The sequence below is a fragment of the Prionailurus bengalensis genome, chromosome B4, assembly GCF_016509475.1.
Source record: "Prionailurus bengalensis isolate Pbe53 chromosome B4, Fcat_Pben_1.1_paternal_pri, whole genome shotgun sequence".
Taxonomy (NCBI): domain Eukaryota; kingdom Metazoa; phylum Chordata; class Mammalia; order Carnivora; family Felidae; genus Prionailurus; species Prionailurus bengalensis.
The window spans coordinates 129,725,257-129,793,905 of NC_057358.1; the positions used below are offsets into that span (position 1 = coordinate 129,725,257).

The window sequence follows — 68,649 nt, forward strand, 5'->3', positions numbered from 1 at the left end:
CCATTCAAAGAGGTGTGTACGGTTATCTCCTTGTGATTCTAATTTAAATTTCCCTGACTATATATAGACTTGAACATCTTTCCATGCACTTAGCATCCATATATCTCTTTTGATGATGTCCAAACTTCTTATCCACTCTTAAAATTAACTTATTTGGCTTTTTTTTTTTTTTAAATAATCTCCACACCCAACGTGGGGCTTCAACTCACAACCCCAAACTTAATTGCCTTCATATTATTGAATCATACAAGCTCTTTACATATTCTAGGGACATGTCCTTTGTTGAATATGTTTGTGAATATTTTCTCCTAGTCCCTAGATTGCCTCTTATTTTTTGTGTCATTCGAAGAGCCAAAGTTGTTCATTTTGATAAAGTCCCACTGGTTAATACTTTTCCTTTTATATTTTGTGCTTTTTGTGTTGTATTTTTCTTTTTTTAATGTTTATCATTGTTGGGGCACCTGGGTGGCTCAGTCGGTTGAGTGTCCGACTTCAGCTCAGGTCATGATCTCGTGGTTTGTGGGTTTGAGCCCCACATCCGGCTCTGTGCTGACAGCTAGGAGCCTGGAGCCTGCTTCGGATTCTGTGTCTCCCTCTCTCTCTCTCTGTCCCTCCCCCGCTTGTGCTCTGCCTCTCTCTCTCTCAAAAACAAATAAACGCTAAAAAAAATTTTTTTTAAATAAAAATAAATGTTCATCATAGTTTCTTCTTGCCTTTTTAATGCATTGTATTTGAGAGATCTGCCAAATCTAAGGTCACTAAGATTTTCCTTTATGATTTACTCTATATTTTTTACGGGTTTCACTCTTCCTTCGAGGTCTATAATCTGCTTCTGGGCCGAGTCTTGAAAAACGTGTAGCTTGGCAAAGGCGTGAGAGAGGCAGACGTGTCTTCTAGGCTCGAGGGACCACCCTGAGCAAAGGGCCAGGGGGATGTGTGCCTGGATAGTTGGGAGGGGTAAGTATTTCTGAGACCGGCATGCGTGGTGTGACGGGGCAGGCGGGGTGAGGCTCTCCTGCTGGAGAGGTGGCCACCGCCAAGGGCGGAAGGCCAGGTGTACCAGAAGAAGGAGATTGCACGGTATCCCAAGGGCAGGGGGAGCTAGAGAAGGGTGTTGACCAGAGAGGAGTGATGTGGTCACCGCAGCTACCTTATCTGCAAAATCCGGGGCAGGAGGCGTGAAGGAGATAAGGCATGGAAAGGTGTTCCATTGGTGCGTTGGCCAGCTTCTCTTACCCTCTTTGGCTACCCAGCCTTCTCAGAAGGCTCGCGATAAGCACCCTGAATTAACTGTTAACATTTCCTGGTGACTATTTGTCCCACTGCTTTGGGGACCTTTTTGTTACTTAAAAAAAAAAAATTTTTTTTTTAATGTTTATTTCTTTTTGAGAAAGAGAGACAGAGCATGAGTGGGGTAAGTAGGGCCGAGAGAGGGAGACACAGAATCCGAAGCAGGCTCCAGGCTCCGAGCTGTCAGCACAGAGCCCGACGCGGGGCTCGAACCCCCGAACCTCGAGATCATGACCTGAGCCGAAGTTGGACGCTTAACCCACTGAGCCACCCAGGCACCTCTTTTATTACTTTTATAAAACAAAATTCAACAGAGTGCATTTAAAGATCAAATTGACTTTATTCAGTGATTCACGAGTCGAGCAGCATCCCGTGTCTGGCAAATAGAAGGGAGCTCTTTAGGGTTTTTATGGGCAGAAGTTGGGGTGGGGAGGGCAGTGAGACAAAGAAGGAGTGGATTATTTCAGGCAAGGTCACCTTCCTTTAGGGGAAGGGTGGCAAGGATCTCTCGGGCTGACAACCTCACTCGTCTGGCCAAGGCAACTCCAGACTGGGTACCGGTAACATTCCCGGAAGAGGCAGAAACTACAATGAGGTTAGATGTTAGTCTTGGTTTGCTGCCGTGTGGCTTAGCTCAAGTGACTCCATTTGGGGCCTGTGCTGTCTTTTTTCTTTAATGTTGGGAGTGTTCATCTCTCGTCTGTGACACTTGTGGCAGTTTCTCCCAGTGTGTCGGGGGTTTTGGCCTTGAGAACCGCGTCGCTTGAAACCCAGAAAGCTTTAGTGTTTTGTGGCCTAGTCTGAGGATGTTTTTATGGTTTGGGCTTGTCTGCCTCGCTGAGAAAGGCTGTGCTCCATTTAGGCAGTGCCTGGCCCTGGGCTCCCCCTTCTCCCCGTCCCCCCCACCCCTGCTGGGTCAAGGGCATATCCTCTTGGGTGGTCAGGACTACCCCCCACCCCCAGCCTTGTTAACCTGGGATGCCCCCTGCCTGTGGAGGGACCCAGGCAGGTCTCCTGATTCTCCTTGAACCGTCATCCAGCAGGGGCGAGCCTCCCGGCAATTCCCCAGCCTCGGCTGGGGGCCTCACCTCTGTTTTTCACATTTAGAGCCTTGGGAGACCGCTGGGCCTCCCCTGCAGTCCAAACCACTTCTGTTTTCCAGGCAGGCGGCGGAGGGTGGTGCCCCGGGAGTGCTGAGTTGAGATTTCCACGTTCCCCTCCAGCAGCTGCGTTTCTGCTGAGTCACGGTTGGGAGGGGGGACTCGGAGACAAAGGGAAGGCAGATTTTGCTGAGTCACCGGCTGCTTCCTCAGCCTCCCTCTGAGCGGTCTGGGTGAAAGGACAGCTTTCACAGCAGGAAGGAGGAAGTGAAGCTTCCAGAAAGGAGCAGAAGCCTCCAATCGATCTCCAGTCTTTGCACGTTGTTTGCAAAGCCCGGTCCCAGACATCTCAAGGGTGATTCGTCCAAGACTCAACTGCTCAGCACGTTCCCCCCCCCCCGTCACAGTAAACTGGCAACTCCAACTTCTGCCTTTAGAATATGGATGTCCTGTCCTCTCACCCTGTCCTGTCCGAGCCCTGGATTACAGCGATGCTTAGCCTTCGGCCCCCAGCCTTCTTCAGGCCAATTTGCCCCTCAGCAACCCCAGCGATCCATACCTAGTGAGACCCGCCTCTCCCAGCTCCAAGCCTTGCAGCCTCACCTACTTACCAAAGGTCCTTGCAAGAGCCCGCAGGCCCCAGGGGCTCTGTCCCCGGTCTCCCCTGGCTCTGCTCTCCCACCTGTCCCTCCCTCTCTCTGCAGCGGCCACACTGACTGCTGCTAGGTTTGGCCCACCTGGGGGCCCGGGGCCTGCCTCTCCCCACACCTCCCAGCCAGTGAGCCCACCCTGACTTGACCTTGATTGAACATCGCAATCCCGGAGTCCTGCTGAGCCTTCATCAGATTTCTCCTACCATTTCTTCTGCCTCCAGCCAGGGAAAGCTCTCAACTTCCAGGGTTCCTGTTAGATTAGATTAGGCCTGCCCGAGGATCCAGCAGGATCGCCCTACCTGGAAGTCCGTAACCTTCATTACATACGCACAGGGCAATGGTAACATAACAGAGCCCCAGGTTCGGGGGCTCTGTGCATCTCTGGGGGGCTGTGATTCCACCCACTACAGAGAGAGAGAGGGAGAGAGAGAGACGCCCACAGTGAAAAGAGAAACCAGGCTTGGAAGAATGCTAGGCTCAAGGGAGGCCTCAGTATTTCTTTCCGCCCACATTTGTCTTCTGTGCCCCCTGGCCCCCCTTCTGGATCATTTTCCCTTCGTCCCAGACTTCTTCCAATTAGGATCCTGAGTGCACATGCCCTGTCAAGGTGGGCTTCGAGCCTCTCCAGCTTTGTATCTCTAGCCCTCCTATGAATCGGGTCCAATCCAGCGGCTCAAGCATTTGACCCTGAAAGAAAGGCTCAGAGAAAAGGTGGTGGGTTCTCTACCAGAATAAAGCTTTCATGGCGGCCATTCGTTATGCTGAGAGATGACAGAAGGGAGCAGTTGAGGGAGAACCCGCAGGATCTCTCTCTCCATCTGTCTCCTGCTTCCCAAAGCTGAGGCTCTCTGTTCCTGGTATAAGGAAGACAGGCTTGGAGGGGGCACGTCCTCCTTTCCTGTTGTAACAAATATCGCAAACATAGTGGCTTAAAGCGATGCACATTTAGGGGCGCCTGGGTGGCTCAATCCGTTAAGTGTCCGACTCCTGATGTCAGCTCAGGTCACGATCTCATGGGTTGTGGTTTCGAGCCCCACGTCGGGCTCTGCGCTGACAGCACGGAGCCTGCTTGGGATTTTCTCTTTCTCACGCAAAATAAATAAACTTTAAAACAACAGCAACAAAAATGATGTATGTTTATTCTCTAGAGATCTGGGGGTCGGAAGTTCTAAAATGGACCAGCGGGTCTGGTCTGTGCTTCTTCTGGACTTGTGAGGATACACTTCCTCACCTTTTCCAGCTTCTAGAGACTCCTGCTTACCTTGGCTCATGGCCCCTGACTCTATTTTCAACACAAGCATCTCCCAGTCTCGGTGTCCTGTTTCTCTCGCCACATCACTTTCTGTATCTGTAACCCCGCAGCCTCCCTCATCAGGATTTTTGTGATTACATTAGGCCCACGAGGATAATCTCCCTGTCTCAAGATCCTTAAAGTAACCACATCTGCAAAATCCTTTCCACCCTGTATTGTAACATATTCGGACGTTCTGGGGAGTAGGATACGGACATCCAGGGAGGGGGGACATTATTGAGTTTACTACAGGAGGACAAAGAATACCATTTGGATCATCCTAATTGCTTGAGGACAGGGAAGGGAAAGTCAGGAAGCTGAATCAGCATGCAGAAGAAGCCCCAGCTCTATACTGGGACAGAGGACAGAGCCAGATCAGCTCTGACCTGGATTGTCCCCGGGGTTGTCTGGGTGTGGGGTCTGTTTTGGACAAGTCTGAGGCTCCCTGGGGCAGCAGGCAGGATGAAGAGCAAGCCTGGACAGAGAACCAGCAACCTGTGGTCACTGAAGGCTCTGTGTCCTACGGGTGCAGTCTGGACAAGTCAGTCCCCACTTGGGGCCTCTGCTCCCCCAGGTTAAATAAGAAAGAATCCGATCACACGAGCATTACTTTCCGGGATTCCCGAATGGACAGGCTCTGGGTGTGCTGATGGGAAGCTTTCAGATCTTGACAGGCTCATCCCCTAAATTGCTGGGGCTCAGATGGGCCCCTCTATGACAGGGCATGTGGTGAGAGGCTTAGGAACACTGGCTCCAGCTTCAAAGCACCGTGGTTTGAATCCTGGCTCTGCCGTCTCTGGCTATGTGACTTGCGAACACTATTAACCTCTCTGTGCCTTAGTGATTACGGGGACAAAATGGAGATGAAAATGACAATAAGCTGGAGGGCTGATGTCAGGACTCAATGAGATCCTGCCCATAAGGTCTCTGTAAGTGCTCTGTAAAGCCTGGCTACGATTGCAGTTTGTAGTTTGATTCCAGCCCTTTCCGGCAGCCTACCAATAACATCACGTTTCGCGGTAAGAGATCTTGTGGCCTATCTATTAATTCATTCCAATCAATCAGTGTTGATTGTCTGCTACCTGCCAGGCATTGTACCAGACTCCAGGATTAACAAAACAAAGCAAACACGCTGCCCTCCAGGAACTTGCATTTTAATGAGGTCATTGGTTTCTAGTAGCCCTAATTTCTAGCAAGTTCTTGGCAACTTTTTTTTTTTTTTTTTTAATGTTCTAGCGGCTCCCATTCTAGTTCTGACCTCTGTGAGTCTCGTCACCTCTGGGAGATGACATTCCACCTGGACGTTTTGAAATCTTTTTCCCAGGCTGCCTCAGTTCAAGCCCTTATCTTAACCTCTCTGCCTCAGTTTTCTCATTTGTAAAATGGGCATAATAATGCCAAACTTATAGAGTAATTGTGAGGATTAAATGAGCTGATGCATGTGTGTATATAGTAGCTGGTGCACAGGAAGTGCTCGGTGAATATTAGCTGTTCGTATTGTAAACCTTGTTCATAAAAGCAGAGGTGGTTATATGGTTTATACAAAGGACCGAACTCCTTGGCAAAGCCCCTCTATCTAGAAGGCTCAGCAACCCCCAGATCTCAGGATTGATTTGGTGACTGAAACTCAGATGAGTGACCCTGGAAGAGGGTGGCTCATGGGCCAGAACTCTGAGCGCGGATTAGATGGACCCATTGCCCGCCTGTCCCTGCCTGGGACTTGCAGACTGTCTCCAAGCAGCAGAGCTTTCTAGACATGCACAGATGGAAGGGACCTCAGGCCTCAGCTACCACAGTCCTCCAGCTGGGAAATCCATGCTTGACAGGCTATCCTCAAGCCTGTACTTGCATTTTTTTCAGACTTGGGCATTTGCTACCTCTGTTTCCAAACAACATACTTGTACTGCGCCAAAGTTATGTTTTTATGATTTATGTTTTTTGTTTGTTTTGTTTTGAAGTAGGCTTCACATCCAGCACAGAGCCCAGTGCGGGGCTTGGACCCTGAGATCAAGACCTGAGCTGAGATCAAGAGTCAGACGCTTAACCGACTGAGCCACCCAGGCGCCCCTGTGTTTTTGTTTTTAAACTTAGAGTCCAGAATTGTGGCATTGGGACGGCACTTCGGGAACTATTCAGTTTTGTCACCTGGGCTTACCCAGTGTCCTAAGTGATCAAGCTCATGCAGAACTAATTCAATAGTAGATCAGATAGGGAACAGCTCTGTTCCAAGATGAGTCAGCTGTGACGAGCCGTGGAAGAGTGCCCTATGCATGCCAGCAGGAAGATAGCTTTGTGACAGACATTGCTCTCAAGTTGTGTACCAAGTGTTAGGACAGCCTGGAGGGGGAGGGCAGACTCAGACTCACTCCCAGGTTTGGGTCCCAGTTTCCTGCTTTATGTGTGACCCGGGGCACGCCACTTCATCCCCCCCGCCCCCCAATCCCCAGCCTCAGTTTCCCCGTCTGTAAAATGGTAGTGGTCTACCCCACAGAATAGTTGTGGCCATGAACTATAAAATCAGTACAGTCTCTAGCACTTAATAGGTGCTTAAAAAAATTAAAAAGGCCCTAAATGTACATGTAAAGTGAGAATGAGGGAGGTTGTCAGCTGAGAGTCCCCTGAGGAGGTGACATTTAGGGCTCTGCCGGCAGGGTCTGGGACTGGTAAGTCCCGGCTGTGCCCCCCCCCCCCCCCCCTGCTCTGAGACTCAAGCCCCCGAGTTTTCTGGCTCTTTCAGATTCCTGGGGAGCACAAGTCCCATCCTGGCATGGCGTGGGGGCCTCTGGAAGGGACAAAATCACACAGTTGCTCAGATTTCCAGACATTGTTGCCTTTTTTTTTTTTTTTTTAAGCGTCCTGTTTTAAATTGCTTTGTTTTCCGAGGGTCATATGACCGCTCCCCCTCCACCCCCGCTGGCCTGGGGCGGGCGCGGCGCGGGTGTTGCAACGTCGGGCCGAATGTGGGGATCAGCTGCTGGCCGCCACGTGACCCGTCCGGGCGATAAATGGACGGCGCGGCGCGGCTCGGCACAGTCGCCCTCGGCACAGTCGCCTTCGCCACTCCTCCCGCGCGTCCCGAGACGTCGGAGCCAGCACCCAGCAGCCAGCACCGAGCGCCGGCCGGATGGAGCGCCCGCAGCCCGACAGGCAAGTGAGGGGCGCGGGGCCGGGGACCGGCCTCTCCCCGGCGGGCAGCCCCTGCCCTGCCGCCCAGCTCTGGTCTCCAGTCCCTCCCCGAGACAGAGCCGGGAAGCCACATCGCTCACTCCCTTGGGTTTCCCATTAAGGAGAAGCTGGGTTTCAGTCTCGTCCGGTGGGCCAGTTAGAGGGATAAAAGGTGGCTTACCTGGCTGGTTCCCCGGCCCGGGCTGGGGGACCAGATGGGTGTGACCCTATGGTATCCCAACTTTTTTTTCTCTTGTTTTTGTATTGGACTTTTGAATGACGTTGGAGGTGCTTTCTGCTTAAATCTAGGATCCCTGGGGCTGCCCAGGCTGGGTGACAGTGGCTGGTTCTCTTACCAGAGCCCCCTGGTGGCCATGTCCTTGTCTTACTAGTTGTCCGGCACTTGAACGAAAACACCACTGTGGCTTTCCTAGCCCCATTTTACAGATGAGGACTTAACAGACCAGGGAGGCAACAAGCCCAAGGTCCCCATGGCTAGCAGGTGTCTGAGCTGGGATTTGAGCCACCGTCTGTCCGCCTCCCAGTCTGGCTCCTTCTCTTCTCCCAGGAGTTCAATGAACATGTACAGAACAGGGGGTGATGTTTCAGGAAGGGGGGGGTGTGGGAGAGAAAGGAGACATGACAGTTCTGCGGGAAGTGGATACAGACATATGGCAGAAATTCTCCCAGAAAGGGATTCTTTTGAGTAACGCAGAGTTTCACAGGCTTTTTAAACCAAGCACTTTTATGATGTGCATAACATTTATTTTTTATTATTTAAAAAAAAAATTTTTTTTAACGTTTATTTATTTTTGAGACAGAGAGAGACAGAGTATGAACAGGGGAGGGCAGAGAGAGAGGGAGACACAGAATCTGAAATGGGCTCCAGGCTCTGAGCTGTCAGCACAGAGCCTGATGCGGGGCTCGAACTCAAGGACCGTGAGATCATGACCTGAGCCAAAGTCGGACGCCTAACCGACTGAGCCACCCAGGCGCCCCATTTTTTTTTTTTAATTAAAAAAAAATTTTTTTTTTTTTTTGATGCGCGTAACATTTTAAGAGATTTGTACCTGAAACGTCAACAAAACAATTGAATTAAATCTTGGGTCCAAAGCCAATGCCAGCAGTGATGATGTAGAATATGAATGTTCATATTTTCGGGGGCTACTTCTCCCCGGGCATTGCAAACCGTACCCCCCCACTTTTCTCCAATAACTTGGTATCAGGGTTTCCCAGTCGGTTGTAGGACCTGAAGCGCATTGATTGGGCTGTTTGGAAGGCAGTTGGGAAGGAAGGTGGCCTATGTATTAGATGGCAGGTTGGAGCGATTTCTGCAGAGGACTCTGATCGCTCTCTGAGGCCTGCTGAGAGGCAGATGGCAGGCTCAGAAGCTCAGCGTGGGGATGAACCCTGCTCAGAGCCACTCTTATTCACCCTCCCCTTCTCTCCCTCCCTCCCCCCTCCCCTCTGCAGCATGCCCCAGGATTTGTCAGAGGCCCTGAAGGAGGCCACCAAGGAGGTGCACGTCCAGGCAGAGAATGCCGAGTTCATGAAGAACTTTCAGAAGGGCCAGGTGACCCGGAAAGGATTTAAGGTATGTGGCCTGGTGGGGACCAGCCCTGGTGGAGAGTATGACAGGGGTGTGTGTGTGTCCAAGGCACCCAGGCCAGTGGTTTAAGTGGAAATTCGGCCCAGGGATGCTGAGGGACCAGATGGGCATGTTCAAGGGAATCATTTTGCAGATGATACCACGGAGGCTTAAAGAGGGGAAGTGACCTGCGCAAGGTCACACAGCAAATTCCCAACCTGTGACGGTAGTGCTGTGGAGGGGCAGGGGCCCTAGTGCCATCAACTGAGCGCCTCCTCTGTGCTGGGCATTTTACAGTTTCTTATTCTGTGCCTCCCCTCTGGGTAAGGAAGATGAGGAAGGGAAGGTTCAGAGAGGTGAAGTAGCTAACAGAAGGTCACACAGCCAGTAAGTAAACGGGAAAGGCTGAAATCAAACCAAGGCTTGGTCGCACTTCAGACCTTGCGCTTGTGACGTAATTCTGATCTGCCTCTGAAGGCAAGGGGCAGCACGGGTTCGAGCCCGACCACGACCATTTCCTAACGGTAAGATTGTGGGGACCTCCTCTATGAAGTGGGGTTTCAACACAGTGTCTTCTTTTTTTTTTTTTAATGTTCATTTATTTTTGAGAGAGAGGGACAGAGTGTGAGCAGGCGAGGGGTAGAGAGAGAGGTAGACACAGAAACCGAAGCAGGCTCCAGGCTCTGAGCTGTCAGCACAGAGCCCGACGCGGGGCTCGAACTCACGGACTGTGAGATCACGACCCGAGCCGAAGTCGGACGCTTAACCGACTGAGCCACCCAGGTGCCCCCTCAACACAGAGTCTTCTTAAGCACCCGCTTCACGTGAGGCACTGATTTTCCCAGCACCGCTGTGGAATTCATGCGAATGAAAGGCAAGCACTCCAAGGGTCAGGCGGGTGTCTGGTGGTCAGACCTCATCGTGAGGAAAGGCTTATTCAGCTTGAACAGAGGGGGTCGAGCAGGTGTATCCCCCCTGCTCCTGACACCCCGCCCTTTTGCAATCGGCACCCTCCCCCGCTTCCAGCCCAAGAGATGCTGCAGTGACATGTGACATGCAGTTCCAGGAGGCGTGACACACACCCAGTTGGTGTACTGTAGCTGGGGACAGCGGGAGCCGCGGAGGTGACTGCTAGAGTATCCCATAGCCAACCACTGGGACTTTGGATGTTGCGTCTGAGCCACTGAGTTCAAAGTGGGCACAAAGATCCATGAGAGAACCCACGCTCGCAGAGGTGATGCTGATGGCGGTGACGTTTATCACCACAGCCTCTTAACCGAGGGCCAAGGGCCAGGCTGTGCCTAGTACTTTACCTGTGTCACCCTGCTTGACTCTCCCATGAGTCCCCTTTAGTACATGCTTGTCCCCTTTGGCAGGGGAGGGGACCAAGGCTTGACTTGACGGTCACTCAGACCTCAAATCGCCAAGAGAGGGCGAGCGGCTTACCCAAGGTCACATAGCTGAGGACCGGCCGAGCAGAGGTTAGAACCAGGTCGGTCACACTCGATAGCCCAGGCTGCTTTGTATCAGAAAGCTGCCTGGATTTCTGCCCTGTTGAGAAAGGAGGCTGCCATGAAGGTTTGCGGCTTAGAAATAACTTGGAAACCTCAACCAGAACATCTTTGTTCTCCTTCAGACTCAAACTTAGAGTATTAATGTGTAATGGCAGTTCGCCAAGCCAAGGTGGACCGGGCCGGTCCCCCTAGACTAGACCAACATCTAGAGGTGTGGGGCTCGGAGTGCGTTTCCAGGGAGAATCGGCCGGCTGGCAGATAGTTACCCAGAGGTCAAAGTCCAGAGGCGCCAGTAAGCACTTTCAGTCAGGTCCTCCCTTGCTCTAGAGCTGTGCTGGTTCCCTAGCAACGCCTGGGCCTGACTTCAGTTTCATCTCTTACTAGCTGTGAGACCTCGGTTTCCTCCCCTCTCTGAGCCTCCGTTTCCCTTTCTGTAAAGTGGGGACAGCAGCTCCTCTGTTCATAGGGACTAAGTTAGGCTGCGTGTTCATCCCATGGAATAAAAGGGTGTAGGCTCAGCAGGTACATGATCGAATTCTCTGGCTGCTGTGTAGAGAGGGTTTGTGGGGTGGGGGTGGGGCAGCAAGAGGTGGGAGCCCAGCCTGGGGAGGTCGTGAGGGTCTCCCCGGGGCGGTGGGGGGAGGGGCCGGATGGGGTTCTTCCGCGAGGCGGGCAGCCTGACCTGCTCGCTCCGGTTTCAGCTGGTGATGGCCTCCCTGTACCACATCTACGTGGCTCTGGAGGAGGAGATCGAGCGCAACAAGGAAAACCCCGTCTATGCCCCCCTCTACTTCCCCGAAGAGCTGCACCGCAGGGCCGCCCTGGAGCGGGACATGGCCTTCTGGTACGGGCCCCGCTGGGAGGACGCCATCCCCTACACGCAGGCCACCAGGCGCTACGTGCGGCGGCTCCACGAGGTGGGGCGCAAGGAGCCGGAGCTGCTGGTGGCCCACGCCTACACCCGCTACCTCGGCGATCTGTCTGGGGGCCAGGTCCTCAAGAAGATTGCTCAGAAGGCCCTGGACCTGCCCAGCTCCGGGGAGGGCGTGGACTTCTTCACCTTCCCCAACGTCGCCAGCGCCACCAAGTTCAAGCAGCTGTACCGCTCCCGCATGAACACTCTGGAGATGACCCCCGAGGTCAGGCAGAGGGTCATCGAAGAGGCCAAGGCTGCGTTCCTGCTCAACATTCAGGTGAGGAGCTGGCTGGCAGCCCAGGGTGGCCACTGTCTCCCCTCGCTGCTCCTGTGGGGACATCGCTCCTACACAGGGGGCGTGGGCTGTGGGTCATGGTTAAAGGCATGGTCAGGGAGTCAGGTTCCTAGTTCTGCCACTTCCTAGCCGGGTGGTCTTTTTTTTTTAATGTATTTATTTATTTATTTTTGAGAGAGAGAGGAGAGAGCGGGAGAACACAAGCAGGGGAGGGGCAGAGACAGAGAGAGAGAGGGGGAGACACAGAATCCAAAGCAGGCTCCAGGCTCTGAGCTGTCAGCATAGAGCCCGATGGGGGGGCTCGAACCTGTGAGCTGCGAGATCTTGACCTGAGCTGAAGTCGGACGCTTAACTGACTGTCCACACAGGCGCCCCACTAGCTGGGTGATCTTACCTCAGTTTCCCCATCTGTAAAACGAGGATGTAACAGCGCCTGCCTCTTAAGAGTTGTTGTGAGAGTCAAGTGAGTTTGTACCAATCAAGTCCCGGTGGCAGGGCCCGGCACAGGGCCAGCCTTCTCACGGTTGGTTCGTGGTCTCTCAGGGTGTGAGAGGCACAGTTGTAGCACTCTGTGGCAACACCGTGCGACAACATAGACTTGTGTGTGGCCGGGTTGGCATTGCAGGGGTCACAGGTGTGGCCGGCAAGGCAGGATGCAAGTTTCTAGCATTGCCTCAAACCCAAGGGGAGCGTGGGCTTTGAGCAAGACCTTGAAGGATGACTGGGCGGAGCTGAGGGTGAGATTCCTTCTAACCCCGATGTCGTAGAATCCTATAGCTCTCCCCTCCTCCTGGGGGCGCTGTGGGGACTGGGGTCTTAGCTCATGCCTTCCTGGGCCCCTTGGTTCCCAGCATGGCACCCAGCACCTGTTAGGGAGCACCATCCCTCCCTTGCAGTCCCCTGACCGATGACAAGGGCAAACGGACCTGGTCAAGCCTCCCAGAAGGCTCTGTGTCTTTCGGAGGGGTTCAGAAAAACCCCTCCAGGGGCTTTGGAGCCGCTGGAAGGCTGGCTCTTACTGCCTGACCTCTGGGTCAGCCTCGGTCCAGGCGCTTCCCCTGCAAAGCCTGGCTAGTGAGCATCACGAAATACACGGACCAAGGCTGAGTGGCGCAGGGGGCGGCTGGGTGAGGACAGCGGGCTGCAGGAGCCACGTACACTGGGTACCGCTCACGGAATAAGACTTGGCCCAGGGACACGGGACAAGGGCACGAACAGCCCCAGTGAACCGTGATGTCAGGATGCTGGTTACCGGGGAGCATCTGGGGAAGAGCAGGCAGGCGGTTCTAACGTACTTGTCACCTGTGATGTCACTGAGATGGGCTGTGTGTCTTCTGTCTCTCAGCTGTTTGAGGAGCTGCAGGAGCTGCTGGGCCAGGACGCCGAGGACCAGAGCCCCTCGCAGGCACCGGGGCTGCGCCGGCGGGTCGGCAGCGGGGCGCAAGGTGAGGGTCCCCCCGCGGATGGCCGCTGTGGGAGGGGCGCGGGGCCCAGCCGCGTGTCTCGGGTGCCGCTTGGCTGCCCCGTCTTCCGAGTGTTCCGAGTGACAAGTAGGGCGCAGGCACAGGGCAGCAGCCTTCACAGTGGCGCTCGGGGCCAGCCCTGCAGCCTCTCCACACCTGTTTCCCCATCTCTGAAATCAAGGGCAGTCAATTGGTTCTCGTTCACTGTCAACCCCTCCCCCCGCCCCTTTCATGGTTTCTGAGTGGAGACCCCCTGATGGGGGGCAGGGTTCTGGAAGTGGTTCTAGCAGTTACCCTGCCGTGGGACCCCGGGGAGGCACGGGACCCCTTGGTCTTCTTGCGTGTTAGTCCCCCCCTCATGTGCCTCTGTGGCAGTCCTGAGAGAACATCTGGAAAACTTCCAGAAAGACCAAAGTGCTCCACGAAATGTACCCTCATCGAGCCCGACACGGGTGTGGGCAAGATTGTGGTTTTGGGGGGGGTGGTGAACAGAGAAGTGAAGGCCAGCCCCCTGCTTGGCGGGTTACTGTAGGCCTTGCCCCTCGAGCCACCACCCTACCCCACCCGCCCTGTGGCTTTCCCACCTGTGCCAGGACCCTGTGGAGCCCTCTGTTGGTGGAACTGCGCCTGGGGACAAGGGAATGAGGCCAGTCCTGATGGGATTGGCTAGCTGGTGTGCGGGGAGGGAGGGTCTTTACCCTAACACATCAGTTCTCAAAGTGGGGTTCCCCGGAGTACCCCTGGAGGATGTGTCCTCACCATGCGGGCTGGCTGAAAATGGAAGAGCGGACGGCTGGGGGAAAGAGTAAGCTCCCTGTCTTTGGAGATAACCGAGCAGTGGCCAGAGGGCTCTCTGTCTGCTCTAGCAGACACCGAGCAGGAACTGTACTAGAGGCTGCCGAGACCCTTTTGCTGTGTTTTTCTGTGACACCCATACTCCCACCCATGTCCACCTGTTGGTGACGTTGCCCCCTTTCTCTCTCTCAGATGCTGCTCTCACGGAGACTCCCAGAGGGAAGCCCCAGCCGAACCTTCTCTCCCAGGCGCCGCTCCTCCGATGGGTCCTTACCCTCAGCTTTGTGGTGGCAACGGTTGCTGTGGGGCTTTATGTCATGTGATTGCAAGGGTGCTGGCCCCTCAGGCTGTGAACTCTGCCCCACCGAGGGCCCTCTTTCTGGAGAGGGCACGTCTCTTGGCTGGCTTCCTTACTGTAGGCAAGGGGGGCTGTCTGGGCCCCCCGCCTGCCCTGTCCCTGCGTCCCTCTCTCTCTGGAAAGGGAGGAAGAGCCTGCGGCATCTTCCCCAACCGAAAGCACATCCAACTCAACGACTTGCACTTCCAAACTGGGATGAGGGGTCCTGCCTGGACCCTCAGCAGCCCCCGTTCCTGCAGCAGAGCCCAGAAGACATGGCCAGAAGTGGCAGCTGTCTTGAACCTCCCCATGCCCCGAGTTCGCGGTCTCCTTGACACGCCATGACCGCTTGCCCCGTGGGCCATGGCAATTTTTATACAAACGTGCAAAGATGTTGTGTCTTGTGTTTGTCTTGTTTTTGTCGGAGCCACTCTGTGTTCCTGGCTCGACGTGAACTGTGGTATTTTGTTGTGTTCTGTTTTTATAGCGGGGTTGGGGCGAGTTTGGGGGTGGGGTGGGGAGGGAGGTGTTTAACGACACTGTGGCCTTGGTCGCTAACTTTTGTGTGAAATAATAAACTACATTGCCTGATAGTAACTTGAAGTGTTTTTCTTGGGCGCTGTTACCCTTGGGGAACTGACCTTTCCCCCACTTGTTTCTTGAATGCCTGGTGGGGAGAAGGGGTGAAGGTGGGGGTGGAAGGAACCAGTTTCGGATGTTGGTCCCCGGTGTGGGAATGTGGGGGGCGAGCTTTTGGGCAGCGGGCGTGTGCAGCTTTGTGCGGAACCTTTTTGGATGCAGGACTGCTTTACTGAGGATGGCATTGCCCTGTTAGGTGGCAACGAGCAGCTTATGGGATAAAATTTATCCAGTCGATAACAGCGAATCTTTGGGACTACACTGAGATGTGACACTGCTATGGAGCGCGGCTGTGGACGTTCGTTATTAACCTCTGTGGGGCTCAGTCCTGTCATCTGCAACACGAATGCGGTGAGACCCACATCACCTGCCCGCAAACGAGAGGCATGTAAAATGTCAACATCGCCCAGCGTCAGCTCCTATTTTGAAAGGAGGGTGATCGGGGTTTTGTGATTTGGGCTAAGCGATTTTTGTGTCACCCCACCTGTCATCTCGTTTAATCCTGGCAGCAAACCTGCGCAGGGTGCTCTGGGGGTCAGGAAGGATTTAAGCCAGGTCTGTCCAGCTCTAAAGCCCCGATTTTTTTCCCCCTAAGTCATGAGAGCCACTGAAATATTAATAGTGCAGCTTCCCAATTTGGGAAAGTGAAAAGCCCTCGCTTAAGGTGTAGTTGAGAACGCAGGGGACAAAGTGTTTCCTTATACCACTAGCACGTGATGACGGGGGACTTTGGAGAACTTTGTCCTGGCTTTGTCACTAAGTCTGGAACCTTGGACAAGGCACTTGGCCTCCTTTTGTTCACTGGCAAAATGAAACTAATACAACTACCTTCCGCAGCTGGTGGAGGGGCCAGGGGTGTCTAAACACCCGTCTGTGGACAGTGCTGTCAGAATCACCCCAGGGGATCTTGGGGCCCACCTGAGAAGTTCTGATTCTGGAAACCTGGGGCAGGATTCTGGAATCCTGTTTTGTGAAAAGCTGAGAGAGTCCAAAGTGCAGTCAGGTCCAGGAGCCACTGATTATGATGACATTATGTTTGCAAAGAGTAGGCATTCAAATAGCGGCTGCAGACCTTCCCACCATAGGCCTCGTTTCCAGTTTTCTGTGAAAGGGACGTCAATATTCCTCATTTGTAGTGAAAAGGGAAAAGAGGGAGGGGAAAGACAGGGAAACAAACCGTCTTGATTCTACTCACAGGAAAAGGGCTGAATAATCTGTATTCTATGCATACTATGGAGAATTAGGAGCTGTTAAGTAGAATGAGTTCAGGGACACCTCAGCTGGAAGAGCATGCAACTCTTGATCTCGGAGTCGTGAGTTCAAGCCCCACGTTGGGTGTGTAGAGATTACTTAAAAAAAAATAAAAGTAATAGAATGACATAAATCTATCCTGTCCTCAGAGAGACTTCCAGGAAGTATTAACAAGAAAAGCAAATTTCAGATTTATCTGATTTTGTTATACACTGTAAAAATACTGGTATTTTACACTCCCCAGTAAATAGGTTTACATGCCTGTGGCAAAGGGAAGGAAACATTTGCCGTGGTTCATCGTGGAGGGTGGGAACGGAAGACAAGGGAAGACAGATGATGCAGCCCTCGCTGCTGCTTGAGAACGCCAAGTTTTACCAAATCTTCCCAGTTTTCCAAGCGAGGTTGGGTATCTGGGGTCGTGAACTTTCGCAAATTTTAAGCACTGGCAAATCATGAAAAGTCGTCTACGATGGAAAAAGAAAAATCACCCTTTGGGTCGAAGAAAACACCCCTGGGACCATCCTGGATCCAGAGGCGACTTATTTCTAACTCATCCCCACCGTCAGGAAGGGTGTGTGCCAGGGAGAGCCCGGCGCGGGGGGCGAGCGGGCTTGCGCGGGACCGACAGCTTCGGAACCCCCACCTCTCCCAGCCCCTGGCTCTGGAGGCGGACATGGTCTCACGAGGCTTGTAAAAGGCCTGAGGAGTGTCCACAGGCAGCCCTCGCACCGCGCCTGCCGCCCCCGGCGCGAAGACCTCCGCTCCGCCATCTTGGCTCGCGCCCCGCGCCGCCGCTTCCTCCCGGACCAGAAGTTTCGCGCCAAATTGTCCGGCAAGCAAAATGGAGCCCGGAAGGAGGCCAGGGACGTGACGTCACTGGCCCCACAGCCAATCCGCTCCAGCGGTCTGCCCGGAAGGTGGGGCTCGCGGGCGCAGAGCGGCCCAATCGCTGGCTGTGGAACCTCAGCGAGCCAATGGGGACGCAGCGGCCGCGGCGTCCGAACGCGGCGTCCCGTTTTTCCCGCGAAACTCGGCGGCGGTGCGTGGAGGTGCTGGTGTGCCCGGGTCTGGGGGTTGTGGGGTCGCAGAGGTGAGACCGGGGGCGGGGGGTCTGCAGGTCTCAGCACCCGACGGCGCTGCAGGGTGGGCAGGCGTTCTCGCCGGCGAGCTGGGGTCCCCCCGCCCCGCATTCGGAGCCGAGCCCACCCCCGCCGGCTCCAGCTGCTTGTCCCCGCGCCAGGCGCAGTCATGTCGGGTTTCGACGACCCCGGCATCTTCTACAGCGACAGCTTCGGGGGGGACACCGCGGCCGACGAGGGGCAGGCCCGCAAATCGCAGTTGCAGAGGCGCTTCAAGGAGTTCCTGCGGCAGTACCGAGTGGGCACCGACCGCACCGGCTTCACCTTCAAATACAGGTGCGGGCTGGAGGGGACAGGAGGAAGGAGGGCACACAGGACCCCCCCCCCCCCCCCAGTGTGGCGCCGACAGGGGTCGCACGTCATCACTCAGAGCCGGCTAGTGTCGTAGAGCACGAATGGGGGGGACACGGGCCCGGAGAAATGAAGGAGCATGTCCCAGGTCCGAGGATCGGGGTCCCAGCCGTGCTTGATCCGGCCGCACACCCTTGTGGCCTTTGGTTTTGTACGTGTTATACCTGAAGGTAACTTTTGAGTGGTCACCTGTTGAGTGGGCTCCTAACAGCCAGCTAGAGCTCCTAGGGTCCTTTGATTTTTTTTTTTTTTTTTTTTTTAACCCATGACTTGTTTCTGGTCGTTTGCTTCTTGTTGTTTTTCCGTGTACTGTCTCTGATGTCTCCTAAACTCAAGTTCTCTATGGGTGTAAAAGTTGAAGATGGTAGTTAGGATTTACTTCATTCATGCAGTCATTCTGATTTGCAACTTCCATTGATCAGCACCTGCTGCGGGCCAGACACTGTTCCACTGCACCTGCTCTTTGTCATTGTATAATCCGCGGCATCATGTCAGATCCTTGTAGGTCCAGCCTCTGTCCCTAGCACCTTAAAAGGCAGAGTTGGCTTTGTAGGTTCAGGCTTGGGCAGGACCAATTACTGAGTGACTTCCAAGTAACAGTGTCTCTGTGTCATCAGTAAATGGTGCCTCCCCCTATTCATGTACCAGCTGACATTGACCATCTGTGTGCCAAGCATTGTGCTAGGCATTGAGGTGTGAAGATGGAAAGGCCTGTTGCTTACCCTTTAGAAGCTCTTAGGTCCGTGAAGCTTGTAAGTCAGTGGGAGCAAGGCATAGAGGCCAAGAGACGAATTACAAAGTGACAGTTACCTCACAGGAGGACTATATGGGTGCCTGGGTGGCTCAGTTATTTGGGCGTCTGGCTCTGGATTTCAGTTCAGGTTGTGATCTCGAGGTTCATGGGTTCAAGCCCCACTTAGGGCTCTTCGCTGACGGGGCAGGACCTGCTTGGGATTCTCTCTCTCTTTCTGCCTCTCTGTCTTCTCCGCCGCTCATGCTCTGTCTCTCTCTCAAAATAAATAAATAAACGTGAAAAGAAATTAAAGGGGAAAAAAAAAGGAGGAATATAGAAGGAAGTTAGGGAGGGCTTCCAGAGGAGCCCAAATTTAACCCCTGCCTGAGAGAAGAGTTTCAGGTGTGGAAGGCATTCCTGAGAGGAGCAGTTGCATGCATGGGCAGAGAGGTAGGAGTGGCTTTTTATAATAGCAAGGGGTTTTTTGGGCCAGGGTGGTCATTTTGTGTGTGGCTCTGGGACATAAGGTGGGGGGGGGGGGGGAATGAGGTCTGAGATGAGGCTGAGGAGAGGGCCCTGTGTGGGTCAGTGGTCGGTCCCTAAGTGTTTTGGGACAAGAGTCCCATAGGATGCTCTGTAAAAAGTGCGTCTGGTGGTTGATAAGACAGACACAGTCTCTGCTGTCTTTGGGCTCCCAGGTTTGAGCTGTGTGTTAGGTTCGTCTCCAGGAGAAAGTAAAAGGCTCCAGGGAGTCCTGCAGCGAAAGAGCTGAGTCTCCCAGACCGACCTGTGTGTGCACACAACCCTGTGTTGAACTGTGCTTCGGCCATCTTGTGGACGATCTCCACGGAACCTGTTTTTTTTTTTTTTTTTTTTTTTTTGGGAGGATATGCCTCTGTCGGCAGCAGGGAGCCTCCGCAGGGTTACGTCACAGAACCACCTGGAACTTGATGTGTATTTGGGAAGAGGAGGGGGCGGGCAGTGGTGGTGCTGGTGTGGGCAGATTTGGGGTGCAGGTGCACCTCGGCCAGTGTTGATCTCCTCTGCACCCTCCCCCTCCCCCACCCTGCCACCTGCCCACCGCAGGGATGAACTCAAGCGCCATTACAACCTGGGGGAGTACTGGATCGAAGTGGAGGTGGAGGACCTGGCCAGCTTTGACGAGGACCTGGCTGACTACTTGTATAAGCAGCCAGCCGAGCACTTGCAGCTGGTGAGTGGGACCCCGTCCCTGAACCTCCCCTCCCCGCTCCAGGGCCGGTCCTGCTCTGATCACCAACAGCTGTCTCCTTCCTCTTCAGCTGGAGGAGGCTGCCAAGGAGGTGGCTGATGAGGTGACCCGGCCCCGGCCCACTGGCGAGGAGGTGCTCCAGGACATTCAAGTCATGCTCAAGTCCGATGCCAGCCCATCCAGCATTCGTAGCCTGAAGGTGGGTCCCCTTAGAGGCTGGTCCGAGGGTGGCAGTGGCTGCTGCATGGTGCACAGGGGCTTCAGACAAAGGCAGATCTTAAGTTCCAGCTGTGTGACCCTGGGCAGCTCACTCAACCTCTCTGAGCCAGTTTCCTCCTCTGTAAAATTAACTCATAGGACAAATGTTTACTGAGCTCCTTCTGTGGGCAAGGCATTGAGTTGGTTCTTGGAGAAATCACATTGAGCTAAACAAAAAGCTCTTGTGTGGGGTTTATGTCTACCCGTGGGGTGTGGGGGGAGCCCTGAGTAAAGCAGTGAATATCACCCAGGGTGATTTTAGTTACCTATTTTTTTTAATGTTTATTTTTGGGAGTGAGCAAGCGTGCGTGCGAGGTGGAGAGGGGCGGGGGGGGGGGGGGGGATTTCAAGCACAGTGCAAAGCCTGACGCAGGGCTTGATCTTGAACTATGAGATCATGACCTGAGCCGAAATCAAGAGTCGGATGCTCAACTGACTGAGCCACCCAGGAGCCTCACCCGTGATGATTTTTGGAAGTTCCTAAGTGCAGTGGAAGAAATCGGGGGGGTGGCCCTGTGGGAAAGACAGAAGGCTTCCCTGGTGGAGAAACATCTGAGTGGAGACTGAGCAGTGGGCAGACAGTTGGGAGAACATTCCAGGGAGGCAGAGGTACAGCCTGGACAAAGCCTGAGTGGTGAGGGGGGCATGGTATGTATGGTCAAGGCCATGTTCAAGGACAGCTGGCGAGGCTAAGAGTGATCGGGAAGCAGGAGGGGCTGGCATCTGAGGGGTTTATTTGTTTTAGTTGACAAATACTGAAGGCTGCTGTGCTCCACGTGTGGGCTAGACCCTCATGTAAACAGACAGGACTCGGTTCTCACAGAGCTTATGGTGGGAGAGACAGATACAGGACTTTGAGATAACTTCAGGAGCCGTGATAGGAGTCATGAAGGAAAGAGAAACGCGAGTAAATATGACAGTGGCCAAGGGAGGTGGATGGCGGTCAGAAGAGGCCTCTCTCAGGAAGTGATGTTGGAGTGAGTCTGAGTGAGTCATAGTCAGCTGCGCGACAGCCCAAGGGAAGAACATTCCAGGCTCAAGGAGAAGCAGGTGCAAAGGCACTGAGGTGGGGACAGTGGTATGCTTCAGGGAACAAGAAGGAATCGGTGTGGTCGGACCCCAGTGAACATGAGGGTTGAGGGAAAGAAGGGGGAAGGGAGGAAGAGGCCAGAGGGCCCAGGCTTTCCAGCCATGGAAACGCGCTTGGATTCTGTATGGAGTGCGGTGGGAAAGCAGGGGGTGTTTAGGTATTCGAGTGGGCTGGTTCCATTGGCAAACGGTCCCTTTGGCTGCCACGTGGAGGACAATTTATAAAATTGGCAGGAGTGAGAGCCAGGGGAGCAGTGAGCAGGAAGTGATGGTCGTGACGTTAGTCGTTCCGTTACAGGGTGGTTGTTAGAATCTAAGGAGGTGATGCACTTGGCTGTACTCGGCATGCTCCGTAGCGGGGCCCAGATGTCACCCTTTTAGCTAATGGCACTTCCTCATCGTGCATCATACCCATAAGGCCATGCTCTGGTCTTTGCTTGACAGATCTACTCCACATCCTGCAGCTCTGTTGGGGGTCCTTGTCAAGCCGCCTTTGGCTGGCACGATGGCGGGTCTGTTCCCGAAGCAGGGCTGTGAGTTCTGGAGCTTGTCGGCTTTATCTATTCCCAGCACCAGGGAAGGGCTCCGTGACTATGTTTGGAATTAAACTCAGTATCACGCTTTTCTGTGGAAGCGGCATTGGACCTGTTTTGGGGGGCAGCTGTTTCATGAGGGAGGCAAGCCTCCACTTCCCCCCAGGGACACGCTTCCGACTGTCAGACTCGTTGGAGAACACATTGAATGTCCCACTTCAGGTGATGGGTTTCCTACAGTAGAGGAGGAGCCCTCTCTGGAAGGATCACTGGTCAGGGATGGCTCGGAGGGGCTGAGACTACCCCAGTCCTTCAGGATTCTGGAGTGCCAGGTGCCCGAGTCTTTGTAGATTGTTGTCTGAAAAACATGCTCTGTGGTGGTTCCAACAGTTCCAGTGTCCCCGGCTTGTGGTGGGCACATGTGGCCTTACTTAACACAGATGGGGCCAGCCTCTTCCTTCTCCTCCTCCCATCTCCCAGGCTTTGGTGGAGGGGGTGCCAGCATGAACCTGTAGCCTGCCTGTCCCAGGAAAGCCACTGGGAACTGGAAGAAAAGATAGCGAAAGGAACTTTAAAAAAAAAAATCTTTCTAATTTTGGGCTCCTGAGTGGCTCAATCAGTTGAGCGTCCGACTTTGGCTCAGGTCATGATCTTGTGGTTCATGTGAGTTCGAGCCCCACGTATGGCTCTGTGTTGACCGCTCAGAGCCTGGAGCCTGCTTCGGATTCTGTGTCTCCCTCTCTCTCTCTGCCCTTCCCCCACTCGTGCTTTGTGTCTCTTACTCTCACTCTCAAAAATAAATATTAAAGTCCTTTTAGTTTTAATTTTTTAATTGTAAGGAAGCCTCCACCCAACGTGGGGCTTCAACTCAAGGCCCTGAGATCAAGAGTCACATGTTCTACTGACTCAGCCAGCAAGGTTCCCCCGAAAGGAACTTTTCTTGTTTTGTCTTATGGAAAATTACATATGGAAATGGAATAGTGTAATGAATTTCATATACCTTCACCTAGGTTTAGTGGTTAACATTTTGCCTTTGTTCTTTTTTTTCTCTTTTTTTTTTTTCTTTTTTTGCCAAAGTACTTTGAAATAAATTACAGAAGTGCCACTTTATCTCTCAGTACTTCTGCACGAGAAAAAGATTTTCCCGTGCACGCTCTGGGGTCCCTGTCTCCCTTTAATCAACCGCCCTCCGGATGGCTCTCTTGCAGTCGGACATGATGTCGCATCTGGTAAAGATTCCTGGCATCATCATCTCGGCGTCTGGGGTCCGAGCCAAGGCCACTCGCATCTCCATCCAGTGCCGCAGCTGCCGCAACACGCTCAGCAACATCGCCATGCGCCCCGGCCTGGAGGGCTACGCCCTGCCTAGGAAGTGCAACACGTGAGTGGGCCTTGCGGGGGCCCCAGGGCCTTGTGGGGGGAGGGACATCTGAGTGGAGACGGGAAGGGTAGGGACCAGCCTGCAGCGCCTGCAGGGAGAGGGGCTGGGGCAGAGGCGTGCCCTGTGGGGGTGGTGCGGGCCGATGCGCTGGGGCTCAGGGCTGAGAACCAGGGGCCATGTCCTTCTCCATTGGTGAGTTCTGTGCCCACCGGGACGTCCAGACGACTTGTGCGGGGAACCCAGGGTTCGAAGGGGAAAGCACTCCAGGGGGATGAGTCTGTCTGGAGTCTTCTGAAGCAAACTGGCTTGCTGGGGCAGCCGGGCCAGCGACATAGCATGCTTGTTCATTTACACGTTGCCTATGACCACATTTGCACTGTAGAGACCGCGTGTGTGGCCTCTTGGCCCGTAACACCGAATGTTTACACTCTGGCTCTTACAGAAAATGATCTCCACCCCTGGTCTGAGGGCCCACGCCCTCTCTCAGGCTGCTCTTTGGCCTCTGCTAGTCCCCCTCAGCTACCTGACCTAAGTGTCGGCAGTGCCCTGGGCTCAGCCCTGCTCCCTTCTTCTGCATTCATTCCCTGAGTGGTCCCGGGCTTTAAGAATCATCCGCGTGCAGAGGACACTCACATGTGTCTTCCCTGAACTCCAGAGTCAGACCTGGTTGTGGGCGGGATGCCCCCGAGCCGGTGCCCAGGGGACACTGCAGATTTGAACCACACTGACCTGACCTCCATCGCACCCCCCAGATCTGTCCTTCCACAGCTCCCCTCCCCTGCCCCAGATGGGAGCCCCATCTTTTCAGGTGCCCAGGCCCAAGTGCTCGGTCTCAGAATGTTTCCGGGAAGTCCTTTTGGCTCTGCCCTTAAGATTGTATGTAGAGAACCAGACCTTTTCTTAACCTCCTGGGCATGTCTGTTGTCCTCTCACCTAGAGCGGTGAATCTCGGGCCCACCCTCATCTCCCAGTCTGTTCTCCACTCTGCAGCCGCAGGTGACCCAATCGTTTCCATGTCACCCAGAGACCAGCGCTGTCCTGGCCCGCACGGCCCTCCACAGCCCTCTCTGGCCTCTGGTCCTCCCCCAACTCTGGGCCCAGCCTCGCTCCCTCCCTCCTAACACAGGGCCTTTGAACATGCTATTTCCTCTGCCCAGAACATTCTTTCCTCTGACCTCCACAGTCCACATTGTCACTTTTTCCATCAGCTTTCTCTTCTGTCCTCTCACAGAGGTCCTCCCCCAGGCCTCCAGCTTACACTGGGTGTGTGCGTGCCCAGTCACTCTGTTACCCACCGACTTCACGGCATGGAGCACTGCCTGTCGTCCTGTTACGGAGTCATTCGCCGGCTGGCTTTTTCTTCCCTGACTAGACCATAAGTTCATACGAGCAGGGACTCACTGCCACGTCCCTGGCCTGTAGAACTGTGTCTGGCACGTAGGGGGTGCTTTGCTCTAACGCCTCGGTAATAGTTGAACTGTGACTTCGTCACGTGGAGGTGAATAGAGGCCTGGACCCTGAGGATGGTCTCCGGGTGCCCAGACCCTCACCGAGAGGTCCTGGGATTTGAGTGGGGGTTTCATAAGGTCACTGGTGATCTGGCTCCTCTACCTGTGGGGACCCCGAGACCCTCGTGGGGCTTGGAAGTGTGACCTGTCTGCAAGGGGGAGGAGCCGGGCCTAGAGCAGACCTCCCTGTTCCTCACCTGGCTCGTGGTATCCCACAGAGCTGCACTTCTTTTAAGGGCCTTGCCCCGCTGTTGCGGAGACCCTCAACTTGCTGTTGACCAGAGCTTGTCACCGACTCCTGGGGTGGGCTCCCTGGGGTTTGGGTTCTCAGGGGAGCTCTGGTGATCCTTTCTCCTCCCCCTGTGCAGGGATCAGGCTGGGCGCCCCAAGTGCCCGCTGGACCCGTACTTCATCATGCCCGACAAGTGTAAGTGTGTGGACTTCCAGACCCTCAAGCTGCAGGAGCTGCCCGACGCGGTGCCTCACGGCGAGATGCCCAGACACATGCAGCTCTACTGCGACAGGTGACACAGGCTGGGGCTGGGGGCAGGGAGGGGCTCCCACCGGGGCGGCGGCCAGGCCGAGTCCCCAGCTCAGGTGCTGGGTGTGGCCGAGTGAGTGTGACGGGCGGAGAGGGTGGCTCGGCATGGAACACCCCTTCGCTGGCACCCTGGTGCCTCCCATGTTTCCGCTCGTCCTGTCCTCCCAGGGTCTGTGAGGGCGTGTAGCCCCTGCCGTGCAGGTGCTGGACCTGGAACCCCAAGAGGCCTACTGGCTCCGTGAGGGCTCTGGTTCTGGGTTTTTCCGGGGGGGTCCCCGCAGCCCTCGGAGCCGGGAGAGCCCCTGCCTCGCCTGCATCCCTGGCTCTCTGTTCACCCTCTTCCTTGGGTTTTGCTGAAGGATCGGGAAGGAGGGGAGGGTGCTTGACTAGAGTCTGGTCCCCTCTCGGCCACCTGAGTGGAAGACTTGGCGACGTGATGGGGGTTCGTCACCTGGGCTGGTGCACCTGGGTGTGTGTGCAGGTGTCCTGTGCTGTGTGGTTTCCTGAGGCGTGGATCCACAGGTCTTGTTAGCTTCTTCAGTGGCAGTGGGACGTGTAGAGGTCAGACTCGAGCGAGTTACATGAGTTGGCAAGGCCTCGGTTTGTTCATCAGGAAAACGGGCATAATGACGGTCCTGAATCTCTAGTTAAGCTGCTGGGAGATGGTAATTGGAAGATGCACGTGTTTAGCATAGTTCCTTAATACAAATTGAGTGTTTGTTGTTGATTAGGTTATTCTCTAAGCAGTCAGTAATCCAGACTCAAGCAGTGGTGTCTGGGAAGAAGGGCCTTAGAATCCTCTCAGAACAGTGACAGTGATGGTGACGCTCCTTGGTGGGATGTGACTCTTTCCCGCACGGAAAGCACTTTTGGGTTGTTTCCTCTCTTGATCCCGTGATATCGCTGCCCCCACCCCCCAAGCTCAGAGATGTGCGGTGACTTCTGAGTGGCAGGGTCCGGATGTACACCCCAGTGTCCCCACTGCTCCAGCTCTGGCTGGAGGGGCTCGGAGACTGCCTTCTTCCAGCACCTTCGTTTTGAGAAGAGAACGTGGAAGTCCAGAGGCAAAACGAGTTGACGGAACGGAGCTCATGGGGCCATGAAGAGGCAGAAGTGGGGGTGGCCCCTGCAGAGAGGTTGGAGGGCCTGAGGAGGAAGGCTTGGGGAGCCCGCGGCGAGTCTGACAGCAGATGAGACGGGGATGGGGCTTGTGAAGGGGTGAGGAGCCAACACGGAGCCAGCTGGAGCCAGCTCAGGCGGGGAGGCCTCTGGTATAGATGATAATAAGGTGGACCATGAGTGTGACAGGGTGGGTGAGCGGGTCAGAGACCTCCCTGTCCCCACCAGGCTCTCATCTTTGTTTCTCCTTCTTCCCTGTTTCCTCAGGTACCTGTGTGACAAGGTCGTCCCCGGGAACAGGGTCACCATCATGGGCATTTATTCCATCAAGAAGTTTGGCCTGACCTCCAGCAGGGGCCGCGACAGGGTGGGTGTGGGCATCCGGAGCTCCTACATCCGTGTCCTGGGCATCCAGGTGGACACAGATGGCTCTGGTGAGTTGGCTTTGGGGTCCTGGCTGTGCTGCACTCTGGGCCGAGCCCCTGTCATCTCTCCTCTGGATCATTGCCGGGCCTCCTGATTACCCTGCCCCCACCCTTCCCAGCGGTCCCCAAGGGCGTCCGCGATCTAGCCCCATAGCTCCTCAGAACCCGTTCCCCTCACTTACTGGACCCTGAGCACAGGCCGACTCCTGAGGGGCAGAACCGGGGTCTCTGCTCAGGCTTGTGTGCTCAGGGCGCCCTGATCGGGCGGTGGGCTGGCCAGGGTCTCCCTCACGTAGCACTCACACACCCTCCCCCCCACCCCGGCCCACCCAGGCCGCAGCTTTGCCGGGCCCGTGACCCCACAGGAGGAGGAGGAGTTCCGGCGCCTGGCCGCCCTGCCCAATGTCTATGAGGTCATCTCCAAGAGCATCGCCCCGTCCATCTTCGGTGGAACGGACATGAAGAAGGCCATTGCCTGCCTGCTGTTTGGGGGCTCCCGAAAGAGGTGGGGGTCTGGGTCCCCCCAGATCTTGGAGGGGATGAGTAACTTGGCGCCTATGAGGGTAGCTGCTGATGGTCAGGACTTGAATGTTCTTTTCATTTTCCTGGGACCCTCAGCCTTGCCTGCTACTCCCAGGCTCCTTCCCCATCAACCAGGCTTGCTGTCAGCTGGCTTGTGGCTCATCTGTGGTCTCCCGTTTCCTGGGCTGTCCGTGCCCTGGAGGCAAGCTGCTCCCCCATTGCTACCATGGGCGAGGCTAGGGGACATGGCAGCTGTGAACGAGGGTCTCAGCCCGGAGCCCCTGGCTGCCTGCTGCTCTGAGTCTCGTGATACCCGGTTGGGGGGCCGACTGCCAGCCCTCCCCGTGACCAGCCCAAGTGCCAGCCTCGCCCACCTGCCCGTCCTCCCCCAGGCTCCCTGATGGACTCACCCGCCGAGGAGACATCAACCTGCTGATGCTGGGGGACCCGGGGACGGCCAAGTCCCAGCTGCTGAAGTTTGTGGAGAAGTGCTCTCCCATCGGGGTGAGTGCCTAGGGCTCACTGCTCTGCTTGGCCATCCCAGTAGGGAGGCAGGCTGCAGGCAGGCCTACCGGGTCCCCAGGACCCCTGGGGCAGCTGGCTTCCCGGAATCTCTTTCTCGTTCCTCTCGCCTGTGGTCAGGACGGCACAGAGGGAGGAGGAAGGGAACCAATGGGTGTGGGTCGGTTTGGGGCCGTGGGTGGAGTGCGGCCTGAGAGCACAGGCTCTGGATCTCTGCCTGGCCAGTAGCTGGCTGGTCACGGACCGCAGGCAAGTCACCTATTGTCCCCGAGACTGTTTATCTACCCACTGAGCCGTAATGTTGGTAATAATCACATGAAGATTAAGGGCCGGGCCCTGCTCGCAGTGCATTACGTAGATTTACTCACCTGACCTTCTGCTCGCTGCACGGTGGGTGTTGTGACCCCTTTAAGGAGGAGGAAACGGGTACAGAATAGCTCCGTCTTGCCCGGGGTCCCACAGCTAGTAAGTGCAAGCACAGGGATCTGACCCCAGGTGTGTGGTAGGTGGGGTGCTCTGTGCAGTGATTGGGGTCTGGGGGCTCAGAGAGGGCGGGGATGGCCATCGTGGCCAGTGGGACAGGGCTGTGCCAGCGGGAGCTGTAGTCTGGATAGACCGGAAGTATGCCAGGGGCTCCGTGCTGGAGCAGCCTGACAAGCACGTGTGCACTACAGCCATGAGCCATAGGGGTGGGCTTACGTTTCTTTAAAAAAACAAAAATTTTTTTTAGTGTTAATTTTTGGGAGAGAGACAGAGACAGGCAGAGCACGAGTGGGGGAGGGGCAGGGAGAGAGGGAGACACAGAATCCGAAGCAGGCTCCGGGCTCTGAGTTGTCAGCACAGAGCCCGATGCGGGGCTGGAACTCACGAACCGTGAGATGACCTGAGCCGAAGTCTGCTGCTTAACTGACTGGGCCCAGCCAGGTGCCCCCGGTGGGCTGAAGTTTCTGGTGGCCGCGTTAGAGAACTAAAAGGATCAGACGAAACTAATCTTACTATTGTGTGTAGCTCAATATATCTGAAGCGGTGTTTTAGTTCGTAGCTTAACATAAAAAATGCAGTGGGATACTTCATATCCTTTCTTTTTTTAAGGGCTAAGTTTGAAATGGGTGCATATGTTACACCGTAAGGCCACCTGGGTTGGGACTTGCCACAGGGGCAGCATGTGGTACTCGAGTCTACAGAGATGACAGGGGACTGGGGAGGGGGAAGCTTCTCCTTGGGGGTCAGGCGTCCCTGTCCCAGCCCTGAGGCCACCTCGAAGTGTGTCCTTCATCTCCGGGTCTCCGTTTGCTCCTCTGTGAGCCGGGCCCCCGAGGGCCGGTTCCCAGGGCTGTGGCGGGGCTCAGGTGAAGAGCGCGTGTGGACGCCCACCGGGCCAGACTGGTGCCGGGGCTGCCTTCCTGGCTCAGGGGAGGAGCTTGGGGTTCTGTCCTGGGCTCTGCGGCCGGCTTTGGTGTGTGAGCTTGAGCCAGCCCCGTCAGTCTGGGCCCCGGCCTCACTGGGGTCAGAGCGCGGAGCTGGAGATGTGCGGGGCCCTGACCCCTCCCCTTCTCCCTGCAGGTGTACACATCGGGGAAAGGCAGCAGCGCGGCAGGCCTGACTGCCTCAGTGATGAGGGACCCCTCGTCCCGGAACTTCATCATGGAGGGTGGGGCCATGGTCCTGGCCGACGGCGGGGTCGTCTGCATCGACGAGTTTGACAAGGTGAGTCTGATGGCAACGTGGCTGGCAGCTGGAAGGTGGAGGTGTGGCCTCCCGTGCTCAGACGGCACAAACCGCCTCTGACTTAGAGCCCGGTGTGGTCAGTCTCCGGGCCTGTTATCGAGGGAAGTAGTTTAACCTCTCTGAGCCTCCGTTTCCTCATCTGGAGAGTGGGTTCGTGGTCACAGGCGCGAGAGGTCTCCATGTTCCTGCCGTCCGCCTGGCATAGAGTTGGGGCTTGACTGGTAGCTGCTGTGGTTTTCCTGCTGCCCTGCTGCTCTCCTGCCCCCTCGCCTGGGCCTCAGACGTTCCTGTCCCACACAGATGCGGGAAGACGACCGGGTGGCGATCCACGAGGCCATGGAGCAGCAGACCATCTCTATAGCCAAGGTGCGCGGCTCCCGTCCAGCCTGGCCCGGCGTGCGTGGGGAGGGTGCTGGCCGGGGGCCACTGTTCGCCAGGGCCTGTGCTGGCAGCAGCCGCCGGCCTGGGGTCGTGGGGCGCGTGTGCACGGACGCACGGAGGGGACGTGCCCCCGGGTTCTCGTCTCTGCCATCTGCTTCCCTCCCTCTCCCCTCAGGCTGGGATCACCACCACCCTCAACTCCCGGTGCTCCGTCCTGGCTGCAGCCAACTCGGTGTTCGGGCGCTGGGATGAGACGAAGGGGGAGGACAACATCGACTTTATGCCCACCATTTTGTCCCGCTTTGACATGATCTTCATTGTCAAGGACGAGCACAACGAGGAGAGGGACGTGGTGCGTTTGAAGACGGCCAGGGCCACAGGGCGCACGGGGCCGGGTCCAGCCAGGGCCGCAGTTCTGGGGGAGGGTCACCGGGGCTTGGCCCAGAGTCCTGACCATCAATCCGACTTGCCCGTAAGTGGGCAGCCCAGGAGGGGTGGCTGTGGCTTGCAGAGAACACTGGACTGGGGGTCCAGTCCTGCCTCCTGTGTGTGCTAGGCTGTGCGGTTTGGGTCAATCATTCCCTCCCCGGGCCTCAGCCCCTTGTATACGAAACAAGGAAGTTGACCTCTGCAAATAATAGAAGCCTGGCTCTGGCCAGGACGTCTCTGGAAGAAAGTAGTGGCTTATGTAACGGGCAAGCCTAAAGGTGTGGGGCTCAGCTGCATCCGGGGCCCCGTGGTCAGAGCTCTCTGCTTCTGCCTCTGCTCTCCCTCCCTTGCTGGAGGCTTGTACTCAGGCAGATGCTCTCCTTGTGGCCGATACGGCCCTGGCAGCTCTGTGATTTTGTCTGGTCGGCTCACAGACCCTGAGGAAAGGGGGGCCTCCTCCTTTCCATGAGTTCTGGCCCTACCAGCTCCTCCTTCCTGCCTGCTCAACTTCTGTGTTGGGATCCAGGCTGGGGAGGGCCTGTGGGCTGACCCAGTGTCCCCTCTGCCTCCCCAGATGCTGGCCAAGCACGTCGTCACTCTGCACGTGAGCGCACTGACCCAGACCCAGGCTGTGGAGGGTGAGGTCGACCTGGCCAAGCTCAAGAAGTTCATTGCCTACTGCCGAGCGTGAGTCCTAGGCATGGGCCCTGCAGGAGTGAGGTTGCCTGGCTCTCCTAGGGTGGGAGAGAACCTGGGCCTGCTTCTTACGAGAGATTACAAGAAGGGATGCCTTCTTACAAGTGAAGCCCTCCTGAGGGTTCTGGCTAGGTTCCTTTCTGAACTCGCACAGGTCACTCGGTGGCTTTTGGCTTACGTTGCCACATCTCTAAAATGAGGTTGTAAAAATCAGAAGGTCTTTGAAGATCAGCTCGACTCTCACACGCAGGGAGGCGGTGCAGTGTGGACATCGTGCACACGGGCTCTGGGGCACGTCCGCCCCACCGTGTGACCTTGGGCAAGTCAGTTGCCCTCTGAATCTCCCTTTTCCTGGACTGGTGTTGCCTAGGGTTTTTGTAATGATGGCACGGGTGATCAAGTGCTTGGCAGAGCCCCTGCACCGAGTCAACATTCAGGAAATGGCAGCTGAGACTTTTATTCCTGTTTTCTTCACAGCCGGCCAGTAACTGTAAACCTACATACAATAATTACCCTGTGCCGGGTGTTCTCTGAGTATTTCACGTGTAAGCGAACTTTAGTCCTGTCCCTAAACCTTTGAGGGACCATAGGAATCCATTTTACTGGGGCTGCGGCTAAGAAGCTGAGGGAAGGAAAGGTTAAGTAGCTTGTCCAAGGTCCTGAGAGGGAGGTAGGGGGGCAAGGATTTGAACCCAGGTACCTGGCTCCAGGGGCTGTGCTGTTAGCCACGGTGTGGAGATGCTGGACATATGCCTCAGTGGCCTCTTGTTGGGGGTAAAACCTGAGGGTGGAGGAGTCTTCAAGAGCCCCTCCGATGGGAGGGGAGCACTGTAGTCGGGTAGGTCCCTCAGTTCCCCCCTACCCACCCTTGGAGTGATGGAGTGGCGCAGTGACTCCCGTCCTGGGTCCTTGTCACAGTTCTGAGCTCCTGTGGCCCCGTCCTCAGAGGCTCGGGCCCCAGCTGTGAGGCTTGCCCCATCCTGACGCCAGGTCCTTGGTGGCCTTGGGGAGTCGACTCCTCCCTCCTGGCTCTGTTTTCTCACCCTCAGGATGAGGGTTGCCTTAGGTGATCTGAGTGTTCCCCTGAATCTGTGACTGTCACTTGGCTGGGCAACATGGTGGGTGCCCCAAGAACCCTTCCTGGCCTCGTGTCAGCTGCTCCCCACCATCCTGCAGGAAGTGTGGCCCCCGGCTGTCGGCAGAGGCCGCAGAGAAGCTGAAGAACCGGTATATCATCATGCGGAGTGGAGCCCGGCAGCACGAGAGGGACAGTGACCGCCGCTCCAACATCCCCATCACCGTGCGGTGAGCGGGCGCGGGAGGGCCGGGCCCAGGAGGGCCGCATGGGCCTCCTCGGTTTACAAAGTAGGGTGTGCCTCGCAAGCCAGGGCTGGGGGCCCTTGCTCACCGCACAGCGCAGGCCTGTAGTGAGGGCTGTGGGTCAGGGAGGCTTTTGGGAGTGTAAACCCTCACGGTATGTACTTCTTGGCCTGTTTTAAGGTTGAGAAGACCTGGGACCCTGTTTTCTGAATTTTCTCTGGTTTCCCTCGTTGCAGGGCAGCATGAGGGAAAGGGAAGGGTCCAGTCATGGGAGTTAAAGAGACCTGGGTCCTAGACTCTGGCTGACTGACCGCAGGGAAATGGCTTTCCTTCTCTGGATCTCAGTTTTCATGGTTAACTCCTCATTTTTGTGAAATTACACAGTAGAAGATAGTGATGAAGAGTTTGGCCCCATCTCGTCTGAATCCTGTCTCTAGCACTGATTAGTTAGAAGTGATTTTGTTTGTATGTAATGGAAAATACAAACAGAGTAAATAAATCGGAGTTTATTTCTCTCTCACGTGTAAAATTGTTAGAGGGTGGGTGGTCCAGGACTGATGCGATGACTCCTCAGAGTCGTTGGCAAGTGGGGCTCTTTCATGCTTACCCTTATCCTCCTAGTCTAAGATGGCTGCTGGAAGTTCAGCCATCACCTCTGCATTCCAGGAGACAGGAGAGGCAGGAAAAGAAGGGCCCATCTTTTAAGGACATTTCCTGAAATTCCCACAAAATGTTTGAACTTCCATCTTCTTGGCCTACGTTAGTCACATAGACACATGTAGACACCAGAGAGGCTGGGAAATGTCAAATTTGAGCTGGGTGCCACATGCTGGAGTAAAAATTGGGGTTCCATTTCTTTGATGTGTATTTAATTTTGAGAGAGAGCCGAGACTGAGCACGAGTGGGGGAGGGGCAGAGAGAGAGTGAGACACAGAATCCGACGCAGGCGCCAGGCTCCAAGCTGTCAGCCCAGAGCCCGATGTGGGGCTCAAACTCATGAACCATGAGATCATGACCTGAGCTAAAGTCGGACGCTCAATCGACGGAGCCACCCAGGCGCCCCTGGGGTTCCGTTTCTGAGGGTCGTAGGGACCGCAAGCAGTCTCCCCCGTAGTCTGACACCTTGGGCAGGCACTTCCCTGGTGCTGTGCTGGGACAGGGGCGGGGGCTGAGCTGAGTCCCCGCCGCGTCCCCTTGCTCCCACGCAGGCAGCTGGAGGCCATCGTGCGCATCGCCGAGGCCCTCAGCAAGATGAAGCTGCAGCCCTTTGCCACGGAGGCGGACGTGGAGGAGGCTCTGCGGCTCTTCCAGGTGTCCACGCTGGACGCTGCCTTGTCCGGCACCTTGTCAGGTGAGCAGGCGCAGGGACCCGAGCTGGGGGGGGGGGGGGGGCACAGCCGGGAGGCCCGGAGCATGTGTCGCGTCTGTGCCTTTGCCGAGCGTCTCCGAGCGTCCTCCCGGCGGTGAGCCCCCGTTCCCAGTTCCGCCCCGGCCACTTCCTTCCACGATGACAAGCGGTGGCTTCTCTCCACACCCTTGGACACACTCCTCTTGACCCAGTTAATTAGGAAGAACTGTCACCTTGTCCTCATCTGAGAACGATGGCACTCCTTGTGAGCTCGTAACCGTTCTGAGTGCTTCCAGAACTCTTTCCCGTTTACTTCCAGCTGTCCCCACATCCCCCCCACCCCCCCAAGAAGCCAGGCGGGGCACTTAGAAATAAGACAGGCATTCAGAGGCCTTTTCATGGTGCCAAGGCTGGCTGTTCGTTAGCTGGAATGCAGGTCTCGACCCGGAGGGCAGTGAAGGTCAAACTGCCGTAAGCCCTACAATCTGCTTCAGGCTCAGTCTTTGAACAGATTGTTCTGGATCACTGACTGTGCCAGACTCTCCTGGGAGTAGATTCATTCCTTCACCGAGTAGGGTGTGGTGTTTGTCAGGCGTTGTTCCAGGTGCCAGGGGTGTAGGAGTGAACAGATCTCGAAGTCCTTGCCGTGCGGGCCTCATTTGAGATGGGGAGAGACTCGACAAAGGCAGATAGATGGGGTTCAGGCAGTCAGAAGTGCCCTGGGCTGCGGGGGCGGGGGGGATCCTGGCAGGCCGGATATGTTGGAGGAAGATGGTCTGGAGGGCTTCTCTGAGGAGGTGACGTTATTCAGGAGTGGTGTGAAAAGAGGAAGTAAGGGCAGGGGGAGAGGACACTGTAGGGGGAGGCTGAATGCCACGCCTCTAAGGAGGGAGCAGGCTTGGCATGTTCAAGGGTGAGTGTGGCCGGTGCCTTGGGTGGTGTGAGGGGCCTGATCACCCCCACCCTCCCCTTGATGAAGACTCAGTCTCTGCCCTGGAGGGGATTCCCGTCAATATGAGAAATTTGCCTATGGGGGCTCTTGGGTTTGCTGATGGCCAGAGGTCAGGTGTGATTTGGGACAGTGAGGTTTGAACTGGGCATCGTAGGCTGCGTAGCAGTTTGCCTTGCAGATCCGTTTCATCCTGGAGCCTTGAGGTCCCCCACCCAGTGGCTCCGCTGACCGTGCCCCACCCTCTCCTCAGCTGACACCCCAGGGCATCTGTAGGCCTTGGTCAGCAGGAGGAACGTGCTCTGCAGCAGCCTGGTGCTTGCCCGGGCCCCTTGGGGCACCTGACAGCCGTGGTCTCCGGGCAGCCTGCCCTCCCTCCTTGGGGCACTGGTGGGTTCGGCTCTCTCAGATCTGCTCCTCCAGGAACTTTGTCCCTGCTGCCTGACCAGCCGGGTGGGGTCCAGGTATTACGGGCTCTCTCTCCAAGTCCGCTCACGTCCTTCCTCAGAGCCCTCCCCTGGCCGTTCCCAGAATCAAAGCAAAACCCGTGCCATGGCCTAGGGCCTCCAGGACCTGGCCCCTGGTCACCGGTCTGGCCACGTCCCTGGCCCCTGGACAGGGTTTCGAATGAAGTCGGGTTTCTACCCCTGTGCCTTTGCACCTGCCAGTCCGTTGCCTGGAGCATTCTTCCACACAGGTGTGCTGTGTCCCCTGACTCACGGCTGTGTCCAGCCATCTCCACAGGCCCGTGCTGTCCCCCATGCACCGTTCCCCGGCCACCCTTTCTTGGCTCAGGGGCCCCGTCCCTTCAGGTCTCCCACCACGAGCAGACTGAGGTCTCTGGTGCCCCGTCCCCACCTGCCCGTCTCTCTCTGCCCACAGGGGTGGAGGGCTTTACCAGCCAGGAGGACCAGGAGATGCTGAGCCGCATCGAGAAACAGCTCAAGCGCCGCTTTGCCATCGGTTCCCAGGTGTCAGAGCACAGCATCATCCAGGACTTCACCAAGCAGGTAGGCCCTCCCGTGGCTTGGGGGGGGGGTGGGGCTCCCTCGGCCTGCCTCCCACCCACCTGGCACCTGTGTCCTGTTGCTCAGCTGACAGGCCTGGGTTGGGGATGGGGATGAGGTGGCTCTTCCTCGCCCCGGACCTGTTCCCGTCATTCATCCCCTAGAGACGGCCTCAGTCTGGGGCAGGGCTGGTCTTCTGTCCCATCAGGGGAGAGGACGGGGGGCTGGTGTTCTGGTACAACCACACCCAGGCTCCCCCAGCACCTCCCGTGTATCTCTGCCCTCGCTGCCTGGCTTTTGTGGGGTGGGGAGGGGCAGAGTCAGGAGGGGGAGTCTCCAGTTCATGGAGGACAACGTTCAAGAACCCAGAGAGGAGTGGGGCCTTCTGGGTGCTGTGGAGAACTTGTGGTCTTTTTTTTTTTTTTAATTTTTTTTTACATTTCTTTCTTTTTGAGAGAGACAGAGCACAAACTAGGGAAGGGCAGAGAGAGAGGGAGACACAGAATCGGAAGGAGCTCCAGGCTCTGAGCTGTTAGCACAAAGCCTGACACAGGGCTCGAATCCACGAACCGTGAGATCATGACCTGAGCTGAAGTCGGACGCTTAACCGACTGAGCCACCCAGGCGCCCCAACTTGCGGTCTTTAAAACCACAGGAACAATCCACGCCTTTCTGATTTCAGCTCCTCTTAACATACGTCATCTCGTTTGAATCTTAGAGCAGTTTCACGCAGCAGGTGGTACCACGCTCGTTCTATATGTGAGCAGACTGGGGCTTAGGGAGGTTTAGGGGGTCAAGAGCTTGGGTTCTAGAGTCAGGTGGACTCCGTTCAAGGCCCAGCTCTGCCACTTAATTGCTGTGTGACTTTGAGCACCTGACTTAGCCTCTCTGTGCCTCAGCTCCTGGCCCGTAAGATGAGAGTAATCACAGTACCGGCTGCGTGGGGCTGTTGTGGGGTGGAGTGAGTTGAGGTACGAAGACTAGAACGGTGCCTGGCACGTAGTAGAGTTCAGGAGGTGTGAGCCCTCCGCCGGAGCCAAGGAGATGGGTGTGAAGACCTTTGATAAACCGGAAGTTCTCTGTGAGCGGGGGGGGGGGGGGGGGGGGGGGACACGTGGGGTCCCCTCTGGAGGCACGCTCCTGCATCCAGCCTTGCGTCCGCAGAAATACCCGGAGCACGCCATCCACAAGGTCCTGCAGCTCATGCTCCGACGGGGCGAGATTCAGCATCGCATGCAGCGCAAGGTCCTCTACCGCCTCAAGTGAGCCCTCGCGGCCTCGGACTTGCCTCCCGCACGGCCCGCACCCCGAACGTCACTGCCCTCCGCCTCCCTGCTGCCATCTTGAACTTCCCACGCGCTCTCCACCTGCCCTGGAGGAAGGAGCGTCCCCCCTGCCTCGCCGCCTCCGGGCGCCTGCCTCTGGCGCAGGTCCAGGAGGCGTGCTTTTGGAGTTTGTCGAAATAATAAAGCCACGGTGCGTTTGGATGTCTCTGGGCTTCTGCACTGGGTAGCCCGTCCCCGCCCCCATCTTGCCCTGCAGACCAGCCTTGGAGCCAGACCGAGCGGGACATCTGACCTGCGTCTGCCCCTCAGGCCCTGGGGCAGCGCCCTTCCCTTTTGTGCTCCAGGTTCTTGAACTGCTCACCAGCCGGCAGCGGTGAGAATCCCACCAGATCCGGGACGTGTGGAGGGCTCCGGGGGGGTGCGCAAGATGGGCTCTGCTGCTCCCCGGAGCCTGTGGGGCGTGGGGGACGTGCTCCTGCCTCAGGCCCGCCCAGTCCCCGCGCCTTTCTGTGCCTCAGTGTCCGGACCGTAAAGGGCTGACGCTAGCACGTGCTTTGCAGGGTTGTGTTCAGGATAATGACAGCGAGGTGCTCAGGGAGGACCGGGCAGTGCGGTGAGACGCCAGTGGCTTTTGGGATTCGGGGACATGGGTTCCCACAGGCCTTAGAGCAAAGTGGCTGAGAGTGGAGGTGCCAGCATTGTGTGCACTGGTTTGCTCCCCGCGGGCTCCCCGTAGCTGTGTGGCCTTGGCTGAGGCAATCGACTTCTCTGGGTCTGAGGATACGCCTTTTGCCGTTTCCTTTTTCTGGGGCGGGGTCACCACAAGTAGTTAATTTTTGTGTGTGTGTCATGGGAACTTTAATTTTAGGGAGCATGAGCGGGGGAGGGGCAGAGGGAGAGAGAGAATCTTAAGCAGGCTCCATGCTCCGCGCAGAGCCCGACACGATGCTCGATCCCACGATCCTGGGATCATGACTTGAGCTGAAATCAAGAGTCAGACCCTCAGCGGAGCCACCCAGGCATCCCTGGGATGGGAACTTGTAAGATCTCTCTAGGCGACTTTGAAACATTATAAGACAGTATTAACTAGGGTCCCCATGTTGTGCGTTACCTCCTCATGGCTAACTGACTAGCAAGTACGTACCCCTAGACCCCCTTCACCCATCTGCCCACTCTCCACCGCCCACCTCTGGCAACCGCCCATCTATTCTCTGTGTCTCTTGAGGTGTTTGTTTTGCTTTTTGTGTTTTTTGGTTTTTTTTTGTTTTTAAGACTCCATGTATAAGTGAGGTTATACAATATTTTTCTTTGACTTTTTTATGGCTGGATAGTGTGTGTGTGCACGCACGCGCGCGCGTGCATACACCTCGTTTTCTTCATCCATTTTTCCGTCAGTGGACGGATTCCATATCTTGGAATTAGGTCCAAGGTCGTTTTCGTATCTTGGCTGTTGTAAATGTTGCAATGAACCTGCTGGTGCTAGGTCTTTTCAAATTGGTGTTTTCATTTCCTTTGCTAAAAAATTGGTGTTTTTATTTTCTTTGTGTAAATACGGAGATAACTGACAAGTGGAATCGCTGGGTCTTATGGTATTTCTAGTTTTAGCCCCGCGGTGACTCTCTATGCTGTTTGCCACGGTGGCTGCCCCAGGTTACATTCCCAGTGGTGCCCGAGGGCTCCCTTTTCTCCATTTCCTCGCCAACACTTGTTATGTCTTGTGTTTTTGAGACTAGCCATGCTGGCAGGTGTGAGTGATGAGCTCGTTGTGGTTCTGATTTGCATTTATTTCCCTGACGGTCAGTGATGTTGAGCATCTTTTCATGTGTCTGTGGGCCATCTGTATGTCTTTGGAGCAATGTCTCTTCAGATCTTCTGCCCATATTTTAGTTGCGTTATTTTGCTGTCCAGTTACCTGAGTTCTTTATATATTTTGTTTTTTTATTATTTATTTACTTTTTTTTTTTAACTCTTTATTATTTTTTGAGAGAGAGACAGAATACAAGTGGGGGAGGGGCAGAGAGAAGGGGGAGACAGAATCCGAAGCAGGCTCCAGGCTCTGAGCTGTTAGCACAGAGCCCGATACGGAGCTCGAACCCACGAACTGTGAGATCATGACCTGAGCCGAAGTCATATGTTTAACTGATGAGCCACCCAGGTGCCCCTATATGTTTTGAGTATTAGTCCCTTATTAGTATGCGATCTGCAAACACTTTCTCCCATTCTGTGAGCTTTTTGTTTTGTTGACGGTTCTCTTCTCCATGCAGAAGCTTTTTAGTTTGATGTGGTCCCTTCACCTGTTTGTTCTGCTTTTGTTGCCTCTGCTTTTGGTGTCAGATTTAAAAAGTCCTCACCAAGGCCCATGCCCAGAAGTTTCCCTGTTTTCTAAGGCCTTATGGCTTCAGGTCTTTCTTCCTTCTTTAACCCATTTTGAGTTAGCTTGTGTGGTATGAGATAGTGGTCCAATTTCTTTTGCACGTGGATCTCCGGTTTTTCAGCACTGCTGCCTGGAGAGACTGTCCTGTCCCCATCGCATGTTCTTGTCTCCTCTGTCCTGAACTAATGGACTGTGTATGCCTGGGTTTATTTCTGGACTCCCTGTTCTGTCCCATTGGCCTGTGTGCACCTGAATTTAGCATCAGTGAGCTGGAAGTCGTAGGATTCAGCACCACAGGTTGTGAGGTTTGAATGGTAGAAAGCACAAGTAACAGCGGTATCGGAGAAAATCAATAGTCCTTGTTGTTTGTCATTATTTTGCTTAATACTGTAATACCAATAAAAGGGTATAGTTCGTAAAATTCAAGAAAAATCCACGAAATAAGGTATTTGCCACTTGATACATTTAGGAATGCAGAACCTCAAGCAAAGCATGAATTCAGAAATGCATTACACATTTTATTCTATTAAATTACTAGCAGATACAGTGTCTAAAAATAAGCACCATGTTAAAACGAAGACCGCCGCGAACTGAAAGTCCGATTATACGATCTTCCTAAAACCCCGACCAGGAAACCTGGGTGCGTCAGTGTGGTCACTGTTGAGTCACTCGTGTGCTTACCTGTGGCAATTTCCAGCTGCTTACAGCTCTTTCCAACTGCCCGGTTCCAGGAAATGGAGGGATGAGAGGCGCTCAATCAGTTTTCCTCTGATTCACTCCTGCTCAAAGCCCATTTCTCCCTGGGTAATTTGGAGAACTTCTGAAGAGCTCTTTGTCGCCTGGTTCGGACGCCCATCTTCTGAGAGCATCGCGGGCGCTTCCAGATCCTCTGCTCCTTTCATCTTGTGCAGGGGGAGACACGAGCGTTGGCAGCATCCGTTGCAGACCCGAGCCTTCTGTTCTTGTGTTTGGGGGTGCGGGAGGCAGGGTGAGCTTTAACCCTGCCGCCAGGGCTCGTGTTTCTGGGAGGCAGAGAGGGATCTCTCTCCAGGGAGCGCGTTCACTCGGGGTCTCAGCCGTGATGGATGGTGCCGCATCAGCAGGGACTGCAGGGTGGAGGCTCTGTCCTCCCACATCGTCAGCTGGGATGCACTTAAGCCCCTGGCAGTCGTGGATGTGGGCACCGTGGTCACCTCTTTTATAGATGGGGAAACAGGCTCAGAGTCCCGTGTCACAGCGAGTGAGGGCAGGGTCAGGATTCAAACCTGGCTGTGCTCTGAACGCCCCCATGTCACTCTCCAGCAGCCCCTCCCCAGGCAGGCCCCGTGCTCGGGCTGAGCAGGGTGCCGGGGCAGACACGGTTCCGGCCTGGAGGAGGTGCTGGTCCAGGGGGAAGAGTGCCCTGGCATAGTCCCCGTCCCCGGCGATGTGGCACGGCAGGCACAGTATGGAGGGACCGAAGCGGGTACTGGCTTGGCTGTGACTGGGGAGGGTGGAGCAGGGCTCAGGTGGGTGGGCACAGAGGGAGTCCCACGGAGGGAGCAGCAGGGCCTGGTGCCATGAAAATCCTGGGGGTGCCCGGGGAGCCCCCGAGCCTCCACAAAGACTGAAGGGTGAGGAGGGAGGCAGCCGGGATCTCCTGTGGCTGGCTGGGGTGGGAGGCTGTGCAGGCTGCCCGGAAAGGAGCCCCCAGGCTGGGAGTCAGGGCCGGGCCGGGTCTCCGTGAACTCCGGGGAGAGGGATCCTAACCCGGGTGGGGGCTCCGCTCCCACCTGCCCCAGCCCGCTGCGGGTGTGGCCCTCTCCCTCCCCTGGCCCTCCGCGGGCTGTTCTGTGGACACCATGTGGTACAGGCGGCTGCATCTTCAGTTTTGGTTTCTCTTTTCTCATCCATAGAAAGGGGGTGCCAAGAGTCCTTCCCCCCAGGAGGGCTGTGAGGGTTAGTTGAGGTGACAGATGTCCATCCAGTCAGTCCCTTCAGGCACAGAGCTGTTCCTGGGAGGGCTGGAACTTCTCAGATCACCTTTTCCTGCCCTGATGACTCCAGGCCTCTTTGGGCGCCCCTCCCCCCGACTCCACCCCCGGCCTCTGTGCCTCTTGTCCCTTCTATTCCCACTAAGGGAGCCACCCTGTTCCCCGTGTCCATGAGGAACGACCAGAGGAGCATGCTTGTCATTTAGTTCTTCTGCCTGTTGGTTTAGAAACTTAGTTTTTTGTTTTCTAGATCTTATTTTATTTTTAAGAGTTTATTTACTTTTGAGAGAAAGAGAGCAGGGGAGGGACAGAGAGAGGGAGACAGAGAATCCCAAGCAGGCTCCACGCCGTCAGCACAGAGCCTGATGTGGGGCTTGGTCCCATGAACCACAAGATCATGACCTGATCCGAAATCAAGAGTCTGACACTTAACCACCTGAGCCACCCAGATGACTTAAGATTTTATTTTTAAAGTAATCTCTACACCCAATGTAGGGTTTGGACTCAACCCTGAGATCAAGGGTCACATGCTCTCGGGGCGCCTGGGTGGCTCATTCGGTTGAGTGTCCGACTTTGGCTCGGGTCATGGTCTCATGGTTCACAAGTTTGAGCCCAGTATGAGGCCCTGTGCTGACCGCTCAGAACCTGGAGCCTGCTTCTGATTCTGTGTCTCCTTTTCTCTCTGCCCCTCCTCTGTGTGCACTCTGTCTCTCGCTCTCTCAAAATAAAATTAAACATTGAAAAAAGAAAAGTCACACGCTATCCTGACTGAGCCACTCGGGCCCCCTGGAGACTTACACTGTTTTCATTGCCCTCAGTCACGTATTGTTGGGTTTCTACCCACAGTTGGCCCCTGGTTCCTAACGATAGGAGGCTTAAGCCACTGCGGAGACCCAAGGTAACTCGACGCTGTCCTCACTGGGCCTGCTCATCTGTGCCCACCAGATCACAAATCTTACAGAACCCATGTACTTATAAACCCAATATTATAAAGGAAGGTGTAGGAGGATGATACCAGTTTGGGTTTTTATACGTTGGAAACACAGGTGGCCCACACTTGAAATGGGTTATTTCAGAGAAGTGCTCACAGGAACCGGCCTAAAACCCGTTCTCTTGTCTGTAAGAAACAAGACCACAAAAAATACTGGATTTAAAAAAATGCAGAAGGCAAGTGTTCCAAATATCAGTTCGTGAAAAAAGTTCTTCCATTTGGGGATATAGTAACAACTATTTTTCACATATATTTGAACATGAATATAAAAGCTTTGTATGTATTTGATAGCTGATGTAAACAGAAGCTTCAAGACTAGATGAGCAAAAGTAGACTTTTTTTAAAGTTCATTTATTTTGAGAGAGAGGGAGAGCACAAGCAGGGGAGGGGCAGAGAGAGAGGGAGAGAGAATCCCAAGCAGGCTCCGTGCTGTCAGTACAGAGCCAGATGTGAAGCCCAATTCCATGAAGAATGAGATCATGACCTGAGCCAAAATCCAGAGTCGGACGCTTAACTGACTGAGCCACCCAGGTGCCCCCAAAAGTAGGCATTTTTTTCCCCACACGATATGGTAAGGCGAAAGAGTACATCATAATGATTTCTGATACAACTTTTGGTAATGTGCAGTTCAAAAATAAGCATTTTCCACTTAAAATATGAGGCAGCAAAGCACAGTGGTTGAGAGCGTCGTCTCAGAGCCAAATGGCCTGGGTTCAAATCCCAGCTCCATGACTTTCCAGCTGGCCACCCTGGGCCACTCAAGACACCTCTCTGAGCCTTCATTTCCTCACCTATAAACCTGGGGGTAGCTCTATCATAAGGAGGGATGTGAGAGTAACGTGGGTTAATGCACTCAGGACTGTGCTGGGTTCACAGAGTTCCAAGTGAGTGCTAATATTGAAGTTACAGACCTCAGCATTTCAAAGTGGGCTCAGAACTCTGGGTGCATGTTACTGTTTATGGAACAAGAAAGTAGGGTTGGGCGTGTGGCAGGCCCTAGGACCAGTGGATCGGCTACCTTGACTGAACATTTAGAACACCCTGGCACAATGTTGGTGAACAACGTTCATGTTATTTGGAAACCAAATTCTTTGCAAGAAGCAGTTTATGATCCCCCCCACCCCCGTTTTGTGAGTCTTTAGAGCTATTTTATTTTTAATGTTTATTTTTGAGAGAGAGCGAGAGAGACAAAGGGTGAGCGGGGGAGAGGCAGAGAAAGAGAGAGAGGGAGACCCAGAATCTGAAGCGGGCTCCAGGCTCTGAGCTGTCAGCACAGAGCCCGATGCAGGGCTTGAACCCACAAACCACGAGATCGGGAACTGAGCCACCCAGGCGCCCCTCTTTAGAGCTCTTTTAGTGGAAAGTTGGAATCGGCTAGGAGTAGTAGACTGGTGACTAGTAGCCTCCAGAATTCAGCAAAAGGCCGGTGTGGATGAGCCTTTAATATGCCCTTTGGATTTAGGGGGTGGGGTGGCTACTCATCTGTTGGGGCTGCTGTAACCGTTCCTCAGACTGGGGGGGCTTGAACAGCTCTGGAAGCTGGAGGCCCCAGATCCAGGGGTTGGCAGGGCTGATTTACTCTGAGGCCTCACTCCTTGGCTGGTGTATGGGTGCCTTCTCCCCACTGTGTCTTCACATGGCCATTCCTCTGTGTATGTCCCAATCTCTTCATAAAAGGATACCAATCAGTCCGCCTGGGTGGCTCAGTCAGTTAAGCATCCAACTTTGTCTTAGGTCATGATCTCACGGTTCATGAGTTTGAGCCCCGCGTTGGGCTCTCTGCTGTCATCAGAGCCCACTTCAGATCCTCTGTCTGTCTGTCTGTCTCTGCCTCTGTCTCTGAAAAATAAAATTAAAAACATTAGAAAAAAGAATTATAGAGGCCCCTGGGTGGCTCAGTCGATTGAGCATCCGACTTAGGCTCAGGTCATGATCTCGCAGTTTGTGAGTTTGAGCCCCACGACAGGCTCTCTGCTGACAGCTCAGAGCCTGGAGACTGCTTCGGATTCTGTGTCTCCCTCTCTCTCTGCCCCTCCCCTGCTCATGCTCGGGCTCTCTCTCTGTCTCAAAAATAAATAAAACATTAAAAAACAATTTTTTTAAAAGAAAAAAAAAAGAATTATAAAAAAAAAAACAGGGGCACCTGGGGGGTGCACTCAGTTAAGCATCTGACTTTTGCTCTCCACTCACTCAGGTCATGATTTCACAGTTTGTGAGTTCAAGCCCCTTGTCAGGCTCTGCCCTGATGGCATGGAGCCTGCTTGGGATTCTGTCTCTCCCTCTCTCTGCCCCTCCCCAGCTTGTGCTTGCTCTCTCTCAAAGAAATAAACTTAAGAAAAATTAAAAAAAAAAAGACACCAACCATATTGGATCAGGATCTGTCCCAACAACCTCCCCCCCCCCCTTTTTTTTTAAGTTTTTGTATATTTATTTTGAGAGAGAGTACAAGCAAGGGAAGGCCAGAGAGAGAAGGAGAGAGAGAATCCCAAGCAGGCTCCGTACTGACAGCTGGACCCCGACGTGGGGCTCAAGCTCCTGAATCATGAGATCATGAACCAAGCTGAAATCAAGTCAGAGCCTTAACCAACTGAGCCACCCAGGTACCCCCAGAGATTTTTAAAATAGAAGTGAGCGCCTGTTTTCCCGGGGTTTGAGGAGGACAGTGCCCACGAGGGGGCGCCCGAGCACCAGCCACGGCAGCAGCCGTCCACTGCGTCCCTTCCCACCGAGGGCTGTCAGAGGGCTCTCCCCACTGGCTTCCCAGCGACCTCCCAGCCCGACCCTGGGAATCTGGAAACTCCCTGGCTCCGACTCAGCCTGGAGAGTCCAAGAGGCTCTGGGTATTCACCACCCCGCTTGGTTTAGACAGAGGCTTGAAGGTGCCAGACCCTGGGGGACGCCTGACTTGCTTTATCCCATTTAATCTTACACTGTTCCAGGAGAAGCAAGGTCTCTCTGATCACAGATGGGGAAACTGAGGCACCAAGGGGTTAGGTCACACAGCAATGGGGAAAGCCTGGATCCAAACCCGGGGACATCTGATGCCCACATCTTTGCCCAACAGCCTCTGAGAATCCCAGCATCTTTTTTTTTTTTTTTAATTTTTTTTTCAACGTTTATTTATTTTTGGGACAGAGAGAGACAGAGCATGAACGGGGGAGGGGCAGAGAGAGAGGGAGACACAGAGTCGGAAACAGGCTCCAGGCTCTGAGCCATCAGCCCAGAGCCCGACGCGGGGCTCGAACTCACAGACGGCGAGATCGTGACCTGGCTGAAGTCGGACGCTTAACCGACTGCGCCACCCAGGCGCCCCGAGAATCCCAGAATCTTAAGTGTTAGGAGAATCTTACAAACTTAGAGGCTCCAAAGGCTAGATTCAGAAATTTTTATTCAAGTCCCATATATATCTGTTTTTACTTTTATATACTTTAATATATTTATTATTACTATGTGCACTTAGATTGAAAAGCAAAAGGATTAGTTCTCCTTCCCCTCCCTGGAGGAAACCACAATTGGTTTCTCGGGTTTTCCCCACGTACAGGCTCATCAAATATTAGAATTAGATGGGATTTCTGGGTGACCCAGCTGCTTCTAGTCCCCTGCCCTCAGGCTCCTGCTGGCGTCACTATCACAGTCTGGCTGGCTTTGAGGATCTGTCTTGGCTCCCGAGGCCCCCCAGCTGCAAGCCCACCTACCTCTTCACAGGGGTTTGCTGGCACTTAAGAGGGTGTCCCCTCCAGTTCAGGGAGGCTGAGCCTGATTCCTCTCGGCAGCCCCACCCCTGGGGGTCCTCACCCCGGAAAGCCTGGACCTGTACCTGTGGTGGGAACCCGCGTTCAGTTTGCCCCTCGGAGGGGAGAGTGAGAGCACCCACTCACGGGGTGGCTGTCGGGTGTTGAGATGGAGTCCCCCGTGGGGATGCCTGGCAGCATGGGGGCTGATGGGCCCTCCAAGGGCAGGCCTTAAGACCTCCCTGTCTCCACCTGGGAGGGCAAGGGCCACGACGAGGTCTGGGTTTGAGGGCCCGCCTTCCTCAGCTGGGAGATCTTTTCCAGAAGCCTTTCCTGTTCTCTGGGGGCCAGGTCAGGGGCCCCTCCGTGCACCCCTCTCCTCTATCAGAGCTCTAGTCTCGCTGGACTGTACTTTTCTTCTGTTTATCTGTTTCCCCGTGAGCAGGTGCACTCTGGGAGGACAGGGCTCTGCCGAATTTTGTATTTCTTCTCAGTATTCAGCACAGTGCAGACACTCCATAAGTGACTCCGTTAACCCAACATCTTCCACCCCAATTCACAGTTCCCCCTTCTTCTGGGCATGCCGTAGATTACACCCCCCTTGTCCCTTGAGTTAGCCACGTGATACGTTCTGGCCAATGACCTAGGAGCCAAAGTGACACGTGTCAGTTCTGGGTGGAGCCCAATTCTTCCGACTCCTTTCGTGATACGTTCTGGCCAATGACCTAGGAGCCAAAGTGACACGTGTCAGTTCTGGGTGGAGCCCAATTCTTCCGACTCCTTTCGTGATACGTTCTGGCCAATGACCTAGGAACCAAAGTGACACGTGTCAGTTCTGGGTGGAGCCCAATTCTTCCGACTCCTTTCGTCCTAAGCAGTGACTGGGGAAATTCCAGGTGGGTTCCTCTGTAGGGACAACAGGGAGCAAAGCCCTGTCCCCACCCTTCTTATGGATGTGTCACCTGACAAAGAAAGCTGTGTTGTTTTAAGCCACTGAGATTGGAAGTTGTTTGTTACACAGGTTAATCTTCCCTGTCCTGACTGCTACAGATCAGGAAAACGGGGATCGTGGCAGACTTTCTGCCCTTCGTACATCCCTGGGGAGGTGTGGCCATCAAGAGATGCGTGTGATAGGAACCGGTTATCCCTCCCCTCACACCCTCTCGGGCTTTATGCCTGGTGATGTCATCTCTCCTGGGTCAGTGCCTTCCCCAGAAAGAACAGGACGTTCACTCATTCACTGGTTCATGTCACGGAGATGTTAAGAGGACCTCAGTGCAGGGTTAGGATGAGGCTTAAATGCGTTAGCATAGGGAGACTTCTTGGACGAATCCTCAGCACGTGGTGCAATGTAAACGTCACTATTATCATTACTGATTTTTTTTAGCTCATTCAACTAAATTTTCTGGGCATCTGCTACGTTTCCTAGACACCAGGAGTACGGAGAACAAAGCTGGTTTCTTCCTGCCTTGGGGCGGCAAGGCCCGGAGAAGAATGTCAGGGCGGCTTTGGAAGGAACTTGTGTAAGGAGACTGGTGCTGTGACACCTTCCAAGAGGAGGGACTCCATGCAGGCCTGGTGTGGGGGCACCCGGTGGCCTTGGGCCTGGAGGTGGAGCCCGGGGGGGGGCAGCTGGGGTGGGGGTGACAGCCATCAGTTACGTAAGCCCCCAGCCTGGGAGCCAGATGCGGCTTTGACAGTCCTGTTCACAGCCTCCATGAGGAACCTGCTCTTCAGCAGCAGAGCTGGGGTGTGGAGGGGGAGGAGGGGCCCCGAGAGCAGCTGCTCTGAGTCTGGAGGCATCTTTCTCCCCCTTCCTTGAGGAGGGAAATGGGGGCCAGCCTCCAGCACCAACACCTGGGGACAGGTGGACAGCTTCTGCCACTGTCTAGTCCCTGGCTCAAGCCATCTGCTTAGCCCAGACGGGCCTCCTTGGCTCTGTGTAGGGAGGGGTTGGAGGAAGGTGGGGGGCTGCTGGGGGCTGAGGGCCAGCTGGGCTGCAGGGACACAGAGATGGCAGGTCAGGAGGGAAATCAGGGAATCAGGTGCTTGGGAGAGAGGTGGAGGGCAGGGAGGGAGAGGGGCTGCTGGGGGCAGGTGCCTCGGGCAGGTGGTGGAGGCCCGGGCCAAGCCCCTAGGTTGCCTCCATCCAACCGAGAACGTTGACCCTTGGAGTCCAAGAGGACCTTGGGGATATCAGACCACCATTCTGCATTATAGCTGGAGAGACTAAGGCTCAGAGAGGGCATGCGACTTGCTCACAGATACACAGCTAGTTAGGAGCTTGCCCAGGGCCAGAACCCAGTCCTCTCTGCTCTTAGCTCAGGGCTCCTGCATGACATTATGCTGGCTTTCGGGGCCTTGGGACCTCCTGTTTTATTGGGAATGTCTGACCTAAGGGGTGGCCATGTTGCTGCCATTGCTGATATGTGGAATCCTTACTCCTCCATCCTCCCCCTCTTCCAGGGGGCTGGCCCTGCAGGGAAAGGGGTGGTGGCCAAAGGAGGCTTCATTTCAGCTTCTCCATCTGCAAGACCCGGGGCTGGGCACATCGGGTGCAAAGGGGCAGGGGGACAGCCACCCCTGCTGGCCCAGCCCACCCTTCTTCTCAGAGGCAGAGTGAGTCTCAGACCCCACCTCCTGGGAGAGGCTCTCTTGTGTCATCCTCTCCCCCTGAGTGTGGGCTGATGTAGTGACTTGAATCTAAGAAGTAGAATACAGCAGGAGTGATGGGATGTCCCTTGTGAGATTTGGTGGCTTGTGCTCTGGGTGCGCCCACCCTTTTGCTTCCTTGAAAACCAGTGTTGTGAGCTGCTGGCCTCTGGCCAGAGAGCCAGCCAGGACCTGCAGCCGACCAACAACCATGAGCATGAGCTTGGGAGGGAACCCCTGGCCCCAGATGAGGCTCCAGATTAGACCGCAGCCCCGGCCGCCTGCCTGCTGGCAAGCTCAAGAGAGCTGAGCCAGAGAATGCATAGAAACGGAGATAACGAATGTTTGTTGTTTTAAACCACTAAGTTTTGGGGACATTTGCTCTACAGCCATGGATGACTTAATACAACCCACCACCATCTCCTCCTGAAGCCATCCCCCGACCCCCTGGCTCCCCTGTCCCCCTTCCCTCCCCCCACTCCCCTCAGCCCTAAGGAGGAATTCCTAGTCCCAAGTCCTAGTCTTCCACACCTTATCGCCTGAACGCCTGACCTTGGGGAAGGCATTTCACCCTCTCTTGGTTAACGCCGCTCTCCCAGGTGCACAGGCCCATGTACAGGTTTTTCTCACTCTTCTCTCACCTTGACCTTCATAACTGCTTGGAGATGTATTTGGGACAGGTCTCCACATCCCTGAATGACAGCAGAACAGACTCAGGGTGGCGTGGGACATTGTGACAGCATCGTCTGGGACGACAGTGGTGACAGCGAGGGTCAGGCTGCCTGTGGCACGTGTCTGCTGGGCTGCAGAAGGTGGAGAGCCCAACAGCTCTGTTTCCCAGAGTCACCTACCGCTGGTCATGGATCGGTGGCAACATAAATCCCCCCGCAGAGAGTGCTCCCGATGGTGAGAATTTGGAACCGGTTTTCGTGGGCAGAGAGGCTGGGCACAGAGCACGCATTCTGCTGTGTGGATCGTAGCAGAGCAGGGGTGGTTCTGGGGCCGGCAGCTGAGAGGTGACCTGATGCCCCAGCTTCCCGAGGGAGGCAGGAGACGCAGCCCCCTCGGCGGCCCAGTTCGGCAGTCGTTCTCGGACACTCAGCTGCCTAATATGATTAAAAAAAAACAAAAACAAAAAAATTTTTTTTTTTTTTTTTAGATTGGGGATAGATTCTGTTGTCTGTCACTGAAGCCTGACTGATGCTCACACCTTCTCCAGAATATGCGGGAAAAGTCACAGGAGGTCTCCACTCCTCACCCCGCCCCTACCGAGAGGTCCAGACGTCAGTCCCCGGGGAGCGTTCTGATGGGCTCTGCTGGGTCAGTCCTTGTGCTGACCCGCTCACAGTTGCCAGAGAGATGGGGAGTGAATGACTGGGTCGTGTCCTACCGCTGCGGCCAGGGGACAGGGCCCGTCTCTGGAAGAGTGGCTGGGAAAGTTTGGCGCACACAGACAGCATTAGCTACCACGTCCGTCTGACGCCGCCCGCCACAGGGAAGCTCGATTAACGAATCCCATGAGAGACAGAGTTGTAATTAAGCCCAGGGGGCAGGAGATGATTGCAGGAATCCCAGAGTCCCTGCTCAGGGGCGATCGTGCCTGTGCTCCAACTTAACCACCATGGAGGAGGCAGGACTACCCGTATCTACCCCTGACAGCACTTTGGGTGCGGAGGGGGAAACTGAGGCTCAGAAGGGCTGAGATGGCTGGGAGGCTGGGAGACGGGGAGGGAGGTGGGGGTTCGGATCCAGGCTTCCCAGTTCCTATCCACCGCAGGACCTGGAGCCAGCAGCTCGGGGCTGTGACTCTGGGCGGGGGGCTCCGTCTCGGCCCCAGGGCTCTCGTCTGCAGAGGGACCACGGCAGCGGTGGGACTCCAGGGCACAGCGGGTTGTGAAAGTGCCTACCCCAGGGCCTGGCCACAGCAGGCTCCTCCTGGTGACGGTGAGTGCCCGATTCTGCCTCTGCTGAGCCACTTTCCTGTTGTCATGGGGACCAGACTCCTGGCGAGTTCGGCTCATTTTAGCACTTGGTCTACCCAGCAGCAGCTTTATCCCCAGGCCCTCCTGTCTTGCGGGCTTGTCCCCTGACACAGGGGCTGGGAGGGGCAGGCAGAGGAAGAGGGGGGCCCAGTGGACTCCCTCCACTGGCCGCCAGCCTCCCCCGACGCCACCTCTCCGGCCTGGCCTGAAGGCTGACGTCTGGGTTCCAGTCCTGCCTCCACTATCTCCTGGAGAGTGGAAAGGGCTTGTGTTTTTGCTCGGCTTCCCGAAACCGATGGAAAATATCTAGCGCCTGCGTGGGCCGGAGGTCGAGTGGGCCCCCTGCCCTTGCGAATCCTCATACCAGCTCCACCAGCCTCCGCACCCAAGGGGCCCCGTGGTCCTAAAGCCTTGGGCTCCTGCACGCTCTGACTCAACAGTTTCCTGGTGTCCCTCCAACTCATGGCTCCTCTGCCACGTGTGACACCAGCTCGGGTGTGGGATTCAGCCCCTGCCTCAGTTTCCACAAAATGCCTCTCCTGCATGGGGCAGTGGACTTTATTGAACCGTGAGGGGAAGGCGGTGGTGGGGGAGGGTTTACACTGGCTCCAAACCCACAGCTTCACATTCTCTATAGAAGTTTCTGGCCTTTCGCCCTGTCCCAGGCATGGTGTGCTCTTTCCCTCAAGCCCGCCGGACCCCTTCACTCCCTTGTGGGCTCTCCTAGCCCTGACTGACTATTGTCCCCACCCCCTCCCCCGAACCCCCTCCCCAATCCAGCGGGGCAGGAGCACAGGCCCTTCTGGGTCCCATCACCGTCCCTCCCCTCCCTGCAATCTTCACAAACAAAAGAGATCTGGGGATCCACCCTGTGGATTGTGGGGTGCAGGGAAGACTCTCATCTCTGGGACCAAGCCCCGCCCAGCTGGAGAGGGAGAGGGTCCTTTTGCAAGTGCCAAGGGCAAGTTCCACAGCCAGAAGGGGGCGGGGGGTGCCCCAAGACTTGGCACTGAGCCACACATCACTAGGACCGCCTCCTTTTCAGATGTATAAAGGTGGTTGGTCAGCTTGGATCCACCAGAAATTTCCTGAACACTGCCACAGCTTCCTGACTCCCAGACAGGTAATTGCTGAAGGACAATAGTTTTGAGTGATTGTGTCACCTGACCCCTGTTTATGCAGGTCAGCCCCCAGAAGACTGGATGGTCCATCCTGCCCCCTCCTACAAAGGCTCTGTGGCTGGCCTTTGACGAGCAAATGGGGAGCAAAGCAGACACACTGCTGTGTGTCTGCCCAGATGGCCTTCCTTGGGTCACGTGACCCGGACCGGCCAATCAGAATGCCTCATCCCTTGGTAGAACAATTGGCTCATGGTGGGCACATGACTCAGGCAGAGCCAATCAGAGTCTTCCCTCAGATTGGTACATGGACACCAAAAACAGAGGGTCTCTTGCTGTCCATTGGCTTGAAGCGGGTTGGACTATCCAGCAGCCATTGCCATGCCACGTAGAGACAGAACCCACCAGAAAATGAAACCAGCACACTGATGAAGTAAGAACTTCTGAAAGATGAAGTGACAAGCCTTGAGAATGTTTGAGTTCCTGGATCCAGCTGGGCCTGAATTTTCAGTATGTCAGCAAATAAATTCCCTTCAGCTGGGGTGGGTTGCTTTTTGACATTGTGGTGGAAACGAGCCTATCAGAAAGAGAGGATGGCAGCTTCCAGGAAAGGCCATGGGTCAGAGGGTGTCCCAACTGGGGCCACGGAGACTTTTTTTAGTCCCTCATCCCTAACTCTGGCCTATTGTGAAATCAGCTGGGCAGTTTGTTAAAAATACACGCTGGGGACCTGGAAACCTGCATTTTCACAAGCTTCCCAGGGAATTCTGGTATTAGCCAGGTGGGAAACTGCTGACCTAGGCCTGTTCCCTCACTTTCTAATTAGGGAAACTAAGGCCCAGAGGGGGAGGACACACAGCAAATTAGTGGCAATTCCCCATCCATTCTTTTCCCACTTTCTTGCCTTCCTGTCTCTCCACCCTTCCCCGGATCAAGGGCAAAGATTTGGGGAAGGTTTAAGATTCTCCAGGCAGAGGGGCCCCAGCACAGACCATTGTCCTGTAGGCAATGCCACCACCACCAGACAGAAGCTGAGAGGGTGTACAGAAACTACTGTATTGTTGGCTCTGGAGCTGCTGCTTGCCTGATGTACGCCCATCCATCCATCCATCCCTCTGTCCATCTGTCCATCCATCCGTCCATCCATCCATCCCTCCATCCATCTCTCCATCCATCCCTCCATCCATCCTTCCCTCCGTCCATCCGCCCTTCCATCCGTCCTTCCATCCATCCGTCCATCCATCCTTCCTTCCGTCCATCCATCCATCCATCCATCCATCCCTCTGTCCATCCATCCATCCATCCATCCATCCTTCCATCCCTCCATCCATCCTTCCCTCCGTCCATCCGCCCTTTCATCCGTCCTTCCATCCATCCGTCCATCCATCCTTCCTTCCATCCATCCATCCATCCATCCATCCATCCATCCATCCATCTGTCCATCCGCCCTTCCATCCATCCATCTGTCCATCCCTCCATCCATCCATCCATCCATCCGCCCATCCATCCTTCCATCCATCCGTCCATCCATCCATCCCTCTGTCCATCCATCCATCCATCCATCCTTCCATCCCTCCGCCCTTCCGTCCGTCCATCTGTCCATCCCTCCATCCATCCATCCTTCCATCCGTCCATCCGCCCATCCATCCTTCCCTCCGTCCATCCGTCCATCCATCCATCCATCCATCCATCCGCCCTTCCATCTGTCCATCCGTCCTTCCATCCATCCATCCATCCATCCATCCATCCATCCGCCCTTCCATCCGTCCATCTGTCCATCCCTCCATCCTTCCATCCGTCCATCCGCCCATCCATCCTTCCATCCATCTGTCCATCCATCCATCCATCCATCCGCCCATCCATCCTTCCATCCGTCCATCCATCCATCCATCCATCCCTCTGTCCATCCGTCCGTCTGTCCATCCATCCGTCCGTCCATCCATCCCTCCATCCCTCTGTCATCCGTTCTTCCATCTGTCCATCCATCCATCCATCCATCCATTCATTCATCAAGTACTAAGCACTGTGTGCACCTGGATAAACCTGTTAAGAGGCCTGTGTAGGTTAGTTTTGTCTTTTCTCCCTTGCCTCTCCCTCCCTCCTCTTTGCCACCTTCCCTGACTCTCCACCCCCTCCCTCTCCCTCGACCGGGTATTGGAAGTCTCATGTTCACCTTCCGCCTCTACCACTTAGTAGCTACGTGAACTGGGCACATGCTTTTTCTAAGCCTCTCTGCCCCCCATTTTCCTTGTTTCGGGAGGCGGGGGTGACAGAGCTTTACAGGACCATGGCAGCGATACAGCCGAACCACGTGAGTGGATGTGTGGGGACGCGGGTGGCCATGCCCTTCCTTCTGTGTGGATTTCAGAGCCACGTGGAAGTGTTAAAATGAAAAGAAAGGGAGGAGAACGGGGCCTCCTCGAATCCCATCCATCTTCACAGGTTGCTTGCTGTCAGTTTTCCCCATTTCCCTGCAGGCCTAACTGCACACAGACATCATTCCCCCGGGGCCCTGGCCCATCCCCTAACACCAGGTTGCAGTGCTGAGATGCTGAGATGCTCGGAATCTCTGACGGGGCCCCGCGATGAAGGATGTTAGTGAAGAAAGTCATGAGAAAGGGGGATTTGGCTTGGAGACAGAAGCCTGACTGAGATAAACAGGACTTTCCGGGGCCTTGAGAAGCATGCAGAGGGCCCCTTGGGGAGTCACGCTGGAAACGGCTGTGAACCAGCCACGTGACCTCTCTGGACCTCAGCTCCTGCGTCTGTGAAATGGGAGCATTGAACTGGCTGATCCCTGAGGCCCCTTGAAGCTCTGAGTTTCTGGGGGCCTGCAACCCACAAACCTGGCACGCCAGGTGCTACAAGGGAAGCCTGGACCCTGCCCTTGGCGACCTGATGGTCCCGTTGGAGGCACAAGGCCAGGCCACAAAGCCCAATTCAAGAACTCTTATTCAAGAATTCTAAGAAAGAAAAGTTTGGGATTCCAATCACAGCAATGCAAACAACTGCACTTGAACGTGCTCTTGTCCCAGGCGGCAGGGGGACTCATGAGTCCTTCCAGAGGCCCCGAGGAGGCCAAGAGCTGCTCTGGAAACAGGGATAACGCTGTCTTTGCCTCAGTGTCCCCAGGGCCCAGCACAAAGCAGGGGTCCACTGAGCACTAATGAGGGGGCTTTGTGTCTGAGGCAGCCCTGCCCAGGAATGTGCCCAGCTGTGCAGAAGGGCCTGGAAACCTTACAGGGGGAGGGGCAGGGTAGGGGGGACTGGGCCGTTTTGCCAGGAGGCAGGAAGGCCCGGGGTGCTGATCGCTGCCTTCAGATGTTCACAGGTGCAGGTGGAAGAGGGGTTGGATGTGTGCTGGTGGCCAGGGGGGCAGAGCTGGGGCCAGTGGGAGGAGGGAGGACATCCCAAGACCTCCTGAGCCCTCAGTTTGGCCGATACGACAGCACAGGTTCACACCTGCTGGCTGCTTAGCAGGGACCCACAGGCCCTCTGCCCTGTGAGCTCCGTGTGAGGATATTGACCCTGCCCTGTCGGTGCTCCCATAGTCCTCCTCTTACAGACGAGGGCATTGAGGCACAGAGAAGGTAAGTCACGTGTCCAGAGGTGGAGGGGATGGGATTTGAACCCAGGTGGTAGGGGCATCCTGGCTGTGGGGCCATGTGAGCAGAGGTGAAGAGGGATGGAAGAGAGCAGGGGCAGGGGCTGGGCGAGATGGCTTTAGAGGCTCATCAGGGAGGGCTCTCAGGAGGAGGTGCCCTTGAACCGAAAGTGAAGTCTGGGAATGATCAATGGAGAGGAGCCGCAGGGGTGTTCAAGCAGGAAAGATGTAGGTGCGAAGGCCTGGAGGTGGGAATGCGGCGTGGGTGTGAAGGTGGCGGGTGGGGGGAGACCAATGGGCATGGCCAGGACTGTCTAACGCAGTCCCAAAGCCACGGGCCGGGCTTGTGTCCGGAGGGCCCTTCGGCTGACCAGCCAGCGTATCACAGCAGCCTCCTGACTAGCGTCCTCCCTCTGTCCTTCCGGCCTCCCCACTCCTGCCCGGTCCCTCAGCAATCTGATTCGATCCAAAGCTGATCAAGCTGCTCCCTGCACAGGACCCGCCGTGGCTCCCCACCGCCTGAGCACAAAGCCCAAGCTCCACCAGCTTGGTGATGTTTCGAGGCCCTTCCTGTGCCGCACTCTCCAGCCCCACCTGCCACCACACACGGCCCAGGGCCCGGTGGATGGCCCGCTGCCCCTAACGCATCTCGTGCTTTGGATGCCCGCCGCGTCTTTGCCCCTGTGCTGACCACCCCCGTCCACCCTCCTGAACATCCCTCACCCTTCTCTCCCTGCTCCTTGTCCCGTGAGATGGTGTGCGGGTCTCCTGTGGCTGCTGAGATGACCGCAAACTCAGTGGCATAAAATGACATAAATTTACCCTCTAACGGCTCTGGCGATCGGAAGTCCAAAATCAGCCTCACTGGGCTAAAGTCCAGTTGTCAGCGGAGCTGGGTCCTTCGGGAAGGTCTGAGGGGAGAATCGGTCTCCCGGCCTTTTCCGGCTCCTGTGGGCGCCTGCCTTCCTTGGCTCGTGGTCACTTTCTCCATCTCAGAGCTGGTTGGGGAGCACCTTCCAGTCTCTGGCCCTCTGCTTCTGGACTCTGGCCTCCTCCTCTGTCCCTGACACCCTGCCTCCCTCCTTAAAGAGCACTGTGATTGCACCAGCTCGCCCGGATTATCGGGATGATGTCCCCATCTCAAGGTCTTTAATCACACCTGCAAAGCCGCTTATGCCATATAAAGTTCCAGGGACCCAGACAGGGACACGTTTGGGGAGCACCACCCTGCCTGCCCGGGAGGCATCAGCGGGGCTCCTCGTCCTCGTCCCCTGTTTTCCTGCTGGGTTTGACTCACAGGTGCTGGAGTTCAGTGGAGATAGATGGTGGGAGGGGAGAGAGACGGCGGGGGTGGGGGGGTGGGGGGGTGTTTGTTCTTGTCTCCCTCCCCTGGCCCCTGGGCGCGGTGCCCTCTTCTGGCAGCCGTGGAATGGCCTTGGCTCTCCTGCCCTCCTGGGTCTCGCCCCCACACTTCTCAAGTCACCTCGTTGAAGTCCAGGCGGGGCTGGAGGGAGGGTGCAGCATGTGAGGCTCCTGGGGTGCAGATCTAAGGAAGCGCTCGCACTAAGGGCCGAGCCAGCGCCTCGCCCACCCCACATGCCCTGGCCGCCCTTCCTGCCCGGTTCATGGCTCTTTCAGCGATGGCCAGTGGGTGCCCATGTCCGTCCAGGTGGCCAAGCTGCTGCCCCATTGGACAGTGCGCTCGAGAGCAGCCCCTGCTCCTTCTTCGGGCCCAGGTCCCTTGAGCCCGGTGCAGGCCCTCTGGGAGAGCGCCAGGCCACAGACACAGACAAAGGAGCCGGAACACCTGGGCTTGAGTCCCTGCTCTGTTGGTATTAGGCCAGCGGTGACAGATCGATCTGAGTTAGTATCAGTGCTGAGCTCATCGCTGGGGACTCAGGGAATGTTGGCTGCATGTAATAGAACCAGAAGACAGGACGGAGGGAGGGGAAGAGAGGAAGGGGGAGAGAGGGAGAGAGTGGGAGGGGGAGACGGGAAGGAGGGAGAGAGGGAGAGGGAAAGAGAGGGGGGAGAGAGAGAAGGAGAGGGAGAGATGAAGGGTGAGAGGGAGGGACAGAGGGAGAGGGGGGAGAGAGAGAAGGGGACAGAGGGGGAGAAGTAGGGAGAGAGAAGGAGAGGGAGAGAGAGAAGGAGAGGGCGAAAGGGGAAGAGAGGGAGGCAGAAAAAGAAGGAGAGAGGGAGGGAAAGAGAGAAAGAGGGAGAGAGAAAGGGACAGAGAGAGGAAGAGAGGGCGAGAGAAGGAGAGGGAGAGAAGGGGAGTTAGAGGGAGAGACAGAGTCAGAGAGGAGGAGAGAGAAGGAGAGGGGGGATGGGAGTGAGAGGCAGAGGGGAAGGGAACGAGAGATGGGGAGAGAAGGTTGGGGAGGGGATCATGGGTGGGAGAGGGGAAGGGGGTCATGAGGCTGGGAGTGAAGGCTGCCAGGTGCAGGGGGAGGCAGAGAGAGTGAGCGAGCAGAGGGCGGCAGCCAGGGTCTGTCTGGCTCAAGTGAGAACTGCTCCATCACGAGGTGCCACCTGCCAGCCAGCGGCTCTCAAAATAGCTGTCCCTGCTGGGGCTGCGGCTGGGGGAGGGGCAGGGCTGGGAACCCTGTCTGGACACGTCCCGGGGCCCTTGGCTCTTGTGTCTCGAGCCTGGCAAGAAGCCTCTGTGACCTGTGCCTTGAGTAGCTGCAGTGGGGGCTCAGGAGGCCGTCCTGGGGGGTCTGTGTGCGTGTGTGTGTGTGTGTGTGTGGCAGACTGGGGTCGGGGAAAGTGCCTTCCTGGCCTGGGGCTGGTGACGTGCTGGCGACAGGCAGGGAACGGCCATAGTGATAACAATAATCATTGTATAATGATCACCGTCAACGTCATAAAAAATGAGGCAGACACAGCAAAGTCGCCCACCCTTGTCCCTCCCTCTTCTTCCTTTTGCAAGAGTCCGAGTCTGTCTGGGGCGGCCCGGAGGACACACCCACCTCTCAGACTCCCTTGCAGCTAGGTCGGCCACGGGACCCACGTCCGGCCACGGACACATAAGTGAAGGTCGGCAGCCAGGGCCCCGAGAAAGCCGTGTTTTCCTCTTTCGTCCCCACCTCGTGGCGCGCCTCTGCGCTGGCCTCCTTCCCTCCTGCCACAGACAGTTTTTCTCCAAGAGGCCGAGAGGACAAGGCAGGAGAGAGCCCAGGCGGCTGGGACAAGAGAAGGAACTGAGCTGTCGCGGAAGGAACGCATCACGTACGTGAAGGCCGCTCGCCTCACACGGGACTGACTTTGCTTCCCAGCTGTGCCTTTTCCCAGCCGCGGGACCTTCCTCGGCCTCAGCGGTCTCATCTGTGAAATGGGAAGAAGCGTGAGCGACCAGGGCTGAGACCCTGCTCTGTCTCACAGGCCTGTTGCGCCGCTGGGCCGCTGAAGGAAAATGTAACACCACGGTGGACGCATTGGAGTGTGTTTTGGAAGTGTTTTTGGCATTCGGTTTAATCCAGTTTGGCAGATGCTTTGAATAATCCCTGATATGTGGAATATTGGGGTGACCGTGAGGGCGCCCGGGTGGCTCAGTGGGTTAAGCGTCCGACTTCGGCTCAGGTCATGATCTCCGTGAGTTCGAGCCCCACGTTGGGCTCTGTGCTGACAGTTCGGAGCCTGGAGCCTGCTTCGGATTCCGTCTCCCTCTCTCTCTGCCCCTTCCTTGCTTGCGCTCTGACTCTCTCTCTCTCTCTCAAAAATAAATAAACATTAAAAAAAAATTTTTTTTTTTAAATTGGGATGGCCACACAGACGGTGGTTCTCCATCACCTTGTTTTGCAACTATCTGACCTGTGCCCACCAAGGCCAGTGACAGGGTGTCTGCTCTATTCTATTCATTCTATTCTATTCTATTCTATTCTATTCTATTCTTTTGTTCTATTTTGGTGCCAGGCTCTGTACTAGGCATTGAAACAAATAAAACCAAGAACAAACGAGGAGTCACTGATGGGCAAGGCCAGTGTGTTCGCCTTTGGCGAGCGGATTGGGATTTAACACAGAACAATATCCGAAGCGAAAGGAAGAAAGCCCTCTTTGGGGAATGCCAGGCTGTTGCGGGAGAGGAGGTGGGCCGCAGAAACGAGTTCTTGGCTGGAACATTCTAGCCCCTGGTTTCCCTACCGAGGAAGCCAGCTGCCCCCTGTGGAGCCAGAGGAAAGCCCCCTCTCCTCATTCTTCCTCTCACATCAGCGATACCTGAGACCTGGTCCGTCATACCCATCACTGTAGCCCCAGCACCGAGAGCTGCCAGGCGCCCTGTAAGTGAACGCACGAGTGAACGAGGCCATCAGAGGCTCAAAGTCTAGTAGGCAAGGCCAACGCGGAAACCCACCAGGCACATATCACCAAAGAGCACTATAAACTGTGCAGAGGAACTGTCCGAGGAGGGAATGGCTGCCAGTCTGAGGGAGGAGGACGAAGGCAGGAGCTGGAAGCTTCCCTGGGGCTCTGCCTATAGAATTTTCCAGACGGGCTTCTCCTCTGGTCGCAGCCCGAGCAGCTCTGTGACTCGGCCTGACCTCAGCCCTCACCTTTCTCACTGTTTCCTCCCCTCACTTCTCCGAGCATCTCCATCAGAGCCACATTCTTTCTGAGAGTCTTTTTGAACATGAAGCTCCTTCCCAGGAGTCTGGCTCCCTCCATGGAGACAAATCTGTGGGGGGCCGACCTGCTACCCAGTGGGTCCCCAGGCCCCTGTGTGGGCCGCCGATCCCTCACCCTCAAGACGTCAGCCTGGCCCAGGCCTCCAACCCCTCTGCGTCACTGTGGGGACAGAGCAAGCGGAGGTGGCTGTCAGACCAGGGCCCCGTCCGGCTCTGGTCCTTCTAGGTGTGAGTGCGGGGAAGTCAGGAAGCCTCCGTCCTGCAAGGCCACCGTGTGGGAAAGCGGTCTGTAAAACTGCCAAGAGCAGGCAGATGGGAGGGCTCCCATCCACGCCTCCTCCCACCCGCTTGGGGGTTCCCAGCCCGGAGGAGTTTTGGGGGCCTGCACAGAGACTCCCTTCTGGGTTTGCTCAGCTGGCCTCTGGCAGATGCCGAGGTTCTGTCACTAAGGAGTTCTCTCTCTGCTTTGTCTCTAACCCTGGCAGGGGCGTGTGGGTGGTCTCCACGTGGGTCCTCAATGCTGGGACGAACCATCCACAACGTCTTCCAGGATGGGGTGAGCAAGGGAGAGGAAATGGGGAGAAAGGGCAGCTGTGGGGGGCTGCTGAAACCCCCCTCGCGGCCGGAGTTCAAGTGTTCACAGATCCTGCCTCCCCCCAGGATCCCCGGGGCAGAGGGGGCCATCAGGAGGGGTGGGGGCTGGCTTATGTGCCCAAGACCCACTCCAGGGCATGACCCAGCGGGTTGAACTAAATGGCAAAGAGCAGCCACACACTTTTTCTGGTCCCCCCCACCCCTGGTGGTGAGCCATCCCATATGCGCTGGGGGTGCATTTCTCTGCCCCCTCCCCCAATGCCATTGGTGTCTCCGGGCCCCCTGAGGTTGCTCTGAAATGTGACACCGGAACACAAGAGCGTGGTCCAGGGGGTCAGCGTGAGGACCCCAGGGCTGGACTCCTGCCTCGTTGGGCAGCCACAGCTCACTCACTGGATGACCTGGGAAGGCGATGACCCTCTCTGCGCCTCGGTTTCCTCTTCTTGAAAATGGGGGTGATCGCAGGACCCACCTCGTATAGTGGTCTGAGGATTGAATGAAGTGGGATGTGGGCAGAGCCTGGCCTACAGGACGGGCTGAACCAGCCTCAGTTTGTGGTTAATCATCTCAAGTCTGCCGGCCTCTCGGTTCATTCCGGAGTCCTGGCCACCTTTGTCTCCTTCTGGACCACGGCGAGAGCTTCTTCCCTGGGTCTTCTGCAAATGCCTCCCCGCGTCTGTTTCCTCCTCTGGCAACCAGCTGTCGTCCTCACCCATGTGTCTGCTCCTGCCTCTCCTCTGCTCATTCATTCATTCGCTGGCTTGGCATGTGTTTGACGGTCTCTCGTACGTGAAACCCCATACCGGGCGCTGCCCATACTGCAGGGAGTGAGACAGGCGTGAGTCCTTGCCTCGCAGGGCCTGTGGTCTAGTGTGGGTCAAGACAATGGTGGCTGAGTGGGGGGATAAGTGAGAGCGTGTTACGTTCTGCAAGCCAGTCATCGGTGGTCACAATTATGCCACCCAACAACCCCACACTCAGTGGCTTAAACAACAATCATTCATTCTCACTCCCGAGGCTGCAGACGGGCTGGGGATCTGTGGATCCGGCTGGGCTTTGCAGGGCTTGGCTCCAGGACTGTTCAACGGGCCTCTCCTCTTGGGACTACCTGGGACGTGTCTGTCCCATGGGGATGGCCGAACGGCCAGGGTGCAAAGAGAAAGCAGCGGAACCCCGGGACGCTCTCACTTGTGCCCACGTTCCACTGGCCGAAGCTTGCATTGTGGTCAAGTTCACCATCAGTGTACTGGCAAAATACGCCCTTCCTCTAGAGGGAGGTCCGGCAAAGCCATGGGGCGAAAGGTGTGCGTGCAGGGCTGGGTGGACAGCTGGGAGCAGCGGAGCCACCCGGCACACGATGTGCGGGAATCAGGGGGTGCTGACGCGGATAATCCCCGAGTGTCGCTCCTGATGGCTGCCCGGGGTCAGCCGCTCTGCCCAGCCCACACTCACGCTTCTACCTGAAGGAGGAGGACAGCCAAGGGAAAAGCTTTCCAGGCAGAGGGAACAGCAAGCGTGGAAACTCAGAACAGGAATGAATCGCTGAGGCGTTGGAACTGGCCGGAGGCGGGTGGGGCAGGTGGGGTGTGTCTTCTCCATCGTCTCGGCACAAGGCCGGGCTCCTCTGCTTGCCCACCAAGGCCCCCACACTCTGGTCTGTGCTGAGCACCCCCTTCAGGCTCTCTGCCCGAGCCACGCTGAAATACAGCAGTCCCCTGCATCCGTGCTCCCCCCTGCATCTGGGCCTACGATGGTCAAGTAGGTGCATCAGGTGATGCCAGGTGGACTTAACTACTTTGAAGGAAGATAAACTAGGGTGGCGGGATACAGACAGGTGCAAGGCATGTTGGTTTCTGTAATCCACTGTTTAAAAAGCTTCATTATGGGGGCGCCTGGGTGGCTCAGTCAGTTGAGCGTCTGACTTCAGCTCAGGTCACAATATCACGGCTTGTGGGTTTGAGCCCCATGTCGGGCTCTGTGCTGACAGCTCAGAGCCTGGAACCTGATTCTGATTCTGTGTCTCCTTCTCTCTCTGCCCCTCCCCTGCTTGTGCTCTGTGTCTCTCTGTCTCTCAAAAATAAATAAATGTAAAAAATTAAAAAAAAATAAAAAGCTTCATTATGGAAAATTTCATGATTGAATTTTTTTTTTACATTTATTTATTTTTGAGAGACAGAGTAAGACAGAGCGTGAACAGAGGAGGGGCAGAGACAGAAGGAAACACAGAATCCGAAGCTGGCTCCAGGCTCCGAGCAAGCGTTCAACACAGAGCCCCATGCGGGGCTTGAACCCACAGATCGTGAGATCATGACCTGAGCCGAAGTCGGACATCTAACTGACTGAGCCACCCAGGCGCCCCTCATTGTGGAAAATCTCAAACATAGAAAAAGATAGAGATAAGTGAGCAATGAAGCCTGAGGTTCCCATCCCCCAGCGTGGCTGGCTCAGCTCATTTGTCCAGCACCGCCTGCCTCCAGAGCTAAGCGTTACAATCAAACGGGGTGCCTGTTTCACATAAGATGGTCAGAGGAAGCCTCTCCATGGAGGGGACATTAAAGCAAAGTTCTGGGTAGAGTGTGAGCAGCCATCTGGGGGAAGAACATTCTGGATGAGAGGGAGAGCAGGGACCCAGTTCCTAGGGAGGCAGACCCCCGGATACAGGCGCACAGATCGAGCCCGGGTCTCAGGTCTGCATGTCCCTCGGTCCCTGTGAGCCTCCCTTAATGTTTCTGCACCTTGGTTTCCTCCCAGCTGCAGACACAGCTCCCCGCCCCCCAGGGTCACCTCCTCCTTCCCCTCTTCCCCCATCTGCGGTCCTCACACCCTGAAGGGGCGTCTGGTCTGCTCTGTGCCGCCAGGACGTCTCGTCTTGCCAGTTCTAGTGAAGGAGCAGGAAAACAGAGCTGTCCTGTCCCAGAGGCCTGCCTCGTGTCGTCTGCCCTCCACGTGGCCACAGGGCCTCGGTGGCCCCCTGCCAAGCCTCTCTCTCCTATCCCGCGGCCAAGCCCAGGTCCTGGAGAAGCCGGGAGTTGGAGGGTGAGGGTGGAACAGAAATGACGGACTTCTGTTAATTCCCCTCCCGTCTCCCTTCGCAGGGGTGACTTCCCAGTGGACTGCAGGGGTGAGGGTGGGGGTGGGATCCTGGCTCCAGGTCTGGGTGTTTCGGCTGAGGGGGTTGGGGAGGAGCACGGAGGAGCTGTGTGACCTCAGGGGAACGGCCTAGCCTCGCTTAGCATGTGTTCTGCATCAGCGAACGGGATAATGGAATCCGCCTCCTAATAGAGTGTGAGGGTTTTCTGAGGGGTTCTGGAAAGAACGCGGCCCACGGGTGAATTCTGCCTCAACGTGCCTGCTCTCTGGGTGACCTCGTTCCACCTCTCTGGGCCTCAGTTTCCTCATCTGCCAAACAGAGGGAGAGAAAACGGCGTCATGGCGTTGCCGGGATCCAGGGAGATGGAGCTTAAAACCCCTGGCGGGCAGGCCCTCCTGGACTCCCCCTTCCTGCCCTCGGGTGGCGGAGTGGGGGGGGGGTGAGGACCTTCCCTGCCTGGCACAGCCCCAGTGTCCACAGTGCGCCCCCACCTCCCCTCGGGAGCTGCCCGGCCCCCACCGGAGAACCAAGCGGGATCCAAGGGTCATTGCCCGCACGCTCCCCAGGTGCAGGAAGCCCCACTCGGCGTGTTGTTATGGGGTCGCGGGTTGTTTGCTGCCCCCAGTATCTTCCGAAGCAGGTTCTAGTCTAACGTTCAAACGGGGAAACGAGGAGAGTCAGGGACGTAAATGAAAACCCATGTCTGTCTCCAAACTCCAAAGCGGATGCTCTTTCTGTTCCCGCTTTTCCATGTGGGCCAAGCGTATGCGTGGGTGCGTGTGTGTGCGCGTGCGTGCGTGTGCGCGGAGGGTCCTTTCATCCACCCAGCCCACAGGAAACAAAAGAGCCAGAAAACAGAAGGGATGCTCGAGTGGTAGGGTGTGGAGGTGAGGGAATGAATGAGTGACTTCCAAGCTGGTGAAGGAGGGAATGAACGGGTGCCTTCGTGGAGGCCCCTTGTCCTCTTTCTGGAACCCCCTTCCCCGCCATGTTCTACCCCAAACTTGTTCGCCCCACCCCCCACCCTGTCCCCCATCGCCCTGGACCCCGCCTCTGCCCACCGTGCCGTCGCCACCTTGCGCCCACCGTCGACTGATCCCCGCCCCCACGTTGCGCCCACCTGCAGCCTTGGGGTGCTTTAAGGAGGTTGCCTTGGCAACCGTAAGTTGCCAGTTGAAGCGAAAAGTTCCTACCACGGTTTGCTGCGATGGAGAATGACATGGGGAGGACCCGCGGAGGACGTTGCCACGGCAACCGCATATGTCAGTCAAACTTCTTGGTGGGTCTCGGGCGTGGGGGGAGGGGGACTCTCAGCAAGTCAGACTCAGACTCGGCCCCCTCGCCGGCCAGTTCTGCCAACGCCGAGCCCCGAGTGCGCTCGCTCGCTCGCGGAGAGGGGGGCAGCCGCGGCCTGACCGCAGGGCCCGTTGTTCCAGATTGATCTACCGTCTGCAGTCTTCGCTGACGCGCGACGCCACGCGGGACAGTCTCTGCGGGGACAGCTTTTGTGTGTTCGTTCATCTCCGTGTTGGGCTGTGCTTTTTGTCACAGCCTCACTTTTCACCTCTTCCCGTCCCCCCCCCCCCCTTTGGTCTGTTCTTCATCCCCCTACAGAAGCCGGGAGGGCTCTCGGCACTGGAGAAAGGGGCTCCTGAGACCTGGCTTTGTCAGCAGCAAAGAATGAGCTCCTCTCTCTAGGAGGAAGAGGCAAGGCCGCATAAAGGGAATAGGGACCGTTGGCTTCTTTGGGGACTGTCTGAGCCCCCTTGGGGATCCCTTTTTCAAAGACTTGGTCCTGCAGGGCAGTTGGGTGGGGCTGGCTGGGGAGGGGTCTGCCCTCTGCCCCTCTCTCCTGCCCCAGTCCTGGCTTCGACCCTTGCCCAAACCTGCTGGGGCTCACATCAGGTTGAGCCGGGCACCCGCCTTGCTCGCGGGGGCCATTGGGATGCACATCTCCCACTGCCCCTGCCCCGCCACAGTCCCCTTGGCCACAGATGTCCTAGCGATTCCGCCCTTCTCCCTGGTCCCCCGATGCACTCAGCTCAGTCCTCTGCGCCTTTGCGCCTGCAAAGCCCTCGGCCCTGCCCACGCTGGCCTGGACCCCGCTGCCCTTCTCCCTTTCCGAGTTGCGTGTAATAAATACAGTGAGAAGAAAGCGCCTGGGAGTAGAAGCCTGGCTCTTCCTCAACGTTTCAGTTCGTGCTTAGTCCTGTGTGTGTGTGTGTGTGTGTGTGTGTGTTTGTGTTAAAGAGTAACTTTCACCCACCCTCTGGGGCCGTGGTGCCCGCCTGGCCAGCTCTTGTGCAAATAGAATGTTTCTAAATAGTTCTGCCACTTGTGGAGTTCATTCTCGCTTGGCAAATATTTATGTGTGATTTCCCCTCTCCTTTTGGCCTTCCTTTGCGGCCTCTCCTGCCTCCCTCTGCTCCACCGCGTGGGCCGGGGACATTCTTCAGGACCTCACCTCCCTGCAGGACAGGCCTTCCTGAAGCTCTTGATGGGTAAATATTTACACCTTGAGGGTGTCCTGGGGAATGCTGTTACCCTCCTTTAAGCGAGCAGCTTTCACTGAAGGCAAAAGGGTTCCCTGAACATCTCCCTTCCTCCCCCTCCTCTCTACCGCCTTGGCCTAGAGCAGGGAGCCGGCCAGCAGGAGCCGAGGGATCTCATTAGCTGCCTGTGCGAGGCTGTGGGGCCTACGAGGTCCCATTCCCGTCCACGCAGTCCTCATAAGGACCTTAAGGCGTTGGTGCTACGACTCCTTCTGAGCTCAGAGAAGCTGGACAACTTGGCCAAAGCAGCACAGCTAGTCATGACAGAGACGTAACTTGAACTCAGGTCTGCTGGTGGCACTTGAATGGATGTTCTTTCTTTGGAAACCAGGTGGGGGCCCGCTTCAGAGAGAGGCCGGACAGACCGCGGCTGCCCGAAGGACAGTGAGACTGAGGAAGCGTGCACAATTCATGAGCGGGTATTGGGTGGATAAGGAGACACCCGTCAGAGGCTCTGGGTTCTTCTATCAGCGTGGGCAGTCTGCCCACCCCTCTCATATTCCAGAGGGGAGCACTAGCCACTCTCCCCGGACGGCGCCTCATTCCGGGGCTTCGGATGTGGGAGGGAGAGGACGAGGCCAAGGCCGTGCCAGCGGATCTGGGGAGCTGGGGCTCCCCAGGAATCTGGTCTCATAGTAGAGTTTACCCAGCAGCAGCCACAAGCCCTCTGCTGTCAGAAACCATGGCCCAGGGAGGGGAGCCAGGCCAAGGAAGGCCCAGTAATTCTCACTCTAAGCAAAGTATGTCAACCCTGCTGTTTCCTTGTGACCCCGTAATCCGATTGTAGACGCACCAGAGAAACGGACTCCTTTGAGCAATACGTATACAAGAGGGGGGTTCAGGTACTCCTTTGGAGCGTGGAAAATTGGAGTCAGGAAGCCAAAATGGGAGCACTGTGCCCTCTTCTTGTTTTGTGACTTGGGGGCAGCGATCCCCCTGTCTCTAAACCTCCGTTTCCCGGTCTGAACAGTGGGGGAGAAAGTAATGTAACCCGTGGGTAACTGTGTTCCACGTGGTCTAGTCTTGGCTTGGCGACACATGGAAAGAATCACAGACTCGCAACCAGGGCGTAATACAAAGAACTTTAAATCTTTGCTTTGGCCTTTCTAGGAGATCCCAAAGTGGGCAGCAGGACTGGGGCCGGAGAGAAGTTTATTCCCAATTCATAGCGATACTGAGAAGCCCCCCACCCCCACGGTGTCTCAGTATTCTCCACACACACGGCAGTGGTTTCTGCCCCCACTACTCCCTTCCAGACTCCCCCAGACACAGAGCCCAAGCCGCCTATCAGCATTTCTCCACCTGGATTCTAACATGTTGATCCAACAAGTTTCTCCCTTAGGCTTCTTCTCACACGGGGGAGGGCGGGCAGCTGACTGGACCCTCAGAGAACCCCAGGGACCTGGGGGAAGACAACGAGGGCCCCACATTCATGCTGACTTGTCCCTGCTCCTTGTCACAGGCCACGGTGCTAGAGCTGATATTTATGGTGTGGGCACCAGGCACCATGCAAATCGAACTCACAACGGCCCTGGGGGGGGTGGGGTGGACTGTGAAGGCCCCCGGGGCACAACTGAGGAGTCCGAGACCCTGGGAGGTCACCTTGTCCAAGACCTCACAACTGTAGGTTAGAAGGGCCAAGTTTCAAGGTCAGGCCATTGGACTACAGAGCCCATATTGGTAAGCATCCTGCTGGGCTGGTAGCTGCCTTCTCAAGGGTGTGGACCACTGAGTCCCACGAAGGGCCCACGAAAGCGTGTTCGGAGGCTTGGACAGCGCTGGGCACATGGAGCGCAATGAAACTTGACTCACTGACTGCCTAACCAGCCAACCGAGGGAGGTACTTTATAAAACATGGCATGCTTTTTTGGGTGACATCTTTGAAAAGCCAAACTTTTCTATGCAATGTTTTTGACCTTCAAGTGGAGGGACCCATAGGTAAGGCGTGGGCTCCGATCTGATGGGGAAGGCCTGGGTGCCAATCTCTTCATCTGCACGGAGTTCCTGCAGGTGCTGAGCCCGGCTGCGCACCCCCAGGGGTGCCTCCCCCCATTATCTGCAGAAGGCAGACACGTCAGAAGGGCCCCCCCGGGCTCTGAGACCACACGAGGGAGTCCTGTGAGGAGTCCTGACAAGGCTTCTTTCAAGCTGTGTGACTTGGGACAAGTTCCTTAACCTTTCTGAGCCTGCATTTTGTCTTCTGGATGTTCGTGCTACCTTGCAAAGTCATTGCAAGGTTAGGAGCTCCTGATACAAAATGTCTAAAACTGGCCGAGGACGAGGACGTGGACGTGGTGGGCATCTGAGTAAGCCAGGCTTTCTCAGGCTCAGCACTACTGACATTTGAGGCTGGATAATTCTAATTTTTGTGGGGCCGTCCTGTGCACTGTGGGGTATTCGGCAACATCCCCGGCCTCTACTCCCTAGGTGCCAGGACCACCTTCCAGTATGACCACCAAAAATGTCTCCAGACCTTGACAGATGTCCCTTGGGGACAAAATCAACCCTGTTCGAGAGCCACTGGAACAATCAAAGCTATTTTTTCCCTTAATTTGAAGATCTAATT

The 68,649-nt window shown here is 55.9% G+C and overlaps 2 protein-coding genes across 4 annotated transcripts; both read left to right on the forward strand.

The window, feature by feature from the left end:
* Positions 1–7,269: 7,269 nt before the first annotated feature.
* On the forward strand, positions 7,270–15,004 carry HMOX1 (heme oxygenase 1). Its single transcript, XM_043563616.1, has 5 exons — positions 7,270–7,481; positions 8,973–9,093; positions 11,303–11,794; positions 13,158–13,257; positions 14,263–15,004. Exons 1-5 carry the CDS (start codon positions 7,459–7,461, stop codon positions 14,391–14,393), a joined length of 867 nt encoding a protein of 288 aa, XP_043419551.1. The 5' UTR covers positions 7,270–7,458; the 3' UTR covers positions 14,394–15,004.
* A 2,249-nt stretch (positions 15,005–17,253) lies between these two features.
* Positions 17,254–36,998, forward strand: MCM5 (minichromosome maintenance complex component 5). Of its 3 annotated transcripts, none has more exons than XM_043563618.1 (17): positions 17,254–17,346; positions 17,538–17,712; positions 19,607–19,733; positions 19,822–19,950; positions 22,840–23,012; positions 24,889–25,044; positions 26,448–26,614; positions 26,939–27,110; positions 27,520–27,631; positions 29,213–29,356; positions 29,678–29,743; positions 29,934–30,110; positions 30,762–30,874; positions 32,060–32,188; positions 33,412–33,554; positions 35,383–35,510; positions 36,672–36,998. In XM_043563618.1, the coding sequence occupies exons 2-17, from the start codon at positions 17,546–17,548 to the stop codon at positions 36,771–36,773; spliced, it is 2,205 nt and encodes a 734-aa protein (XP_043419553.1). In that variant the 5' UTR covers positions 17,254–17,346; positions 17,538–17,545; the 3' UTR covers positions 36,774–36,998. The 3 variants fall into 3 exon arrangements, with proteins under 3 accessions (XP_043419553.1, XP_043419552.1, XP_043419554.1); XM_043563617.1 differs by having other exon boundaries at positions 17,260–17,387; XM_043563619.1 differs by having other exon boundaries at positions 17,275–17,336.
* Positions 36,999–68,649: the final 31,651 nt, after the last annotated feature.

Excerpts from the sequence above, each read along its gene's own strand:
- HMOX1 (XM_043563616.1), top strand. The coding sequence starts at position 7,459 with ATGGAGCGCCCGCAGCCCGACAG. Across the intron at positions 7,482-8,972 it reads GAGCGCCCGCAGCCCGACAG|CATGCCCCAGGATTTGTCAG; the intron begins GCAAGTGAGGGG and ends TCCCCTCTGCAG. Across the intron at positions 11,795-13,157 it reads CGTTCCTGCTCAACATTCAG|CTGTTTGAGGAGCTGCAGGA; the intron begins GTGAGGAGCTGG and ends TCTGTCTCTCAG.
- MCM5 (XM_043563618.1), top strand. The coding sequence starts at position 17,546 with ATGTCGGGTTTCGACGACCCCGGCATCTTCTACAGCGACAGCTTCGGG. Across the intron at positions 27,111-27,519 it reads TTTGGGGGCTCCCGAAAGAG|GCTCCCTGATGGACTCACCC; the intron begins GTGGGGGTCTGG and ends GTCCTCCCCCAG. Across the intron at positions 29,357-29,677 it reads GCATCGACGAGTTTGACAAG|ATGCGGGAAGACGACCGGGT; the intron begins GTGAGTCTGATG and ends TGTCCCACACAG.